The following is a 62,529-nucleotide window of genomic DNA, read 5'->3' on the forward strand; positions in this document are numbered from 1 at the left end:
GAGGAGCCCAAGCCCACTTCATCCCTGCCTCCGCCAAGAGCGCGAGAATGGTCGAGTGAAGTGAGGGGGACGGCAAGGCCTGTTGCCGGGCGAAAAACGTTCATCTTAAATAATAACAAGGATTCGCTCCTTGTCGCGGGGTCTACCCGCTAACGAAAAACCCAACAAACATCCCTTTTTCATTAAAAACATCCCATACAGGTACAGTTCATACGGAATGAAAAACATGAGCAAGGGGATTACAAGTTCTAAATTTAATGAAGGCCCGAAGGCTTACAGATTAAAAAAAGAGATAAGATGCCCGTGATCCCTTTCTTGTCCCTCTCCTCAGGAGGCATGTCAAGGAGGCGAAAGGGCAAAAGGGGCGCCTAGGCGAGCTACGAGCAGCAGAAAGCACCAAGAGAACACCTCGGTGGCCGCCCACGGGTGGGCAGGTGATGACGGTGCTGGGAAAGGAGCTGGAAGACGAGGAGGCAGGACCGGCAATACACGATGAAGGCGTCGGTGCCCGCGTACTCTAAGTTGACGGCCTTGCCGCCCGCCCTCTTCCTCTTCCGCAGCCTCCCAACGCCAGCCGCCCAAGGAGACGGCCCCGAGAAGTTCAAGGAGCTGGCCCCACCCCCGGCAAAACTCTGCCGGAGGAGCGGCCAGGTGCAGATGATGCTGGTTCCGCACCCGCCCAGGCGCGGGGCGTCCGACGCCTAGTCGGACTCATCCCCGTCATGTGCCCCGCTGTCCTCCTCGTCACTTTCGCTCGAGGAAGAGCTTCCATCGCCGGAATCTCCGTCGGAGGAGCTCTCCACGCAGCACTTCAGGCGAGTCCCGAAGTCTCCGAAGACCTTGATGGAGAGTAGGCCGTCCTCCATTAATTTGAAGTAGAGGACGAGCCCCGCCGTCAGGCTGTGGATGCGAGCGAACGTCTTCCATCCGCGACGGAGGTACATGACCCGAGGAGCCGGGAAGTCGACGTCGACCCGCGTGCCCCCATTCCCACAGCCCCTCTTGTGCAATCTGAGGGATTGGGGCGGGTCACGCTCCATCTCCCGAGCAAACGGGGTGGGAAGACGAAGACGGGGACACTAAGGCCAGCGCAGCCTGATGAAGAACTCGCGGGGCTGGTCTCCAACATGGCCTTCCATCGGGAAGGGAATCATTGGCGGGGGAGAAGCCGGCGCGCCGCCCCGTCCTCCTCTTCCCCGAGCACCACGACTTCTGCCCCGGCCTCGCCCCCTCCCCCTTCTCCTTGTGGACAGCTCCACCACCGCGGGCTCAGGAGGAGGAGGGACACGCTGTCGAGTGATACATCTCCAACGTATCTATAATTTTTTATTGCTCCATGCTATATTATATTCTGTTTTGGACATTATTGGTCTTTATTATACACTTTTATATTATTTTTGGGACTAACCTATTAACCGGAGGCCCAGCCCAGAATTGCTATTTTTGCCTATTTCAGAGTTTCGCAGAAAAAGAATATCAAACAGAGTCCAAACGGAATGAAACCTTCGGGAACGTGATTTTCGGAACGAACGTGATCCAGAGGACTTGGACCCTACGTCAAGCCATCAACCAGGAGGGCACGAGGTAGGGGGCGCGCCTACCCCCTGGGCGCGCCCTCCACCCTCGTGGGCCCCCTGTTTCTCCACCGACGTACTCCTTCCTCCTATATATACCTACGTACACCCAAACTAACAGAAACGGAGCCAAAAACCTAATTCCACCGCCGCAACCTTCTGTACCCGTGAGATCCCATCTTGGGGCCTGTTCCGGAGCTCCACCGGAGGGGGCATTGATCACGGAGGGCTTCTACATCAACACCATAGCCTCTCCGATGATGTGTGAGTAGTTTACCTCAGACCTTCGGGTCCATAGTTATTAGCTAGATGGTTTCTTCTCTCTTTTTGGATCTCAATACAATGTTCTCCCCCTCTCTCGTGGAGATCTATTCGATGTAATCTTCTTTTGCGGTGTGTTTGTTGAGACCGATGAATTGTGGGTTTATGATCAAGTTTATTTAAGAACAATATTTGAATCCTCTCTGAATTCTTTTATGTATGATTGGTTATCTTTGCAAGTCTCTTCGAATTGTCAGTTTGGTTTGGCCTACTAGATTGATCTTTCTTGCAATGGGAGAAGTGCTTAGCTTTGGGTTCAATCTTGCGGTGTCCTTTCCCAGTGACAGTAGGGGCAGCAAGGCACGTCTTGTTGTTGCCATCGAGGATAACAAGATAGGGTTTATATCATGTTGCATGAGTTTATCCCTCTACATCATGTCATCTTGCTAAAAGTGTTACTCTGTTCTTATGAACTTAATACTCTAGATGCATGCTGGATAGTGGTCGATGTGTGGAGTAATAGTAGTAGATGGAGGCAGGAGTCAGTCCACTTGTCTCGGACGTGATGCCTATATACATGATCATACCTAGATATTCTCATAACTATGCTCAATTCTATCAATTGCTCAACAGTAATTTGTTCACCCACCGTAATACTTATGCTCTCGAGAGAAGCCACTAGTGAAACCTATGGCCCCCGGGTCTATTTTCCATCATATTTAATCTCCCGACAACAAGCTATTTCTGGCGCCGTTTTTATTGCTTTCTATTTTACTTTGCATCTTTATCATAAAAATACCAAAAATATTATCTTATCATATCTATCAGATCTCACTCTCGTAAGTGACTGTGTAGGGATTGACAACCCCTTATCGCGTTGGTTGCAAGGATTTATTTGTTTGTGGAGGTGCGAGGGACTCGTGCGTGGCCTCCTACTGGATTGATTCCTTGGTTCTCAAAAACTGAGGGAAATACTTACGCTGCTTTACTGCATCACCCTTTCCTCTTCAAGGGAAAACCAACGCAGTGCTCAAGAGGTAGCAAGAAGGATTTCTGGCGCCGTTGCCGGGGAGTCTACGCAAAAGTGAACATACCAAGTACCCATCACAAACCCTTATCTCCCGCATTACATTATTTGCCATTTGCCTCTCGTTTTCCTCTCCCCCACTTCACCCTTGTTGTTTTATTCGCCCTCTCTCTTTTCCGTTCGCCTTTTTTTCGCTTGCTTCTTGTTTGCTCGTGTGTTGGATTGCTTGCTTGTCACGATGGCTCAAGATAATACCAAATTGTGTGACTTTACCAATACCAACAATAATGATTTCCTTAGAACTCCGATTTCTCCTCTTGCCGATACTGAGCCTTGTGAAATTAATACTGCTTTGTTGAATCTTCTCATGAAAGATCAATTCGCCGGCCTTCCTAGTGAAGATGCCGCTACCCATCTAAATAGCTTCGTTGATTTGTGTGATATGCAAAAGAAGAAAGATGTAGACAATGATATTGTTAAATTGAAGCTATTTCCTTTTTTGCTTAGAGATCGTGCTAAAGCTTGGTTTTCGTCTTTGCCTAAAAATAGTATTGATTCTTGGAATAAGTGCAAGGATGCTTTTATATCTAAGTATTTTCCTCGCGCTAAGATCATCTCTCTTAGAAACGATATTATGAATTTTAAGCAACTTGATCATGAACATGTTGCACAAGCTTGGGAGAGGATGAAATTAATGATACGTAATTGCCCTATGCATGGTTTGAATTTGTGGATGATTATACAAAAAATTTATGCTGGATTGAATTTTGCTTCTAGAAATCTTTTAGATTCGGCTGCGGGAGGCACTTTTATGGAAATTACTTTAGGAGAATCTACTAAACTCCTAGATAATATTATGGTTAATTATTCTCAATGGCACACTGAAAGATCTACTACTAAAAAAGTGCATGCGATAGAAGAAATTAATGTTTTGAGTGGAAGGATGGGTGAACTTATGAAATTATTTGGTACTAAGGGTGTTTCTTCTGATCCTAATGATATGCCTTTGTCTACTTTGATTGAGAATAATAATGAATCTATGGATGTGAATTTTTTTGATAGGAATAATTTTGGTAATAACGCGTATAGAGGAAACTTTAATCCTAGGCCTTATCCTAGTAATTCCTCTAATAATTATGGTAATTCCTAAAGCAATTCTTATGGAAACTTTAATAAGATGCCTTCTGAATTTGAGACTAGTGTTAAAGAATTTATGAATTCACAGAAGAATTTCAATGCTTTGCTTGAAGAAAAATTGCTTAAAGTTGATGAATTGGCTAGGAACATTGATAGAATTTCTCTTGATGTTGATTCTTTAAAACTTAGATCTATTCCTCCTAAGCATGATATCAATGAGTCTCTCAAAGCCATGAGAATTTCCATTGATGAGTGCAAAGAAAGAACCGCTAGGATGCGTCCTAAGAAAGACTGCTTTGTGAAAGCGTGTTCTTCAAATTTCTATGAAAATAAAGATGAAGATCTAAAAGTTATTGATGTGTCCCCTATTAAATCTTTGTTTTGCAATATGAATCTTGATAATGAAGGGACTGAATATGATCCACCTTTACCTAGAAGGCGTTCCAAAAATTCGGAGTTTTTAGATCTTGATGCTAAAATTGATAAAAGTGGGATTGAAAAGGTCAAAAACTCTAGATATTAATGAACCCACTATTTTGGATTTCAAGGAATTTAATTATGATAATTGTTCTTTAATAGATTGTATTTCCTTGTTGCAATCCGTGCTAAATTCTCCTCATGCTTATAGTCCAAATAAAGCCTTTACCAAACATATTGTTGATGCTTTGATGCAATCTTATGAAGAAAAACTTGAGTTGGAAGTTTCTATCCCTAGAAAACTTTATGATGAGTGGGAACATACTATTCAAATTAAGATTAAAGATCATGAATTCTATTCTTTGTGTGATTTGGGTGCTAGTGTTTCCACGATTCCAAAGACTTTGTGCGATTTGCTAGGTTTCCGTGATTTTGATGATTGCTCTCTAAACTTTCACCTTGCGGATTCCACTATTAAGAAACCTATGGGAAGAATTAATGATGCTCTTATTATTGCAAATAGGAATTATGTGCCTGTAGATTTTATTGTTCTTGATATAGATTGCAATCCTTCATGTCCTATTATCCTTGGTAGACCTTTCCTTAGAACGATTGGTGCAATTATTGATATGAAGGAAGGGAATATTAGATTTCAATTTCCGTTAAGGAAAGGCATGGAAAACTTCCCTAGAAAGAAAACAAAATTACCTTATGAATCTATTATGAGAGCCACTTATGGATTGCCTACCAAAGATGGCAATACCTAGATCTATCCTTGCTATTATGCTAGCTAGGGGCGTTAAACGATAGCGCTTGTTGGGAGGCAACCCAATTTTATTTTTAGTTTTTTTTGCTTTTTGCTTCTGTTTAGGAATAAATATTTGATCTAGCCCCTGGTTAGATGTATTTTTATGTTTTAGTTAGTGTTTGTGCCAAGTTAAACCTATAGGATCTTCTTGGATGATAGTTATTTGATCTTGCTGTAAATTCCAAAAACTTTCTGCTCACGAAAATAATTGTTAAAAATCACCAGAACGTGATAAAATATTGATTTCAATTGCTGCTGATCAATAAACAAATTGTCTAGGTCGTCCTATTTTGGATGAATTTTTGGAGTTCCAGAAGTTTGCGTTAGTTACAGATTACTACAGACTATTCTGTTTTTGACAGATTCTGTTTTTCGTGTGTTGTTTGCTTATTTTGATGAATCTATGGCTAGTAAAAGAGTTTATAAACCATAGAGAAGTTGGAATACAGTAGGTTTAACACTAATATAAATAAAGAATGAGTTAATTACAGTACCTGGAAGTGGTCTTTTGTTTTCTTTCGCTAACGGAGCTTACGAGATTTTCTGTTAAGTTTTGTGTTGTGAAGTTTTCAAGTTTTGGGTGAAAGATTTGATGGATTATGGAACAAGGAGTGGCAAGAGCCTAAGCTTGGGGATGTCCATGGCACCCCAAGATAATCTAAGGACACCTAAAAGCTAAAGCTTGGGGATGCCCCGGAAGGCATCCCCTCTTTCGTCTACTTCCATCGGTAACTTTACTTGCAGCTATATTTTTATTCACCACATGATATGTGTTTTGCTTGGAGCGTCTTGTATTATTTGAGTCTTTGCTTTTTAGTTTACCACAATCATCTTTGCTGTACACACATTTTGAGAGAGACACACATGATTCGGAAATTATTAGAATACTCTATGTGCTTCACTTATATCTTTTGAGTTATATAGTTTTTTCTCTAGTGCTTCACTTATATCTTTTAGAGCACGGTGGTGGTTTTGTTTGATAGAAATTATTATTCTCTCATGCTTCACTTAGATTATTTTGAGAGTCTTAAACAGCATGGTAATTTTCTTAAATAATCCTAATATGCTAGGTATTCAAGAATAGTAAAAACTTTCTTATGAGTGTGTTGAATACTAAGAGAAGTTTGATGCTTGATGATTGTTTTGAGATATGGAGGTAGTAATATTAGAGTCATGCTAGTTGGGTAGTTGTGAATTTGATAAATACTTGTGTTAAAGTTTGTGATTCCCGTTGCATGCACGTATGGTGAACCGTTATGTGATGAAGTCGGAGCATGATTTATTTATTGATTGTCTTCCTTATGAGTGGCGGTCGGGGACGAGCGATGGTCTTCTCCTACCAATCTATCCCCCTAGGAGCATGCGCGTAATACTTTGCTTTGATAACTTGTAGATTTTTGCAATAAGTATATGAGTTCTTTATGACTAATGTTGAGTCCATGGATTATACGCACTCTCATCCTTCCACCATTGCTAGCCCCTCTAATACCGCGCACCTTTCGCCGGTATCATATACCTTCCTCAAAACAGCCACCATACCTACCTATCATGGCATTTCCATAGCCATTCCGAGATATATTGCCATGCAACTTACCACCGTTCCGTTTATTATGACATGCTCCATCATTGTCATATTGCTTCGCATGATCATGTAGTTAACATCGTATTTGTGGCAAAGCCACCGTTTATAATTCTTTCATACATGTCACTCTTGATTCATTGCATATCCCGGTACACCGCCGGAGGCATTCACATAGAGTCATATTTTGTTCTAAGTATTGAGTTGTAATTGCTGAGTTGTAAGTAAATAAAAGTGTGATGATCATCATTTTTAGAGCATTGTCCCAAGTGAGGAAAGGATGATGGAGACTATGATTCCCCCACAAGTCGGGATGAGACTCCGGACTAAAAAAAGAGAGAAAAAAAAAGAGGCCATAAAAACAGAGAAGAAAAGGCCGAAATAAAAAAATGAGAGAAAAGAGAGAAGGGACAATGCTACTATCCTTTTACCACACTTGTGCTTCAAAGTAGCACAATTATCTTCATGATAGAGAGTCTCCTATGATATCACTTTCATATACTAGTGGGAATTTTTCATTATAGAACTTGGCTTGTATATTCCAATTATGGGCTTCCTCAAAATGCCCTAGGTGTTCGTGAGCAAGCAAGTTGGATGCACACCCACTTAGTTTCTTTTGAGCTTTCATATACTTATAGCTCTAGTGCATCCGTTGCATGGCAATCCCTACTCACTCACATTGATATCTATTGATGGGCATCTCCATAGCCCGTTGATACGCCTAGTTGATGTGAGACTATCTTCTCCTTTTTGTCTTCTCCACAACCACCATTCTATTCCACATATAGTGCTATGTCCATGGCTCTTGCTCATGTATTGCGTGAAGATTCAAAAAGTTTGAGAACGTCAAAAGTATGAAACAATTGCTTGGCTTATCATCGGGGTTGTGCATGATTTAAATATTTTGTGTGGTGAAGATAGAGCATAGCCAGACTATATGATTTTGTAGGGATAACTTTCTTTAGCCATGTTATTTTGAGAAGACATAATTGCTTAGTTAGTATGCTTGAAGTATTATTATTTTTATGTCAATATTGAACTTTTGTCTTGAATCTTTCGGATCTGAATATTCATACCACGATTAAGAAGAATTACATTAAATTATGCCAAGTAGCATTCCACATCAAAAATTCTGTTTTTATCATTTACCTACTCGAGGACGAGCAGGAATTAAGCTTGGGGATGCTTGATACGTCTCCAACGTATCTATAATTTTTTATTGCTCCATGCTATATTATATTCTGTTTTGGACATTACTGGGCTTTATTATACACTTTTATATTATTTTTGGGACTAACCTATTAACCGGAGGCCCAGCCCAGAATTGCTCTTTTTTGCCTATTTCAGAGTTTCGCGGAAAAAGAATATCAAACGGAGTCCAAACGGAATGAAACCTTCGGGGACGTGATTTTCGGAACGAACATGATCCAGAGGACTTGGACCCTACGTTAAGCCATCAACCTAGAGGGCACGAGGTAGGGGGCGCGCCTACCCCCCTAGGCGCGGCCTCCACCCTCGTGGGCCCCCTGTTGCTCAACCGATGTACTCCTTCCTCCTATATATACCTACGTACCCCCAAACTACCAGAAACGGAGCCAAAAAACCTAATTCCACCGCCGCAACCTTTTGTACCCGTGAGATCCCATCTTGGGGCCTGTTCCGGAGCTCCGCCGGAGGGGGCATCGATCACGGAGGGCTTCTACATCAACACCATATCCTCTCCGATGATGTGTGAATAGTTTACCTCAGACCTTCGGGTCCATAGTTATTAGCTAGATGGCTTCTTCTCTCTTTTTGGATCTCAATACAATGTTCTCCCCTCTCTCATGGAGATCTATTCGATGTAATCTTCTTTTGCGGTGTGTTTGTTGAGACCAATGAATTGTGGGTTTATGATCAAGTTTATCTAAGAACAATATTTGAATCCTCTCTGAATTCTTTTATGTATGCTTGGTTATCTTTGCAAGTCTCTTCGAATTATCAGTTTGGTTTGGCCTACTAGATAGATCTGTCTTGCAATGGGAGAAGTGCTTAGCTTTGGGTTCAATCTTGCGGTGTCCTTTCCCAGTGATAGTAGGGGCAGCAAGGCACGTATTGTATTGTTGCCATCGAGGATAACAAGATGGGGTTTATATCATATTGCATGAGTTTATCCCTCTACATCATGTCATCTTGCTTAAAGCGTTACTCTATTCTTATGAACTTAATACTCTAGATGCATGCTGGATAGCGGTCGACGTGTGGAGTAATAGTAGTAGATGCAGGCAGGAGTCGGTCTACTTGTCTCGGACGTGATGCCTATATACATGATCATACCTAGATATTCTCATAACTATGCTCAATTCTGTCAATTGCTGAACAGTAATTTGTTCACCCACCATAATACTTATTCTCTCGAGAGAAGCCACTAGTGAAACCTATGGCCCCCGGGTCTATTTTCCATCATATTTAATCTCCCAACAAAAGCTATTTCTGGCGCCGTTTTTATTGATTTCTATTTTACTTTGCATCTTTATCATAAATATACCAAAAATATTATCTTATCATATCTATCAGATCTCACTCTCGTAACTAACCGTGTAGGGATTGGCAACCCCTTATCACGTTGGTTGCGAGGATTTATTTGTTTGTGTAGGTGCGAGGGACTCGTGCGTGGCCTCCTACTCGATTGATACCTTGGTTCTCAAAAACTGAGGGAAATACTTACGCTGCTTTACTGCATCACCCTTTCCTCTTCAAGGGAAAACCAACACAGTGCTCAAGAGGTAGCATCGAGCGGCGACCCTCGCCACCACCGTCGAGGGACCAGGATTCCCTTTCTCCATGGCGAGTAAAAGGAAGAAGCAGAAGCCAGAGGAGATAGATGACAGAAGAGTGCGGGACGCCATCCCCCCTTCCCCCTCCTTATAAAGGGGCGGGGTCGGAACTCGGCCGCCCCGCTCGGCCAATCCAGCCACCAGAGGCGCAGGGAATCGGGACCGACCCGCTGCCCCAACCAGCAACGGCCCGGTTTCCCGCCTTCACCGCTTGCCACCCCAAGCGCATGGAGGACGCGTTGCGAACGTGCAGAACCGAGGGGACGGGTGAAGCGACCTCTCCCCACCCCGTGATCGTGGGGTGTGGACGCCTTGAAGACCGCGACTTGGCCCCATTCAGTAAATGAGCCGCGCCTCCACGCCTTCCTCTTTTTACGGGGAAGGCGCGAGCCGCCTCTTTACTGTGATGTGACGCATGCGTGTGGAAACCGCCCCACGCATGCCACCCACGTCACGCGCACCCCTCCACATCACGCATTCGACGCGGGTCGTGGGAAGCGCAGTGCACGAAAAGTTTTACCGCGGTAAGAACTGCCCCGCCTGCCCGCGCACCGTTTTGGGCCTGGCCCAACAACGCGTCGCACTTATGTGTGGCCCAGGCCCGGGGGCTCCTGTCGGTGTACAAAAGAAGGGGCGCACCTTTGTACCCCTTTACGTGTGCACAGGCAGTCGGAGCCGCGCCCAAGGCCACACCAAGCAGAGCAGGGGAGGTGAACCAAGGCAAAACCAAAGCCCAAGATAACCAGAGCAACGCCAAGACCAAGGACGCAAAGAAGCAGAGGGGCGAAGTAGTTTCCCCTGGCAAGACCCTTGCCGGGGGCGGCCTCAGCGGCCCCGGCAAGACCCTTGTCGGGGCAGCACGCCCAAAACACCAACAGAGCGAGCCACCCTTGAGCCCAAATCCCCAAACACCATCAACCACATTGGGCCAGGGCTGGGGAGGCACCTCTGTGGTGGAATGCAGATCTTTGTGAAGACAAGGAATATTCAAGATCAGATGAGTATTAGAAGACAACAATCCTTGGCAAGATCCTTGACGAGGGGAACCACAAGACCCCCGGCAAGATCCTTGCCGGGGACGACAGCGCGCCGCGGCAAGACCCTTGCTGGGCCACCCGGCAAGGCCCTCGCCAAAGACGCCAGCAGGGCCACTGCCAGGCCCACACCAACCAAGTCTCCACCACCGTTCACATGCAGCTGCCAGCCCGACCAGCTGGGCAGGCACCTGCGTGGCAACATGCAACTTCCAGGACAACTCAGCACACGCCTGCGTGGTGACATGCAGATCTTCGTGAAGACCCTACCACCGTGCCACCTCAGCTGCCTGCCTGCCTACATGGCGCCGCATCCGTCGCTGGCCAGGGCGCGTGTCGAAGCAAGGAGGAGCGGCGACGGACAGGACGGGCCTCGTTCCCGTCCCCAATAAAGCAAGGGGACACCTCAGCAACGCATTAAATGCGTCTTATCCTGTAATACGAGTGATAAGCTCATAGCACTGTGCGCCTTTCCACCTCCTGTGTGCCACTGTGGCAGCCCCTTTCGACTATAAAAGGACGCCCATGGCATACTGGAGAAGGATTCGGCTCTTTCGAACCACACACTCACCACAGCTAGTTCGAGAGCTCAAGAACTCTCTGAAATACACCCACCAAAGCAGGACTAGGGTTTTACGCATCCTCGCGCCCCGAACCTGGGTAAACGATCCTTGTGCTGACTACTAATCCTGCTCTTCTTGCAACCCTGCGCACCGGCAACCGTAGTAGGGATTCTTGTGATCCCATAGGTCTCGTTCCACACCGAAAGGGTGCAAGCCAGTTTTGCACACACAGAATACTCGGGTTAAACTTGATGAGCCTAGCATATGCAGATATGGCCTCAGAACACTGAGACCGAAAGGTCGAGCGTGAATCATATAGTAGATATGATCAACATAGTGATGTTCACCATTGAAAACTACTCCATCTCACGTGATGATCGGACATGGTTTAGTTGATATGGATCACGTGATCACTTAGATGATTAGAGGGATGTCTATCTAAGTGGGATTTCTTAAGTAATATGATTAATTGAACTTTAATTTATCATGAACTTAGTACCTGGTAGTATTTTGCATGTCTTTTTTTGTAGATAAATGGCCCGTGCTACTGTTCCGTTGAATTTTAATGCGTTCCTAGAGAAAGCTAAGTTGAAAGATGATGGTAGCAACTACACGGACTGGGTCCGTAACTTGAGGATTATCCTCATTGTTGCACAGAAGAATTATGTCCTGGAAGCACCGCTAGGTGCAAGACCCGCTGCAGGAGCAACACCAGACGTTGTGAACGCCTGGCAGAGCAAAGCTGATGACTACTCAATAGTTCAGTGTGTCATGCTTTACGTCTTAGAACCAGGACTTCAACGACATTTCGAACGTCATGGAGCATATGAGATGTTCCAGGAGTTGAAGTTAATATTTCAAGAAAATGCCCGGATTGAGAGATATGAAGTCTCCAATAAGTTCTATAGCTGCAAAATGGAGAAGAATAGTTCTGTCAGTGAGCATATACTCAGAATGTCTGGGTACCACAATCACTTGACTCAACTGGGAGTTACTCTTCCGGTTGATAGTGTCATTGACAGAGTTCTTCAATCACTGCCACCAAGCTACAAAAGCTTCGTGATGAACTATAATATGCAAGGGATGGATAAGACAATTCTCGTGGTCTTCGTGATGCTAAAGGCTGCGGAGGTAGAAATTAAAAAGGAGCATCAAGTGTTGATGGTCAACAAGACCACTAGTTTCAAGAAAAAGGGCAAAGGGAAGAAGGGGAACTTCAAGAAGAACGACAAGCAAGTTGCTGCTCAAGTGAAGAAGCCCAAGTCTGGACCTAAGCCTGAAACTGAGTGCTTCTACTGCAAAGGGACTGGTCACTGGAAGCGGAACTGCCCCAAGTATTTGGCGGATAAGAAGGATGGCAAAGTGAAAGGTATATTTGATATACATGTTATTGATGTGTACCTTACTAATTGAAAGAACATGCGGTGCCCCCATGTTTGGTTTTGGTAATTGATGACAATCTCTATGGACTAATGGTTGCCTTGAGTTATATTTGAAGGATTTGTCCATAGGCATTTCTTGAAGTTCATGTGTTGGTTTCAAGGAGTTTATGTGGTGATCAAGGTGTCATTAAGGAATTATCCAAAGATTGGTCATGTGAGAGTTGAGCTTATTGCAAGCATGTCTTGGAGAAGAAGATTGTGTGATCATTCATGTATATCTTCAAGACATCATCCAAAAGAAGAGAGTTGAAAAGATTCAAGGTTGATCAAGACTAAGTCAAGAGTGAATCAACTTGATCAACTCACAAAGCGTAGAAGATGTACCGAGAGGGATCAAGCGATCCCATGGTGTGGTAAGCATTGTCAATTACGCTTTGTGTACTAACCCATGATCTTCATGAGAGTTCTTTGTGGGGTTAGGTTGCGGTGTGCAAGTTCAAGTGAAGCATCATGAAAGAGATCAAATGCTTGAAGCTTGCCGTCCATTGTGGTGACAATGGACTTGTGAAGATGTTGCGGTGTGCAAGTTCAAGTGAAGCATCATGAAGAGATCAAATGCTTGAAGCTTGCCGTCCATTGTGGTGACAATGGACTTGTGAAGATGTGCGGAAGAGTGGCTCACCCATAGTGGAGTATGGGGGAGCAATCAACTAGTCTTCATCGAGCCAACGCAACCAAGAAAGGTGGTCCAACTTGAGGGAGTCAAGATCGTCATCATCTAGATCAAGTGGACCATGTCCAAGGCAAAGGTTTGCCCTTGATAGGTTTTCTATTTTACCGGTCTCGTGATAGTAGTTGGGAGACCGGGTTATAGGATCGATTGTCGTACTATCAAGGGGGGCTCTCGATGAGTAGCTTGATCGTATCATTCGTAGAGAGCTCAAACCATTGCATCCTTGCATCATCTTTCTTGGTTCTTGTTTGGTTCTTCTCTTTGTGAGTTTTGGAGCTTATGGTCATCTTGATGACAAGCTCGAGTTCATCGAAAACGGAGTTCACTCGCATCTTCTATGATGTTTTCGATGTTGGAAGGTTATGCCGGTTCTTCTCGGTTGGAGGTTTCACTCCTCTATTTTGTTGGCATACCTTCCTTGCCCCTACGATGTTGGAAGGTTATGTCGCTGTTTTGATGCTACTCGTCGTCTTGTATCCAACAAGCTTGAGTTTGCTCAATTCGGAGCTCATATGCAGAAGTTATGGCAGTTTTGGTTTCCCGTGGAGTATTCTTGTTTTCGTGGAAGTGGCTTTAGGATGGTCGCAGCGGTACTACCGCGGTACCCAGTGGTAGTACCGCTTAGGGGTCACAAGCGGCAGTACCGCTCCGCAGCGGTAGTACCGCTGGTGGGTCCTCAGCAGTAGTACCGCTACGGTACCAGGCCCCTACCGCGTCGACTCGAGGGGTCATTTTTCATGTCGGATAGTGCGGTACTTCGCAGCGGCAGTAGGGCGGCAGTACCGCTCACGAGCGGTAGTACCGCCCAACCACCGCGGCAGTACCGCTCGGGTCTGTCACTCTCCTGCCCTCCAGACTCCACGGTAGTACCGCCCGGGGGAGCGGTAGTACCGCTGTGATCAGCGGTAGTACCGCTGCCTCCTGCGGTAGTACCGCCCTCTGTGGGGCTGTTTTGGGGGTAACGGTTGGATTGTTCCCCCCACTATATAAGGGGGTCTTCTTCCCCATTCTACCTTATCTCTTGAGCTCGTGTTCTTCCCCCATTGTTGACCTTCTTCGAGCTTGCTAACTCTCAATCCCTCCATGGATTCTTGCTAGTTTTTGAGGGAAAAGAGAGAGGAGATCTAGATCCACATTTCCACCAATCACTTTCTCCTCTATGTGAGGGGAACCCGTTGGATCTAGATCTTGGAGTTCTTGGTGTTCTCCTTCTTGTTCTTCCTCTCATTTTCCTCCCTAGCATTAGTTGCTTCAGTGGGATTTGAGAGAGAAGGACTTGGGCACTCTGTGTGCCCTTGCCATTGCATTTGGTGCATCGGTTTGAGTTCTCCACGGTGATACGTGGAAGTTACAAGTTGAGAAGCTTATTACTCTTGGGTGCTTGGTACCCTTGAGCTTGTTCCTCTTGGGTGCTTGGGCGCCCTAGACGGTTGGTGGTGTTTGGAGCTCAATCATTGTGGTGTAAAGCTCCGACAAGCGTCGGGGTCTCCAATTAGGTTGTGGAGATCGCCCCGAGCAATTTGACGGGTTCCGGTGACCGCCCCCAAGGGTTGCCAAAGTGTACGGGTTCGGTGACCGCCCCCAAGGGTTGCCATTTGTACGGGTTCGGTGACCGCCCTCAAGGGTCCCTTAGTGGAATCACGGCATCTTGCATTGTGCGAGGGCGTGAGGAGATTACGGTGGCCCTAGTGGCTTCTTGGGGAGCATTGTGCCTTCACACCGCTCCAAACGGAGATTAGCATCCACAAGGGTGTGAACTTCGGGATACATAATCGTCTCCACGTATGGTTTTATACAGACTTTTGGAGAAGCCTATACAAGAAAGTGAGTGGGAGCTCTGTAGCATATTGCTGATTGGAAATGATATAGAATTTCTGGATAGCATAAAAGGATACTTGAATAAGAGTTTTTCTATGAAAGACCTCGGTGAAGCTGCTTACATATTGGGCATCAAGATCTATAGAGATAGATCAAGGCGCTTAATTGGACTTTCACAAAGCACATACCTTGATAAGATTTTGAAGAACTTCAAAATGGATGAGTCAAAGAAAGGGTTCTTGCCTGTATTACAAGGTGTGAAGTTGAGTGAGACTCAATGCCCGATCACTGCAGAAGATAGAGAGAAAATGAAAGTCATTCCCTATGCCTCAGCCATAGGTTCTATCATGTATGCAATGCTGTGTACCAGACCTGATGTGTGCCTTGCTATAAGTATAGTAGGGCGGTACCAAAGTAATCCAAGAGTGGATCACTGGACAGCGGTCAAGAACATCCTAAAATACCTGAAAAGGACTAAGATGTGTTTCTCGTTTATGGAGGTGACAAAGAGCTCGTTGTAAATGGTTACGTCGATGCAAGCTTTGACACTGATTCGGACGACTCTAAGTCTCAAACCGGATACATATTTATATTGAATGGTGGAGCTGTAAGTTGGTGCAGTTCCAAACAGAGCATCGTGGTGGGATCTACGTGTGAAGCGGAGTACATAGCTGCTTTGGAAGCAACAAATGAAGGAGTCTGTATGAAGGAGTTCATATCCGATCTAGGTGTCATACCTAGTGCATCGGGTCCAATGAAAATCTTTTGTGACAATACTAGTGCAATTGCCTTGGCAAAGGAATCCAGATTTCAAAAGAAGACCAAGCACATCAAGAGATGCTTCAATTCCATCCGTCATCAAGTGTCGGAAGGGGACATAGAGATTTGCAAGATACATACGGATCTGAATGTTGTAGACCCGTTGACTAAGCCTCTCTCACGAGCAAAACATTATCAACACCAAGACTCCATGGGTGTTAGAATCATTACTGTGTAATCTAGATTATTGACTCTAGTGCAAGTGGGAGACTGAAGGAAATGTGCCCTAGAGGTAATAATAAAGTTGTTATTTACATTTCCTTATATCATGATCAATGTTTATTATTCATGCTAGAATTGTATTAACCGGAAACTTAGTACATGTGTGAATACATAGACAAACAGAGTGTCCCTAGTATGCCTCTACTTAACTAGCTTGTTTATCAAAGATGGTTATGTTTCCTAACCATATACATGTGTTGTCATTTGATGAACGGGATCACATCATTAGAGAATGATGTGACGGACGAGACCCATCCGTTAGCTTAGCACTATGATCGTTTAGTTTGTTGCTATTGCTTTCATCATGACTTATACATGTTCCTATGACTATGAGATTATGCAACTCCTGAATACCGGAGGAACACTTAGCCTGCTATCAAACGTCACAACTTAACTAGGTGATTATAAAGATGCTCTACAGGTGTCTCCAATGGTGTTTGTTCAGTTGGCATATATCGAGATTAGGATTTGTCACTCCGATTGTCGGAGAGGTATCTCTGGGCCCTCTCGGTAATGCACATCACTATAAGCCTTGCAAGCAATGTGACTAATGAGTTAGTTGCGGGATGATGCATTACGGAATGAGTAAAGAGACTTGCCGGTAACGAGATTGAACTAGGTATGGTGATACCGACGATCGAATCTCGGGCAGGTAACATACCGATGACAAGGGAACAACGTATTGGTTATTGACCGGAGATGAGTCTCGGTCATGTCTACATAGTTCTTGAACCCGTAGGGTCCGCACGCTTAACGTTCGATGACGATCGGTATTACGAGTTTATGTGTTTTGATGTACCGAAGGTAGTTCGGAGTCCCGGATGAGATCACAGACATGACGAGGAGTCTCGAAATGGTCGAGACATAAAGATTGATATATTGGACCATGTTGTTCGGACACTGGAAGTGTTCCGGAGAGTTCGGATAAAGCCGGAGTGCTGGAGGGTTACCGGACCCCCCCCCCCCGGGAAGTTAATGGGCCACCATGGGCCTTAGAGGAGAGAGGGCCGGCCAGGAGGTGGCACGCGCCCCCCAGTCCGAATTGGACAAGGGGTGGGGGCGGAGCCCCCCTCCTTCCTTTTCTCCCCTTCCTCCTTCCTTCTCCTCCTTGTTGGACTAGGAAAGGGGGGAACCTACTCCTAGTAGGAGTAGGATTCCCCCCCTGGGCGCGCCCCTTGAGGCCGGTCGGCCCCCTCCTCTCCCCCTTTATATACGGGGGAGGGGGCACCCCATAGACGCACAAGTTGATTTCTTAGCCGTGTGTGGTGCCCTCCTCCACAGTTTTCCACCTCGGTCATATTGTCATAGTGCTTAGGTGAAGCCCTGCGTCGGTAACTTCATCATCACTATCATCACGCCGTCGTGTTGACCAAAGTCTCCCTCGGCCTCAGCTGGATCTAGAGTTCGAGGGACGTCACCGAGCTGAACGTGTGCAGATCGCGGAGGTGGCATGCGTTTGGTACTTGATCGGTTGGATCGCGAAGACGTTCGACTACATCAACCGCGTTACTTAACGCTTCCGCTTTCGGTCTACGAGGGTACGTGGACACACTCTCCCCGCTCGTTGCTATGCTTCTCCTAGATAGATCTTGCGTGATCGTAGGATTTTTTTGAAATACTACGTTCCCCAACACACTATGTCAATAGGTTAGTCCCAAAAAATGATATAAAGTTGCTATAAAATGATTATAAAACATCCTAGAATGATAATATAACTGCATGGAACAATCAAAAAATATAGGTACGTTGGAGACGTATCATTCACCTCCTATTGCTCAATGGGCTGGGTGATGACTATTATAATTTGGTGGAGAATATTAATGGTCATGACACTCCCATCCAGCCGCGTGAGTTGTATGTGCATCTTCTTGCCACAGAACAGCGCATCCAGATCCTGCCGCTCTACGTCGAGTTTCCCTTTCGCCAACGCTGCAACACGTGGGAAGGGCAAGCCCTATAAGCCACCAACTGGTGGCAAACCTCCGCGGACCGCGCCTAATCTGCGGAAGACCACTACCTCCACGGGAGGTCGAGTCCGTGCCTGCTGTCCTTCATGTGGTGCTCAGGTCCCCTGCCAGCGGTGTGGGCTTGATGGTCACCTTGCCTCCCGTTGTCATCATCGCTTCAAGCAGGATTTCTTGGGGATCGGGAACAATGGCAAGGACAATGGCCCTGGCGAGTCATGAGCAGGGGCATACTCCTTCCTATTCAGTTGATGCATCTTGGTACATGGATACGGGAGCTACCAATCACCTGACGAGTCAGATGGGCAAGCTCTCTACACAGGAGCCGTACCGTGGACACGATTAGGTTCGCACCGCTAATGGGGAAGGTATGCACATCTCACATATTGGTTAGGCATCACTTCTTGCACGTCGATCCACACAATTACGTCTTCCTAATGTCCTTCGTGTTCCCTCTGTTTCACGTAGTTTGCTTTCCGTTCCTAAACTTACTCGTGATAATAATGTTCTTGCTGAATTTCATCCTTTTATTTTTTTTAAGAGCCGGGACACGAGGGACATAATCCTTAGAGGTCGACTGCGCAATAATGGTCTCTATGCACTTGATGTGCCACCAGCTCCTAGTGCTTTCAGCGGTGTTCGTGTGTCTCCATCACATTGGCATGCGCGCCTTCGTCACCTTGCCACTCCCATCGTTGCCCATGTATTTCATCGTCATGAGCTTCGAGTAGTGTCAAATAAACATGTTGATGCAATTTGTGATGCTTATCAGCAAGGTAAGAGTCATCAGCTTCATTTTTCTGAGTTGAATCGTGTAGTCAATAAACCGCTTGAACTTGTGTTTTCGGATGTATGGGGCCATGCCCAAACCTCTGTTAGTGGTCATAATTATTATGTCAGTTTCATTGATGCTTATAGTCGGTTTACTTGGCTTTATCTTCTTAAACGCAAGTCTGATGTGTTTAATGTTTTCTTGCAATTCCAAGCGCATGTTGAGCATTTTCTCAGTCATAAAATCATTCATGCTCAATCCGATTGGGGGGGGTGAGTATCACAACCTCAATGAATTCTTTCGTTTTGCATTTTGTTCATGTCATGCATCTCATATCATGTCATCATGTGCATCTCATTTGCATACGTGTTCGTCTCTTGCAAACGAGCATTTTCCCCGTTGTCCGTTTTGCAATCCGGCACTCCCACCTCCTCCGGCGCACCCCTCTTGTTTCTTTTTGTGAGCGGGTGTTAAACGTTCTCGGAATGGAACGAGTCTTGTCAAGTGGCCTTGGTATACCACCGGTAGACCACCTGTCAAGTTTCGTTCCATTTGGAGGTCGTTTGGTACTCCAACGGTTAACCGGTAACCGCAAAGTCCTTCTGTGTGTTGCAACAAAACCCCCCTTCAAACGGCGCAAAAACCTCTCTAACTCACTTCCATGCTCTAGGCCGTTCGATCACGATCGTGTGGGCAAAAACCGTGCTCCATTTGGAGTCTCCTAGCTCCCTCTACCTATAAAACACCCCCCCCTCCGAAATTCCGGATCCCCGAAACCCTAGCCCGCTCCTCCGCGCCGCCGGACGTGTCCGCCCGGGGCCAGACACAACTGCGCCGCCGTGCCCCATCTCCCTCCTCTCCATCTCCGGTCGCCGGCCCCACCACCCTCCTCCTCTCGAGCTCCGGCGAGCCCGAACCGGCCCGAACCCTAGATCTCACCGAAGGTTGACTTTCCCCTCTCCCCGTTTTTTCTCAAAGTCCCGATATTTTTGCAATATGTGCTCCTGTTCATCGCATCATAACTCCGTGCATATAGCTCTGTTTCGTGCGTATAATATATAGAAATGTTTATCTCTAGATGCTCTTCATTTTGTTCCTTTATGCCATGTTCATTTGAGTCCATCTTGATGCCCAAATCTCAGGTGCAAGAGGGCTATATGCTGTTAACTGCTGTCACTTATCAGAACTTAGGGTTTTGTTATTTTTGTTGCATTTAATCTGTGCATCTTGTGGGCATGAGTTCTACATGTGTTTTGATGTATGCCATGCCATATTTATAGAGGTGTATGCCATGTATATTTTTGATCTCTGTGGTGACTAGCACAAGCATGCAAACTAGGCTTCGTGATGTTTCTGATTTCAGGGACTTAGTAATTTTGCCAAGTCTGTGACTGCTGTTATTTTGTTGCCATGTATCCATGTGGCTACAGAGATATCCATGCTCCTTTTGGTGATGTTCAGTAAGGATGTTTTGTAGATATAGTGGTGCTCTATCCATCCATGCCCCTGTTTGCAATTATGGAGGGCCATAGCATGTCTTAATCTTGCTCTACTTTTGCTATAAAATATTTCTGGCAGATTGTTTACGTGTTATTCAATTTTGCCAAGGTTGTTGTAGTTGTTTCATACATGCTTTGAACTTGCTCTTACGATGGATAGCTTCATAAACATGCCATCTTGCTGTAGGTATGCTTGTTTTGTCATGCATTTCTTTGTGGTGAGTACATCAAGCTCACCAAGATGCCTTCATATTACTGTTTCTGCCATGCTCTGTTTTCTGTCAAGTCTGAAACCTGTTAACGAAACTTGCTATGTTTACATGGTTTCCATCATATCTTCTGCTCCTTTTTGGCTTATGGTCAGTAAGGGACTTTTGACATATGCATTTAGAAGATTCATTCCATGCCTTGTTTTTCTATGTTAAGTTCCTGTAGGATGTTGATTGCTTGCTCTGAACATTGCTACCTGATGCTGTTTATGCCATCTCCAGTAATTTCACCAAGTCTGTGAGCCTGATATCTTTTGCACTTTTGCCATGCTTGTTTGAACCTGTTATGGTGTGATCTAGCCGTAGCTCAGTGTCCCTCTTTTGTCAAGCATCTCCTGTAGATTACTACCATATGCTTTGTTGCTATGTTGCAGTGCTGTAGCATAGTTTCCTGATGTATTCTAAGTGCTAGCATGCTGTTAATCACAGATTCGTGTCATTCTTGTTTTGCTTGCCATTTGCAAACCGTGCATCCGTTCCCGGTGATCTTTATATCGATTTCAACCGAAATCACCTCATCTTTTTAGTGGCATGCTTGGTTTGCCAAGTTACTACCTTGTTCATCATTTTTCTTCCGGAGCACGCATATGCATCGCATATCATATCTTGCATATCATTCATGTTTGGCATCATGTTGCTTGTGCATTTCCCGTGATTGATTGCGATTCCGTTGCTTGTGTTCTTATTTTGGGTAGAGCCGAGAGACGAGTTCATGAACGAGGAACCTGTTGAGTACGCTTACGAGGATCAAGCTTTCGACAACTCTGAGAACCTTGCAGGCAAGATGACCATACCCTCGAAATCACTTCTATCTTGGCTTTGCTAGTTATTTGTTCTATTGCCATGCTGCGCTACCTACCACTTGCTATATCATGCCTCCCGTATTGCCATGTCAAGCCTCTAACCATCATTTCCTAGCAAACCGTTGTTTGGCTAAGTTACCGCTTTTGCTCAGCCCCTCTTATAGCGTTGTTAGTTGCAGGTGAAGTTGAAGTTGGTTCCATGTTGGAACATGGATATTTTGGAATATCAAAATATCTCTTATTTAATGAATGCATCTATATATTTGGTAAAGGGTGGAAGGCTCGGCCTTATGCCTGTTGTTTTGTTCCACTCTTGCCGCCCTAGTTTCCATCATACCGGTATTATGTTCCTTGAGTTTGCGTTCCTTACGCGGTTGGGTGATTTACGGGACCCCCTTGATAGTTCGCCTTGAATAAAACTCCTCCAGCAAGGCCCAACCTTGGTTTTACCATTTGCTACCTAAGCCTTTTCCTTTGGGTTTTCGCGAGCCCGAGGGTCATCTTTATTTTAACCCCCGCCCCCCCCGGGCCAGTGCTCCTTCGAGTGTTGGTCCGAACCGAGTAGACTGCAGGGCCACATTGGGGAAACTTGAGGCCTGGTTTTACTCGTAGGATGTCTCATCCGATGTGCCCTGAGAACGAGATTTGTGCAGCTCCTATCAGGATTTGTCGGCACATTCGGGTGGCTTTGTTGGTCTTGTTTTACCATTGTCGAAATGTCTTGTAGACCGGGATTCCGAGACTGATTGGGTCTTCCTGGGAGAAGGTTTATCCTTCGTTGACCGTGAGAGCTTATAATGGGCTAAGTTGGGACACCCCTGCAGGGTATTATCTTTCAAAAGCCGTGCCCGCGGTTATGAGGCAGATGGGAATTTGTTAATGTCCGGTTGTAGAGAACTTGTCACTTGACTTAATAAAATACATCAACCGTATGTGTAGCCGTGATGGTCCCTTCTCGGCGGAGTCCGGGAAGTGAACACGGTTTGTGTTATGCATGAACGTAAGTAGTTTCAGGATCACTTCTTGATCGTTTCTAGCTTCGCGACCGTTGCATTGCTTCTCTTCTCGCTCTCATTTGCGTATGTTAGCCACCATATATGCTTAGTGCCTGCTGCAGTTCCACCTCATTACACCATCCTTTCCTATGAGCTTAAATAGTCTTGATCTCGCGGGTGTGAGATTGCTGAGTCCTCGTGACTCACAGATTCTACCAAAACAGTTGCAGGTGCCGACGATGCCAGTGCAGATGACGCAACCGAGCTCAAGTGGGAGTTCGACGAGGAACGTGGTCGTTACTATGTTTCTTTTCCTGATGATCAGTAGTGGAGCCCAGTTGGGATGATCGGGGATCTAGCATTTGGGGTTATCTTATTTTCATTTGGATTTGACCGTAGTCGGTCTATGTGTGGATTTTGGATGATGTATGAATTAATTTATGTATTGTGTGAAGTGGCGATTGTAAGCCAACTCTCGTTATCTCATTCTTGTTCATCACATGGGATTGTGTGAAGATAACCCTTCTTGCGACAATACCACAATGCGGTTATGCCTCTAAGTCGTGCCTCGACACGTGGGAGATATAGCCGCATCGTGGGTGTTACAAGTTGGTAATCAGAGCCATCCCCGACTTAGGAGCCCCCTGCTTGATCGAATCGCTGGCGTTGTTGAGTCTAGAACAAAAATGTTTTGAGTCTTAGGATTATATATATCGGAGAGTAGGATTCTTTTTACTCCTCAGTCCCTTCGTCGCTCTGGTGAGGCCTCCTGACGTAGAAGTTTTGACTCTTCTCTCCTCAAATTTCACTAAAAAAAATTTAGGATCACGCGGGTATCTTAGAATCGTTCCGATGGTTTTGTGACGAGAACATTGTTCTTGGTGCCTCCTGACATTTAGGGGTTGTGGCAGTGTCCCGGGGAGTTGAGCTCCGAGGTGTTGTCGTCACAATTTTATCGTTGCAGTTCTGGAATACCTGAGTTTCGCCGACATCGAAATCTTTTATGCAGTTGTTGGTGAGATCACCTCGACGCCACCCAGTACTGGGGCGGGAGTTCGGGAGTATTGCCATAACTCGTATAACGGATGCTTTTCGAAGGTTGAGGTACACGATTTCCGAAGGTTTCTTGGTTATGTGTTGACGGATGGATACAGCTGGATCTAGGGATTGCTAGTTTGGGTGATATATTTTGTGTCCCCTGTATCCCCAACACCAGATTGCATAACCAGAAAGTTTCGGGAGTTTATAAGTGGGAATTCAAGTAGCTCCTAGGATATCTTTCCGACAGACGCATGATATGAGATTGGGGTTCGACGTCTAGTGGTCCGCCTTTCCACGGTTGGTTTTACAGTGGTCTCGTAGTGTCTTAAAGAGTCCTTGGCTATGCCGACTCGGGGACGCTTCGTATGTCATGTGCACTGCCTTGTACATGATGGTGTTGTACGATCGAGCCCGTGTGGGCCCCACCACGAAAACTTCGGACGAAATCTCTATCATATGTTTGTTCCGGCTTATTCTGCAAGCCAATACTTTGTTTTGTTTTAAATTGTGGTATTCGAGTTGCTTCGAAGTCAAATGTTGATTCCATACCTTTTCCTAAGTGGCTTCTCAACTTAATGGAAGTGTGATGATTTACTATGGAATTCATTCGTTCATCCTCGTTCGAATGTTTATTGTGAAGACTATATGTTGCAATTTCTATCCGTTGATTCTACTTGTCTATTTGTCTATCAAGATGCTAACGGATGTCACCCTCTTCAGGATGGCTCCGCCAACGCGTCAGAATCCGGAATGCAATGAAGGGAGTCAGGCGAACCCTCCGCCACCACCTCCGCCTCCGGAGGCATGGCAAGCTATCATGGCAGCCACCAACGCCAATGCTCAGATGATTCTGCAACTCTTGCAAGAATGCACCCAAGGGCAAGGCAATCAAGGAAATCAAGGTCAAGGCAACAATCAGCCTCATTTCGCTACCCTCAACCAGTTTCTCGCAAATCAGCCCAAGTCTTTCAGCTACTGTGCCGAGGCCACAGATGCCGATGATTGGCTCGTGGACATCAACAAGCATTTTGAATGTAGCAATGTCAGGCCTGAGGACTATGTCAAGTTCGCTTCTTTTCAGCTCAAGGACCAAGCTGCTGATTGGTATCAACAATACAAAGATTCCAGAGGAGGTCGTGTGATCACTTGGACTGACTTCTGTCGGGACTTCAAAGCGCACCACATTCCACAAAGTGTTGTTGAGAGCAAGCGTGAGGAGTTCCACAATCTCAAGCACGGCAACATGTCTGTGTATCAATTCAACATCTAGTTTCAGAAACTTGCTCGCTTCGCTAAACAAGACGTTCCTGATGAAAAGAGCATGATCTATCACTTCAGAGGTGGCCTTAGAGAGGATCTGCAGTTAGCTCTCGTTCTTGTTGAGCCTACTCAGTTTGATCAATTCTATAATATGGCACTGAAGCAAGAGGCTGCTCAGCTCAAGTGTGAGGCTTCTAAGAAGAGAGTCAGGGACGCAGTTCAGTCTTCTTCTTCCTCACTAGTGGCTGCTAAGCAACAGAAGTTCTGGTTGCCTCCTCCTCCTCCGTTTCGTCAGCCTTACCAGCAGAAGAACAAAGGTGGCCATGGATCTTCCCACTCTTCCAACCCTGGCTATCAGAACAAGTCTCAGGATCAAGCTCCAAAGTCGAATGCTCCTTATCATCGTCCACTCTCAGAGGTGACTTGCAACAAGTGTCAGCAGAAAGGTCACTATGCTAACAAGTGCTTCAACCAAAGGCGCCTTCCGCCTCCTCCTCCTGTGAGATCTTCCAGCAATGCAGTGGTCAAGCATAATCCCAAGTCTGCAAAGGTGAACATGATGAATGCAGCTCAAGCGGAGGAATCTACTGATGTGATAATGGGTAATCTCTCAGTTAATGATATTCCTGCAAAAGTTTTATTTGATACTGGTGCATCGCATTCTTTCATGTCATACCCATTTGCATCGAAGCACAATGTTGACACAGAGATTTTATCCAAAGTTATGCAAGTTGTTTCTCCGGGAAAGCTTATGACTTCTAGTTTGGTTGCTCCCGATGTTTCCATCAAGATGGGAAACTATAAATTTCTGTCTTCTCCAATTGTTCTTGGTGACTCGGATATTGATCTAATTCTCGGGATGGACTGGCTTTCTAAGCACAAGGCTCAACTTGATTGTGCTGCCAGGGAAATTCAATTGACACACTCTTCTGAGGATGTTATCATTTATGCCGCCCGTGATGAAACCATTCGGTTGTTTTCACTCAATGAGAAGGGCGAGTTGAATGTCATCTCTCAAATTCCAGTCGTTTGTGAGTATCAAGATGTCTTTCTAGAAGAGCTTTCGAGTATGCCTCCTCACCGGCCAGTTGAGTTCATCATCGATCTTGAGCCTGGCACTGAACCCGTTTGCAAGCATCCATACAAGCTTGGACCCAAGGAGCTGAAGGAATTGAAGAAACAGCTCGATGAACAAGAGCGTCTGGGTTTGATCAGACCGAGTTCATCTCCATGGGGTTGTGGTGTTCTTTTTGTCCAGAAGAAGGATGGCACGGACCGACTTTGTGTCGACTACCGTCCATAGAACAAGAAGACAATCAAGAACAAGTATCCACTTCCCAACATCAATGAGCTATTCGAGCAACTTAAAGGTGCTAAAGTATTCTCCAAGCTTGACCTTCGTATGGGTTATCATCAGATTCGCATTCGTGAAGAAGATATTCCCAAGACAGCATTCAGAACAAGCTTTGGTTCTTATGAATATACTGTCGTGTCTTTCGGCCTTGTCAATGCTCCTCCAACATTCTCTCGGATGATGAATTTCATCTTCAACCCCTATACCAATGAATTCGTCCTGGTGTATCTCGATGATATCTTGGTCTTCTCCAAGAATAAGAAGGATCATGCCAAACATTTGCGATTGGTGCTCGACAAGCTCAGAGAGTATCAATTTTATGCGAAGTTTTCCAAATGTGAGTTTTGGCTTGATGAAGTTCTTTACCTTGGTCATATCATCTCTGCCAAGGGCATCGCTGTTAATCCCGAGAAGGTGTCCGCAATTGTGAATTGGGAACCTCCTCAGAATGTCAAGCAGCTCCGCAGTTTTCTTGGTCTTGCAAGCTATTGCCGAAGATTCGTTGAGAATTTCTCTAAGATTGCAAAGCCTCTTTCCAACCTCCTCCAGAAGCATGTGAAGTATGTCTGGTCTCCTGAGTGTGACGTTGCTTTCAACACTCTCAAAGAGAAACTCGTCACAGCTCCTGTCTTAACTCCTCCTGACGAATCCAAGCCATTCGAAGTTTTCTGTGATGCTTCTCTTCAAGGTCTCGGTGCTGTGTTAATGCAAGAGAAGAAAGTTGTGGCCTATACCTCTCGTCAGTTGAAGCCCAATGAAAAGAACTACCCCACTCACGATCTTGAGTTGGCGGCAGTTGTCCATGCATTAATAACATGGAGACATCTCTTGTTGGGAAGAAAAGTGGACATATTCACCGATCACAAGAGTCTCAAGTACATCTTCACTCAGCCCAACCTCAACCTCAGGCAGACTCGATGGGTCGAAATGATTCAAGAGTACAATCCGAGTATTGAATATACTCCAGGCAAAGCCAATGTCATTGCAGATGCTTTGAGCAGGAAGGCTTATTGCAACAGCTTAATTCTCAAGCCATTCCAACCGGATCTTTGTGAAGCTTTCCGCAAGCTGAATCTCCAAGTTGTTCCTCAAGGCTTTCTTGCCAACCTCATAGTCTCTCCTACTTTGGAAGATCAAATTCGTGAGGCACAACTTCTTGATGCCATGGTGAAGAAGGTGAAACGTGGTATCGACAAGGGTCTTTCCAAATACAAGTGCTATCGCATTGATGACAGAGACACTTTATTCTTCGAGGACCGGATTGTGGTTCCTAAAGGTGATCTAAGGAAAGTCATAATGAACGAGGCGCACAATTCTCTTCTTTCCATTCATCCTGGAAGTACGAAGATGTACCATGACCTCAAGCAGTCGTATTGGTGGACTCGAATGAAGCGAGAAATCGCTCAATTCGTGAATGAATGTGATGTCTGTCGAAGGGTGAAAGCAGAACACCAACGACCAGCTGGTCTCCTCCAACCTCTTGCTATCCCAGAATGGAAGTTTGATCATATCGAAATGGACTTCGTGACTGGATTTCCAAAGTCCAAGCGTGGAAATGATGCTATCTTCGTTGTCATCGACAAGCTTTCTAAAGTGGCTCATTTCCTTCCAATCAAAGAATCTATCACAGCAGCTCAGTTGGCAGAGCTATACACCTCCAGGATTGTCTCCTTGCACGGCATTCCACAATTGATTTCTTCAGATCGTGGAAGCATCTTCACTTCTAAGTTCTGGGACTCCTTCCAGAAGGCCATGGGCACCAGCATTCGCTTCAGCACAGCTTTCCATCCTCAAACTAGTGGCCAAGTCGAGCGAGTCAATCAAATTCTTGAAGATATGCTCAGGGCTTGTGTCATTTCTTTTGGCATGAAATGGGAAGATTGTCTTCCATATGCCAAATTCTACTACAACAACAGCTTCCAAGCGAGTTCGGGCAAGGCCCCATTCGAGTTTCTCTATGGCAGAAAGTGTCGTACTCCTCTCAATTGGTCAGAGACTGGTGAACGCCAACTTCTTGGCAATGACTTAATCACAGAGGCTGAAGAAATGTGTAAAGTCATCCGTGAAAATCTCAAAGCCGCGCAATCGCGACAGAAGAGTTACTATGATACCAAGCACCGTGATGTGGCTTTCGAGATCGGAGACCATGTCTACCTCCGCGTCTCTCCAATGAAAGGCACTCTTCGCTTCGGTATCAAAGGGAAGCTTGCCCCTAGATATGTGGGTCCTTTCAAGATCATTGGCAAAAGAGGCGACCTCGCCTATCAACTTGAGCTTCCTTCCAACTTCGCGTACGTGCACGATGTGTTCCACGTGTCACAGCTCCGCAAGTGCTTCAAGACTCCTGACCGCACCATCAACTTCGAAGAAATTGATCTCCAAGAAGATCTGTCTTATCATGAGCACCCCGTTGCTATTCTTGAAGAAACTGAGCGCAAGACTCGCAACAAGTCTATCAAATTCCTGAAAGTGAAGTGGTCGCACCATTCCGACCGAGAAGCCACCTGGGAACGCGAGGACCACCTCCGTTCCGAATATCCGGAGTTCTTTCAGTCCTAGATCTCGGGACGAGATCCTCCCGTAGTGGTGGAGTGTTGTAACACCCCCGATGTAACTTTCCATATTTGTAACTCCGACTCTTGCCATTTTCGGCTATGTGTTATGATATTCCCTTCGTGGTCGGGTTTTGCCGTGGAATTGTCACGGCAGATGTCCTCGGGTTAGGACTTAGTCGTGGAGCCATCGCAATTGGGAAGCTTGAAGGGGTTAAGTGGGACAAGGAACACGAGGGTTTATACTGGTTCGGCCCCTTACGGTGAAGGTAAAAGCCTATGTCCAGTTGAGGTGGTATTAATCAGGGTTTCGATAACCAGGGAGCTAAACAGCTATGCCCGGCTCTCGATCAGATTGTTGTCGCCCCTAAACCGCTGCCGGGTCGTCCCTTTCTATAGGGAGGTTGGCACCCAGCGGCCTTTAGAGTCCCAGCCGGCTCATAAGAGTGTCCGGCTCGGACTCTAAACAATACTTGCCTTACACTACAAGTCTACTATAACAATGATGATAACTATGGGCAATAAGCCATCGCCGGGTCTCAGCCCATCTCTGGCCCATTATCTTGAAACTTAGCTCCGGGCTTCTGGCAATGACCCTTAGTGTAACCCGGCCCTCCTGGCGGGTGACTCCCAGGTCTATATCCTCAACAGGTTTTGTTTTTCGTTTTGCATTTTGTTCATGTCATGCATCTCATATCATGTCATCATGTGCATCTCATTTGCATACGTGTTTGTCTCTTGCATCCGAGCATTTTCCCCGTTGTCTGTTTTGCAATCCGGCACTCCCACCTCCTCCGGCGCACCCCTCTTGTTTCTTTTCGTGAGCGGGTGTTAAACGTTCTCGGAATGTACCAAGTCTTGTCAAGTGGCCTTGGTAGACCACCTGTCAAGTTTCGTTCCATTTGGAGGTCGTTTGGTACTCCAACGGTTAACCGGTAACCGCAAAGTCCTTCTGTGTGTTGCAGCAAAACCCCCCTTCAAACGGCCCAAAAACCTCTCTAACTCACTTCCATGCTCTAGGCCGTTCGATCACGATCGTGTGGGCGAAAACCGTGCTCCATTTGGAGTCTCCTAGCTCCCTCTACCTATAAAACACCTCCCCCCCTCCGAAATTCCGGATCCCCGAAACCCTAGCCCGCTCCTCCGCGCCGCCGGACGTGTCCGCCCGGGGCCAGACACAACTGCGCCGCCGTGCCCCATCTCCCTCCTCTCCATCTCCGGTCGCCGGCCCCACCACCCTCCTCCTCTCGAGCTCCGGCGAGCCCGAACCGGCCCGAACCCTAGATCTCACCGAAGGTTGACTTTCCCCTCTCCCCGTTTTTCTCAAAGTCCCGATATTTTTGCAATATGTGCTCCTGTTCATCGCGTCATAACTCTCTGCATATAGCTCTGTTTCGTGCGTATAATATATAGAAATGTTTGTCTCTAGATGCTCTTCATTTTGTTCCTTTATGCCATGTTCATTTGAGTCCATCTTGATGCCCAAATCTCGGGTGCAAGAGGGCTATATGCTGTTAACTGCTGTCACTTATTAGAACTTAGGGTTTTGTTATTTTTGTTGCATTTAATCTGTGCATCTTGTGGGCATGAGCTCTACATGTGTTTTGATTTATGCCATGCCATATTTACAGAGGTGTATGCCATGTATATTTGTGATCTCTGTGGTGACTAGCACAAGCATGCAAACTAGGCTTCGTGATGTTTCTGATTTCAGGGACAGTAATTTTGCTAAGTCTGTGACTGCTGTTATTTTGTTGCCATGTATCCATGTGGCTACAGAGAGATCCATGCTCCTTTTGGTGATGTTCAGTAAGGATGTTTTGTAGATATAGTTGTGCTCCATCCATCTATGCCCCTGTTTGCACTTATGTAGTGCCATAGCATGTCTTAATCTTGCTCTACTTTTGCTATAAAATATTTCTGGAAGATTGTTTACGTGTTATTCAATTTTGCAAAGGTTGTTGTAGTTGTTTCATACATGCTTTGAACTTGTTCTTACTATGGATAGCTTCATACATATGCCATCTTGCTGTAGGTATGCTTGTTTTGTCACGCATTGCTTTGTGGTGAGTGCATCAAGCTCACCAAGATGCCTTCATATTACTGTTTCTGTCATGCTCTGTTTTCTGTTAAGAATGGAACCTGTTAACGAAACTTGCTATGTTTACATGGTTGCTATCATATCTTCTGCTCCTTTTTCGCTTATGGTCAGTAAGGGACGTTTGCCATATGCATTTAGTAGATTCATGCCATGCCTTGTTTTGCTATATTAAGTTCCTGTAGGATGTTTATTGCTTGCTCTGAACATTGCTACCTGATGCTGTTTATGCCATGTCCAGTAATTTCACCAAGTCTGTGAACCTGATATCTTTTGCACTTTTGCCATGCTTGTTTGAACCTGTTATGGTGTGATCTAGCCGTAGCTCAGTGTTCCTATTTTGTCAAGCATCTCCTGTAGATTACTGTCATATATTTTTTTGCTATGTTGGACTGTTGTAGCATAGTTTCCTGATGTATTCTAAGTGCTAGCATGCTGTTAATCACAGATTCGTGTCATTCTTGTTTTGCTTGCCATTTGCAAACTGTGCATCCGTTCCCGGTGATCTTTATATCGATTTCAACCGAAATCATCTCATCTTTCCAGTGGCATGCTTGGTTTGCCAAGTTACTGCCTTGTTCATCATTTTTCTTCCGGAGCACGCATATGCATCGCATATCATATCTTGCATATCATTCATGTTTGGCATCATGTTGCTTGTGCATTTCCCGTGATTGATTGCGGTTCCATTTCTTGTGTTCTTGTTTTGGGTAGAGCCGAGATACGAGTTCGTGAACGAGGAACCTGTTGAGTACGCTTACGAGGATCAAGCTTTCGACAACTCTGAGAACCTTGCAGGCAAGATGACCATACCCTCGAAATCACTTCTATCTTTGCTTTGCTAGTTATTCGTTCTATTGCCATGCTGCGCTACCTACCACTTGCTATATCATGCCTCCCGTATTGCCATGTCAAGCCTCTAACCATCATTTCCTAGCAAACCGTTGTTTGGCTAAGTTACCGCTTTTGCTCAGCCCCTCTTATAGCGTTGTTAGTTGCAGGTGAAGTTGAAGTTGGTTCCATGTTGGAACATGGATATTTTGGAATATCAAAATATCTCTTATTTAATGAATGCATCTATATATTTGGTAAAGGGTGGAAGGCTCGGCCTTATGCCTGTTGTTTTGTTCCACTCTTGCCGCCCTAGTTTCCGTCATAGCGGTATTATGTTCCTTGAGTTTGCGTTCCTTACGTGGTTGGGTGATTTATGGGACCCCCTTGACAGTTCGCCTTGAATAAAACTCCTCCAGCAAGGCCCAACCTTGGTTTTACCATTTGCCACCTAAGCCATTTTCCTTTGGGTTTTCGCGAGCCCGAGGGTCATCTTTATTTTAACCCCCCCCCCCCCGGGCCAGTGCTCCTTCGAGTGTTGGTCCGAACCGAGTAGACCGCGGGGCCACCTCGGGGAAACTTGAGGCCTGGTTTTACTCGTAGGATGTCTCATCCGATTTGCCCTGAGAACGAGATATGTGCAGCTCCTATCGGGATTTGTCGGCACATTCGGGTGGCTTTGCTGGTCTTGTTTTACCATTGTCGAAATGTCTTGTAGACCGGGATTCCGAGACTGATCGGGTCTTCCTGGGAGAAGGTTTATCCTTCGTTGACCGTGAGAGCTTATAATGGGCTAAGTTGGGACACCCCTGTAGGGTATTATCTTTCGAAAGCCGTGCCCGCGGTTATGAGGCAGATGGGAATTTGTTAATGTCCGGTTGTAGAGAACTTGTCACTTAACTTAATAAAATACATCAACCATGTGTGTAGCCGTGATGGTCCCTTCTCGGCGGAGTCCGGGAAGTGAACACGGTTTGTGTTATGCATGAACGTAAGTAGTTTCAGGATCACTTCTTGATCGTTTCTAGCTTCGCGACCGTTGCATTGCTTCTCTTCTCGCTCTCATTTGCGTATGTTAGCCACCATATATGCTTAGTGCCTGCTGCAGTTCCACCTCATTACACCATCCTTTCCTATGAGCTTAAATAGTCTTGATCTCGCGGGTGTGAGATTGCTGAGTCCTCGTGACTCACAGATTCTACCAAAACAGTTGCAGGTGCCGACGATGCCAGTGCAGATGACGCAACCGAGCTCAAGTGGGAGTTCGACGAGGAACGTGGTCGTTACTATGTTTCTTTTCCTGATGATCAGTAGTGGAGCCCAGTTGGGACGATCGGGGATCTAGCATTTGGGGTTATCTTATTTTCATTTGGATTTGACCGTAGTCGGTCTATGTGTGGATTTTGGATGATGTATGAATTAATTTATGTATTGTGTGAAGTGGCGATTGTAAGCCAACTCTCGTTATCTCATTCTTGTTCATCACATGGGATTGTGTGAAGATAACCCTTCTTGCGACAATACCACAATGCAGTTATGCCTCTAAGTCATGCCTCGACACATGGGAGATATAGCCGCATCGTGGGTGTTACACTTTGTCCATATAACCAACGCAAGTTGGAGTTTCGGTCTAAACAGTGCGTGTTTCTTGGTTACAGTTCTCTTCATAAAGGGTACAAGTGTCTTCATGTTCCCTCTAACCACGTCTACATCTCACGTGATGTGGTGTTTGATAAGAATGTTTTTCCTTTTTCCACACTTCCGGTCACCTCCACCACTCCCATTGCAGCTGAGAAATCTGCTTTACTTTTGCCTGGTCAATTTGTTGATGCTGCATGTACCCCCTTGTTGCTACCTAACCATGGTACAGGTACTGGGCGCGCAGCACGCCTCGAGCTTCTGGATGAGCAGCCGCCCACGTCCCCTCGGATGTCCGCCGAGCCTGCTCGCGATGTCCTCCATCACCTAGCCTACCGACAGGGCTGGCCGAGCCTGGCACTACAGGGCTTCCCGACGCGTCGGCCGAGCTGGTGTCCTCGCCCGAGCCGGCGTCCCCGCTTGCGTCGGCTGAACGGGCGTCCACTCCTTCCTCGCCCGGTCTGTCGCCTGGTGTGACTGGTTCTGCGTCTGGGGAGCAGTCTGCGTCGTCATCGTCATCTTCATCGACTCCGTCTCTGCCGCCACCTCCGCCGACTACCGTTGTTCTACGTCCTCGTACGCGCAGTCAGAGTGGTATTGTTCGGCCGAACAAGCGCACTAACAGCACGGTTGCGTAATTGCAGCGTGTATGGCACAGACAGATGTTGACCCCACTACTGAGCCTCAGCATTTTCAGGCGGCTCTTCGGATTCCTCATTGGCGCAGTGCCATGGAGCAGGAGTTTCAGGCAGTACGGAGGACTGATACTTGGCGCTTGGTTCCTCCTGTGTCTGGTGTCAACATCAGTGACTCCAAGTGGGTGTTTAAGGTAAAGAAGTATGCTGATGGTTCTATTGAGCGATACAAGGCACGGTTGGTGGCCAAAGGGTTTAAACAAGAGTATGGTCTTGATTATAAGGATACCTTCAGTCCAGTTATCAAACCTACCACCATTCGTCTGCTTCTGTCCTTGGTTGTTGCCAAAGGGTGGTCTCTGCATCAGCTTGATGTTCAGAATGCTTTTCTCCATGGTGTCTTGGAGGAAGAGGTTTACATGCGGCAACCTCCAGGTTTTGTTGATCCTTCTCGTCCACATCATTTGTGTCGTCTTGTCAAGGCACTTTATGGACTTAAGTTGGCTCCTCGTGCATGGCATGCCCGACTTGGCTCGGTTCTTCGCCGTCTTGGATTTTCTCCGTCCACTGCTGACACGTCTATGTTCATGTTCCATCCTCCTGAGGTTACTATGTACCTGCTGGTTTATGTTGATGACATTATTCTTATCAGTTCCTCAGTGACTGTTGTTGCTCGTCTGTTGTCTGCTCTGGGTGGTCATTTTGCTGCCAAGGATCTGGGTGCTCTCCATTACTTCCTTGGTCTGGAGGTTTCATGGTCCCCTGCTGGTCTGACTCTCACTCGGCATAAGTATTGCTTGGACTTGCTACGACGTGCTGGTATGTTGTAGTGCAAGCATGCTACCACCCCTATGTCTGCAAGTGATCGGTTATTAGCCTTGGATGGTGAGTTGCTTCCTTCAGATGATGCTACAGAGTACCGCAGTATTGTTGGTGGCTTGCAGTAGTTGACTATCACACGGCTGGACATCTCCTATGCGGTAAACCATGTGTGCCAGTATCTTCATGCTCCTCGGACTTCACACTGGTCAGCTATGAAGCATATCATGTGTTATCTCTCTCATACTGTCTCATATGGCTTGCATCTTCGGTCTACCTCCTCGAGTGCTCTCTCGGCGTTCTCTGATGCAGATTGGGCTGGGAGCCTGGATGACCGACGATCAACGGGGGGCTATGATGTCTTCTTTGGTCGCAACTTGATCACCTGGAGTGCGCGCAAGCAGGCAACAGTATCTCGAAGTAGCACTGAAGCAGAGTACATGGCGGTTGTCAATGCCACGGCTGAGCTCATTTGGGTATAGTATCTGTTGAGAGAATTGGGAGTCTCTCAAAAGTAGCCACCGGTTCTTTGGTGTGATAACATTGGTGCGACGTACCTTTCATCTAATCCAGTTTTCCATGCTCATACCAAGTACATCGAAGTTGACTATCACTTTGTGAGGGGACGTGTTGCACAGAAACTTCTTCATATCAAGTTCATCTCCTCCAAAGATCAACTTGCTGACATCTTCACGAAGCCTCTACCACAGCCTTAGTTTGTAGGTTGTAGGCGCAATTTTAACTTGCTCTGTCCCTCAGGACATAGTTGAGATTAAGGAAGTGTGTTAGACTGTATTTATACTTGCCTTCTTTATATGTCTTATATATATATATGGTGTCGAGCAGTTTCGCGAACCCTAAGTTTAACGCGGGGCGCACCGGAAGCGGCCGGCACAGAGACGAAGAATCCACGGCGCCAGCCCAGTGACCGACGCAACCATGCTCCCTTCCGGCCGGTCATGTACGTGTGGTTAACTACAAACAGGAATCGTATTTATCTGTGATCGTCTGATCGCTCGGGCTCCAAATCCACAAAGATACCGTACGACTCTTGCGTGCTCGGTCGTGTCAAATCGCCACCAACCATGCTAGATACCACATTTCTCATCCTACCAACCGGACTACGCAGCATCACGGATTCACGGCCAGATTTCCTATCCCCGTTGGACTCAAACTCTAATCATCATGACACACACACACGGTGAGCGAGACACCACGGCCACAGGATGCTCCACTTGGCAACAAAAACAACAAATCGACCCGTATACTCCATCCTCTTACTGGGCCATAAACCGATAAACGGCACCACACACGTCGCTCGAGCGCACGGATGCCTTTTGTTCCCGATCAGTACCGCCGTGCGCCGGCCCCAGCAGAGCAGGGCTCGTCTCGACATGCACGAATGAGAACCCGTACCCTTCGCGCGAGGACCACGGCACACACATAACCCATGAAATCTTTTCGCGTCGTAACCAACCAAACAGCCCGTGTTTGTAGCTCGTGCGGGCACTCATCTTGCTGAGCAACTAACCAATCGAGTGAAACATCATTCGATGAGAGAAAGCAGGACGGGAGCTGGGCAGTAGCTCCATCTTTCCTTCTTTTTTTTTTCCTTTTTTCAATTTGCCGACGCCTTAAAAGTGAGTACGGTAAAGGATTGCTTTCGCGAAGGTGGAGCGTTGCATGCGACGCAAAGATACCGGTGAAAGCTCCCACGCAACGGCAGAGCTAGGTGCGGGGTTGCGAGCTCACGGGGCGCGACGCCCGCATCGCCCCGTCGTGATTATTTTGTTTCTCCAGCAAGGAACGGGCCGCAGTAACTGCGAGCTGGGCATCGCGTACTAGTCTGCCACTGGCGAGGCGAGGCGAGTTACTCGGGCTCGGTTCGGTTGGATGGAAGGATGGATGGGGATCTGCTGCCACGGTGGCAGCGACTGGCAGTGGGGTGGGGGTCGCCGGATGGGAGAAAATTGAACATATAAAGGCTGCTACACTACCCGCCATTCTAGCGCAACCGCGTGCGCTGCACTCGTTGGACCGAGCGATCTTTTCACTGTAGCTCGTTTTTGGCTGCTGGCACCCGGTCCGCCGTTGGTTTTCTTTCACGTCCGTGCCTGCTTCAGGAGTGGATGATGGGTGGGCCCTGTTGGGCGTGGGGGTGGGTGGGCCCTGTTGGGCGTGGGGGGCAGATATTGAGGTGGAGTTGGCTAACGTTTTGGTGCAAATGGATTTCGTCCACGGATGAACACTTAGGTTTCGCACCAGCGCAAGCGACCTCCTCCTCCTCCCTTTCCCATTCGTCCTCCCTCCTAGCCGCCGCCGCCTCCCCTCCTTCCTCCTCCTCCTCTCTCGCCAGTGCCGCCTGGCCGTTGCTGCCTCCTCCTTGGTGCTCAAGGGGACGAGCACGAGAGGTCGCCACACTGCACTACCTCGTCCAGGGTGGGTGCTGAGGACCTACAGATCTCTCTCTCCCTGCTACCTCTTTCCCCGACCCCTCTGCCTCCCCCACCATGAGAGATAGAGAGAGGGATGGACAAATAGGAGACGGGGCAAGAGGAGAAGAGGAAGGTGACGGGGCAGGAGGAGAAGTGGAAGGAGAGGCCGTCTGTGCGCACGTGGCCATTGGCTGGCCGGGCTCAGCTCTTGCAGGCAACCACACCCCTTCTTTTCTTCCCGATTTGCATTCTTCCCTCTCTCTTCCACTTCTTGCATTTGGTTTAATCCCTACAATTTCTGGTTTTTATCTGTGCAGAACTGCGGATTCTTTTGTGTATATGCCTACAAGGTGTTTGGTGAAAATCCAAGCAACCCCTTGATTTCGTTTCTTGCAGATATTTCTATGGGTTTCTCCATTAGTATGTTTTTCCTCAACTACCATATCAATCTGGCAGCCGTTGGCACATGTGACCTTGGTTGAGGTAAGTGAAGGATCATTCCTCTCTAGACTTGATTTACTTTCTTTTGTCGTTCCTCATTTGCCTTTTTGTCTGGGAGGAAAGCAATGATTCATTTCTACTGTCATGCAATAGCTACTAAACTCTGCCATACGATTTTGTTTTTTTGTAATGTGAGATGAGATTCTAGGTTGATGACCAATAGGTTACGCTTCTGCATCAACAGACTCCATTGTTCAATAGTCTTTAGTTGCCCTGACATTACTAGTGTGATGGTCATTAACATGCTTTGTTGGCTCCTTGGTGGTAACTGAATTTTGTGCTGCTTTTGGCAAACTGAGATTTTGAAAGGAACGATACATTTTTGCTATTGGTTTTCATGTGATTCGACAATTACTAGGTGGCCGTCCTAATCTGAAAAGTGAGTGTGCTTTGTAGTAATGTAAATGTAATTTTTTAGATTCATTATCTGCTGACAGTAGGTAGGTGCAGAACCGAGTGTATTGTCCATTGGCTTGACACAGAAAGACTAAGAGCAACCTAATTGGTTTCCTAGCTATGTGGTGTGCTTGTTCTGGTAGTAGTTAGTGTTGCTTCTATTCACAGTAGTACGTAGCAGTTTGGTGTACTTTTAAGATATCTATAAGTGTGTGACAATTAGACTTGTCCATTTCTTGCCGGAAGTCTTTTTTTTTTGCTGTGATCTAATTGTTACTAATCTCTGCCATATTGTGATCTACCGAATAAGTTGCCGATGCTTTCTTGCTCTGTTGGTGGTGAACGGTGACTGTATTTAGTTGGTTTTGACAACTGAGATTTTGAAAAGCAGTGATACATTCCTGCTACTATGTTTACTTATTTTCTGCTGTCATTTAATAGTTACTAGATTTATTTGGGGGTCAAACTGATGGTTAGTAGATGGTTCTCCAAATCTCTGCAAAATAATCGCTGTTGTAGTAACGTAAATGTAAATTTTGCAGATTCATGATCTCCCAACAGTAGGTTGGTGCAAAACCAAGTAGGTTGGTGCAAAGCCGAGTAGTGTATTGTTCATTAACGTGGTATGGAAGAATAAGAGCAACCCAATCTTCTAATAGTAGGTTTGGTCAGTGGAGGTGCTTGGTTCGTTCTTTCGCCGGACACGTGCAGTAGAAAACTACTAAAAAAGAGTTGTGATGAAGCTTTACACACCTGGCATGTTCTTGTCGAGGGACCTACCATAAAAAAAGACACATATAGAAGTGAGCCAAAGAGCCCTGATATTTTATATACTCGAGTAAATATCGTGTTTTCAGGAAAACTTATATACTCGAATAAATATCGAGTTTTTGGATTTTTTTTTGGACAATCCATCCTCTGTTTGATATACAAATCAACTAATGTGCATTTTTTGGGAGATGATGTGAAAATTCCATTGAGCCATAGGCATAACCATTTTCAGAATTCAGTTTATGAGTATAGTTCTTAAAACTCAATGCTCTGTGGATTTATATCACCTATCATGTAGGAGCGCTAAATTGCATCTCTTGGGCATCTGTTGGATAGTTCTTTTTCCTGGATTTGAAAGGACAAATATACTTGATTGGCGTCTTTAGGTATTGTATAAGTTGACATGAGTTTGATTTCTTGCTATTTTGATCAATTTGTTTGCAGGAATTTGTTCCACATCTCCTTGTACCAAGAGCAGATCTGCGCCCCACCTCTCCAGTGTTGGCTCATTGGCCACCGCGGATCCTAGCTGTCCTTGGGACGCCATCAACAGGTTTGATTAGTTTCTGTATGTAGATAGGGTGCTTGATAATTTTTCTAATTGAAAATTGTGCTCTTTTTCGATTCAATACCACAACATAGCATCTCTATAAATTAAGATTTGGCTGCTACTGGTATGTGTATTATGAACTTTTGCTAATTTTTGTTGTGTACTGTCCAGGTGTTGTATAATGCTGTTACTTGCTGGTGATGTTGTTTCTGTGCTGCCTATGGAGTGACAATAACGACATTCAATTATGATGCGTTTGACCGTAACACAAAGATTAAGGAAATTAATTACCATTTGTCGATTGACGACTTGAAAAGAAGCATGGAGGCAACAAATGGGGTATTATTTTGATCTCATCTCACACATTCAATTACTCTTTGTCCTACTATATGGCTTTTTATTAGTTATTTACACATACTCGATGCATTGCAAAATGTCTGTTTCTGGAAATCGCCATATCCCGTATCCCCGCAACCGTATTGTCGTATTTGTCGCTCTATCAGTGCTTCATTGGTCTAGGTAAAAATGTGTAGATTTCCTTTATTTTGCGCATATTCTCTTCAATCAGTGTTGTTACTTTTTGTGCTTGGTGTTTTATTCCAGCCAGATGCAAGCGGCAAAAGGCGACTGGGATTAACCATCGATGCTGGTTTTCATATCCAAATACCGGTCTTTGTTGGTATGTACATGAGATGGGGGAAATCATGCCTTAAGAGAGCCAGATGCGGAAGGTACTGTTTAAGAAATCCGGATGCTTGCTTGTAATATGTTTACATTGTTTACTCATGTACATATTCCTTTTGTAGATGTTCCTTTAGGATTTCTAAAATTGTTTGTTTACTCATGTACATTGTTTGCATCTGTGAATATATTTTTATATTTAGGGATTTTCCATTGCCTCTAGAAAGTTGTTTGTTTCATCCAACGCTTATGTGTGGTTTTGCAACTACTAATTTCTGTTATCTCTATGTTTGTTGGTGTATGGCTGCTGCTTTTGCCTTCATGGGAAATGATTAGGCAGGCTGACTACATAGTAATTGTTAGTACTCTTTGATGATAGAGAAGTAAAGAACTTGTTGTTACTGCAAACTCAGGCTATGCTATTGAAAATGACATCAGGGGACAGGTATATTGAACATGTGTTGATCCACTAATGATTAGTTTGTTCTTCAGTAACTTCTTCTTCAGTATCATAGTTAGTAAACATATGAGGTTTGGCAAGTTAGTATTTACCATTGATGCTTGAAATAAATAGCATGACTGGTGTTGCACCATGTGTGTGTAGGTTTTTCCTTTTAGTTTACTTATATATGCCTCTCCTATATTCTAAAACAAATTCGTGTTGGGGAACGTAGTAATTTCAAAAAAATTCCTACGCACACGCAAGATCAGGGCGATGCATAGCAACGAGAGGGGAGAGTGTTGTCCACGTACCCTCGTAGACCGAAAGCGGAAGCGTTATCACAACGCGGTTGATGTAGTCGTACGTCTTCACGATCCGACCGATCAAGTACCGAACGCACGGCACCTCCGAGTTCAGCACACGTTCAGCTCGATGACGTCCCTCGAACTCCGATCCAGCCGAGTGTTGAGGGAGAGTTTCGTCAGCACGACGGCGTGGTGACGATGATGATGTTCTACCGACGCAGGGCTTCGCCTAAGCTCTGCAACGATATTATCGGGGTGTAATATGGTGGAGGGGGCACCGCACACGGCTAAAATATCGTATATCAATTGTTGTGTCTCTGGGGTGCCCCCCTGCCCCCGTATATAAAGGAGCAAGGGGGGAGGCGGCCAGCCAAGAGGAGAGGCGCGCCATAGGGGGGGAGTCCTACTCCCACCGGGAGTAGGACTCCTTTCCTTGTGGGAGTAGGAGAAGGGAAGGGGGAAGGAGAAAGAAGGAAGGGTGCGCCCCCCTTCCCTAGTCCAATTCGGACCAGACCATGGAGAGGGGCGCGGCCACCTTTTGAGGCCTTTCTCTCCTTTCCCGTATGGCCCATTAAGGCCCAATACGAATTCCCGTAACTCTCCGGTACTCCGAAAAATAGCTGAATCACTCGAAACCTTTCCGAAGTCCGAATATAGTCGTCCAATATATCAATTTTTACTTCTCGACCATTTCGAGACTCCTCGTCATATCCCCGATCTCATCCGGGACTCCGAACTCCTTCGGTACATCAAAACTCAATAAAACTGTCATCGTAACGTTAAGCGTGCGGACCCTACGGGTTCGAGAACTATGTAGACATGACCGAGACACGTCTCCGGTCAATAACCATTAGTGGGACTTGGATGCCCATATTGGCTCCCACATATTCTACGAAGATCTTTATCGGTCAGACCGCATAACAACATACGTTGTTCCCTTTGTCACCGGTATGTTACTTGCCCGAGATTTGATCGTCGGTATCTCGATACCTAGTTCAATCTCGTTACCGGCAAGTCTCTTTACTCGTTCCGTAACACATCATCCCGCAACTAACTCATTAGTCACAATGCTTGCAAGGCTTATAGTGATGTGCATTACCGAGTGGGCCCAGAGATACCTCTCCGACAATCGGAGTGACAAATCCTAATCTCGAAATACGCCAACCCAACAAGTACCTTTGGAGACACCTGTAGAGCACCTTTATAATCACCCATTTACGTTGTGACGTTTGGTAGCACACAAAGTGTTCCTCCGGTAAACGGGAGTTGCATAATCTCATAGTCATAGGAACATGTATAAGTCATGAAGAAAGCAATAGCAACATACTAAACGATCGAGTGCTAAGCTAACGGAATGGGTCAAGTCAATCACGTCATTCTCCTAATGAGGTGATCTCGTTAATCAAATGACAACTTATGTCTATGGCTAGGAAACATAACCATCTTTGATTAACGAGCTAGTCAAGTAGAGGCATACTAGTGACACTCTGTTTGTCTATATATTCACACATGTATTATGTTTCCGGTTAATACAATTCTAGCATGAATAATAAACATTTATCATGATACAAGGAAATAAATAATACTTTATTATTGCCTCTAGGGCATATTTCCTTCAGTCTCGCACTTGCACTAGAGTCAATAATCTAGTTCACATCGCCATGTGATTTAACATCAATAATTCACATCACCATGTGATTAACACCCATAGTTCACATCTCTATGTGACCAACACTCAAAGGGTTTACTAGAGTCAATAATCTAGTTCACATCGCTATGTGATTAACACCCAAAGAGTACTAAGGTGTGATCATGTTTTGATTGTGAGATAATTTTAGTCAACGGGTCTGTCACATTCAGATCCGTAAGTATTTTGCAAATTTCTATGTCTACAATGCTCTGCACGGAGCTACTCTAGCTAATTGCTCCCACTTTCAATATGTATCTAGACCGAGACTTAGAGTCATCTTAGATTTAGTGTCAAAACTTGCATCGACATAACCCTTTACGACGAACCTTTTGTCACTTCCATAGTCGAGAAACATATCCTTATTCCACTAAGGATAATTTTGACCGCTGTCCAGTGATCTACTCCTAGATCACTATTGTACTCCCTTGCCAAAATCAGTGTAGGGTATACAATAGATCTGGTACACAGCATGGCATACTTTATAGAACCTATGGCCAAGGCATAGGGAATGACTTTCATTCTCTTTCTATCTTTTGCCGTGGTCGGGCTTTGAGTCTTTACTCAATTTCACACCTTGTAACACAGGCAAGAACTCTTTCTTTGACTGTTCTATTTTGAACTACTTCAAAATCTTGTTAAGGTATGTACTCATTGAAAAACTTATCAAGCGTCTTGATCTATCTCTATAGATCTTGATGCTCAATATGTAAGCAGCTTCACCGAGGTCTTTCTTTGAAAAACTCCTTTCAAACACTCCTTTATGCTTTGCAGAATAATTCTACATTATTTCCGATCAACAATATGTCATTCACATATACTTATCAGAAATGCTATAGTGCTCCCACTTACTTTCTTGTAAATACAGGCTTCACCGCAAGTCTGTATAAAACTATATCCTTTGATCAACTTATCAAAGCGTATATTCCAACTCCGAGATGCTGGAGCTTGCATATTTTGTTAGCACTTTTAGGATTGACAAAACCTCCTAGTTGCATCATATACAACTCTTCTTTAATAAATCCATTAAGGAATGCAGTTTTGTTTATCCATTTGCCAGATTTCATAAAATGCGGCAATTGCTAACATGATTCGGACAGACTTAAGCATCGCTGCGAGTGAGAAAATCTCATCATAGTCAACACCTTGAACTTTGTCAGAAACCTTTTTCCGACAAGTCTAGCTTTGTAGATAGTAACACTACTATCAGCGTCCGTCTTCCTCTTGAAGATCCATTTAATCTCAATGGCTTGCCGATCATTGGGCAAGTCAATCAAAGTCCATACTTTGTTCTCAAACATGGATCTCATCTCAGATTTCAAGGCCTCAAGCCATTTTGCGGAATCTGGACTCACCATCGCTTCTTCATAGTTCGTAGGTTTGTCATGGTCTAGTAACATAACCTCCAGAACAGGATTACCGTACCACTCTGGTGCGGATCTTACTCTAGTTGACCTACGAGGTTCAGTAATAACTTGATCTGAAGTTTCATGATCATCATCATTAACTTCCTCACTAATTGGTATAGGCGTCACAGAAACTGGTTTCTGTGATGAACTACTTTCCAATAAGGGAGCAGGTACAATTACCTCATCAAGTTCTACATTCCTCCCACTCACTTCTTTCGAGAGAAACTCCTTCTCTAGAAAGGATCCATTCTTAGCAACGAATGTCTTGCCTTCGGATCTGTGATAGAAGGTGTACCCAACTGTCTCCTTTGGGTATCCTATGAAGACACATTTTTCCGATTTGGGTTTGAGCTTATCAGGATGAAACTTTTTCACATAAGCATCGCAACCCCAAACTTTAAGAAACGACAACTTTGGTTTCTTGCCAAACCACAGTTCATAAGATGTCGTCTCAATGGATTTAGATGGTACCCTATTTAACGTGAATGCAGCTGTCTCTAATGCATAACCCCAAAACGATAGTGGTAGATCGGTAAGAGACATCATATATCGCACCATATCTAATAAAGCACGTTTATGACGTTCGGACACACCATTACGCTGTGGTGTTCCAGGTGGCGTGAGTTGCGAAACTATTCCGCATTGTTTCAAATGAAGACCAAACTCATAACTCAAATATTCTCCTCCACGATTTGATCGTAGAAACTTTATTTTCTTGTTACGATGATTTTCAACTTCACTCTGAAATTCTTTGAACTTTTCAAATGTTTCAGACTTATGTTTCATTAAGTAGATATACCCATATCTGCTTAAATCATCTGCGAAGGTGAGAAAATAACGATATCCGCCACGAGCCTCAACATTCATCGGACCACATACATCTGTATGTATGATTTCCAACAAATCTGTTGCTCTCTCCATAGTTCCGGAGAACGGTGTTTTAGTCATCTTGCCCATGAGGCACGGTTCGCAAGTACCAAGTGATTCATAATCAAGTGGTTCCAAAAGTCCATCAGTATGGAGTTTCTTCATGCGCTTTACACCGATATGACCTAAACGGCAGTGCCACAAATAAGTTGCACTATCATTATCAACTCTGCATCTTTTGGTTTCAATATTATGAATATGTGTATCACTACTATCGAGATTCAACAAAAATAGACCACTCTTCAAGGGTGCATGACCATAAAAGATATTACTCATATAAATAGAACAACCATTATTCTCTGATTTAAATGAATAACCGTCTCGCATCAAACAAGATCCAGATATAATGTTCATGCTCAACGCTGGCACCAAATAACAATTATTTAGGTCTAAAACTATCCGAAGGATGTAGAGGTAGCGTGCCGACCGCGATCACATCGACTTTGGAACCATTTCCCACGCGCATCGTCACCTCGTCCTTAGCCAATCTTCGCTTAATCCGTAGCCACTGTTTCGAGTTGCAAATATTAGCAACAGAACCAGTATCAAATACCCAGGTGCTACTGCGAGCATTAGTAAGGTACACATCAATAACATGTATATCACATATACCTTTGTTCACCTTGCCATCCTTCTTATCCGCCAAATACTTTGGGCAGTTCCGCTTCCAGTGACCAGTTTGCTTGCAGTAGAAGCACTCAGTTTCAGGCTTAGGTCCAGACTTGGGTTTCTTCTCCTGAGCAGCAACTTGTTTGCTGTTCTTCTTGAAGTTCCCTTTCTTCTTCCCTTTACCCTTTTTCTTGAAACTGGTGGTCTTATTGACCATCAACACTTGATGCTCCTTTTTGATTTCTACCTCCGCAGCCTTTAGCATTGCGAAGAGCTCGGGAATTGTCTTACTCATCCCTTGCATATTATAGTTCATCACGAAGCTCTTGTAGCTTGGTGGCAGTGATTGAAGAATTCTGTCAATAACGCTATCATCCGGAAGATTAACTCCCAGTTGAATCAAGTGATTGTTATACCCAGACATTTTGAGTATATGCTCACTGACAGAACTATTCTCTTCCATCTTGCAGCTGAAGAACTTATTGGAGACTTCATATCTCTCAATTCGGGCATTTGCTTGAAATATTAACTTCAACTCCTGGAACATCTCATATGCTCCATGACGTTCAAAACGTCGTTGAAGACCCGGTTCTAAGCCGTAAAGCATGGCACACTGAACTATCGAGTAGTCATCAGCTTTGCTCTGCCAGACGTTCATAACATCTGGTGTTGCTCCTGCAGCAGGCCTGGCACCCAGCGGTGCTTCCAGGACGTAATTCTTCTGTGCAGCAATGAGGATAATCCTCAAGTTACGGACCCAGTCCGTTTAATTGCTACCATCATCTTTCAACTTTGCTTTCTCAAGAAACGCATTAAAATTCAACGGAACAACAGCACGGGCCATCTATCTACAATTAACATAGACAAGCAAAATACTATCAGGTACTAAGTTCATGATAAATTCAAGTTCAATTAATCATATTACTTAAGAACTCCCACTTAGATAGACATCCCTCTAATCCTCTAAGTGATCACGTGATCCATATCAACTAAACCATGTCCGATCATCACGTGAGATGGAGTAGTTTTAATGGTGAACATCACTATGTTGATCATATCTACTATAGGATTCACGCTCGACCTTTCGGTCTCCGTGTTCCGAGGCCATATCTGTTATATGCTAGGCTCGTCAAGTTTAACCTGAGTATTCCGCGTGTGCAACTGTTTTGCACCCGTTGTATTTGAACGTAGAGCCTATCACACCCGATCATCACGTGGTGTCTCAGCACGAAGAACTTTCGCAACGGTGCATACTCAGGGAGAACACTTATACTTTGATAATTTAGTGAAGGATCATCTTATAATGCTACCGTCAAACAAAGCAAGATAAGATGCATAAAGGATTAATATCACATGCAATCAATATAAGTGATATGATATGGCCATCATCATCTTGTGCTTGTGATCTCCATCTCCGAAGCACCGTGCTTGTGATCTCCATCTCCGAAGCACCGTCATGATCACCATCGTCACCGGCGCGACACCTTGATCTCCATCGTAGCATCGTTGTCGTCTCGTCAATCTTATGCTTCTACGACTATCGCTACCGCTTAGTGATAAAGTAAAGCATTACATGGCGATTGCATTGCATACAATAAAACGACAACCATATGGCTCCTGCCAGTTGCTGATAACTCGGTTACAAAACATGATCATCTCATACAACAAATTATATCACATCATGTCTTGACCATATCACATCACAACATGCCCTGCAAAAACAAGTTAGACGTCCTCTACTTTGTTGTTGCAAGTTTTACATGGCTGCTACGGGCTTAGCAAGAACCGTTCTTACCTACGCATCAAAACCACAACGATAGTTTGTCAAGTTGGTGCTGTTTTAACCTTCGCAAGGACCGGGCGTAGCCACACTCGGTTCAACTAAAGTAAGAAAGACAGACACCCGCCGGTCACCTTTAAGCAACGAGTGCTCGCAACAGTGAAACCAGTCTCGCGTAAGCGTACGCGTAATGTCGGTCCGGGCCGCTTCATCTCACAATACCGCTGAACCAAAGTATGACATGCTGGTAAGCAGTATGACTTATATCGCCCACAACTCACTTGTGTTCTACTCGTGCATAGCATCAACGCATAAAACCAGGCTCGGATGCCACTGTTGGGGAACGTAGTAATTTCAAAAAAATTCCTACGCACACGCAAGATCATGGCGATGCATAGCAACGAGAGGGGAGAGTGTTGTCCACGTACCCTCGTAGACCGAAAGCGGAAGCGTTATCACAACGCGGTTGATGTAGTCGTACGTCTTCACGATCCGACCGATCAAGTACCGAACGCACGGCACCTCCGAGTTCAGCACACGTTCAGCTCGATGACGTCCCTCGAACTCCGATCCAGCCGAGTGTTGAGGGAGAGTTTCGTCAGCACGACGGCGTGGTGACGATGATGATGTTCTACCGACGTAGGGCTTCGCCTAAGCTCCGCAACGATATTATCGAGGTGTAATATGGTGGAGGGGGGCACCGCACACGGCTAAAATATCGTATATCAATTGTTGTGTCTCTGGGGTGCCCCCTGCCCCCGTATATAAAGGAGCAAGGAGGGAGGCGGCCGGCCAAGAGGAGAGGTGCGCCATAGGGGGGAGTCCTACTCCCACCGGGAGTAGGACTCCTCCTTTCCTTGTGGGAGTAGGAGAAGGGAAGGGGGAAGGAGAAAGAAGGAAGGGTGCGCCCCCCTTCCCTAGTCCAATTCGGACCAAACCATGGGGAGGGGTGCGGCCACCTTTTGAGGCCTTTCACTCCTTTCCCGTATGGCCCATTAAGTCCCAATACGAATTCCCGTAACTCTCCGGTACTCCGAAAAATACCCGAATCACTCGGAACCTTTCCGAAGTCCGAATATAGTCGTCTAATATATCGATTTTTACGTCTCGACCATTTCGAGACTCCTTGTCATATCCCCGATCTCATCCGGGACTCCGAACTCCTTCGGTACATCAAAAATCAATAAAACTATCATCGTAACGTTAAGCGTGCGGACCCTACGGGTTCGAGAACTATGTAGACATGACCGAGACACGTCTCCGGTCAATAACCAATAGCGGGACCTAGATGCCCATATTGGCTCCCAAATATTCTACGAAGATCTTTATCGGTCAGACCGCATAACAACATACGTTGTTCCCTTTGTCACCGGTATGTTACTTGCCCGAGATTTGATCATCGGTATCTCGATACCTAGTTCAATCTCGTTACCGGCAAGTCTCTTTACTCGTTCCGTAACACATCATCCCGCAACTAACTCATTAGTCACAATGCTTGCAAGGCTTATAGTGATGTGCATTACCGAGTGGGCCCAGAGATACCTCTCCGACAATTGGAGTGACAAATCCTAATCTCGAAATACGCCAACCCAACAAGTACCTTTGGAGACACCTGTAGAGCACCTTTATAATCACCCATTTACGTTGTGACGTTTGGTAGCACACAAAGTGTTCCTCCGGTAAACGGGAGTTGCATAATCTCATAGTCATAGGAACATGTATAAGTCATGAAGAAAGCAATAGCAACATACTAAACGATCGAGTGCTAAGCTAACGGAATGGGTCAAGTCAATCACGTCATTCTCCTAATGAGGTGATCTCGTTAATCAAATGACAACTTATGTATATGGCTAGGAAACACCATCTTTGATTAACGAGCTAGTCAAGTAGAGGCATACTAGTGACACTCTGTTTGTCTATATATTCACACATGTATTATGTTTCCGGTTAATACAATTCTAGCATGAATAATAAACATTTATCATGATACAAGGAAATAAATAATACTTTATTATTGCCTCTAGGGCATATTTCCTTCAATTCGAACTCTTAGTATTTACCTTAACCTCTTCCACATGGAAGATAGGAAAACTACATACGAAAGGATGAGTTCGATAGCGTATCAGGTTCAGGCATTTGCACTATTTTCTTGATTACCTCACTATGATGATTGTTGTAGACTTTTAGTATATTCCTCACAGGTGAACCCGTATTTTCTTCAAATCTATAGCACACATCTTTTTGCTATAGTCATTTCGCCATGGATGCAACAGTCTAGGAAAACAAGATACCTGTCTGTTTTCATTCATTTGCCTTTTTATGTGAGAAGTGCCTCCATGTGATTAGCGAGGTGTATTTATGCTTACCCCTTTTTAGTGTTTGGTGAAGCCGATGGACTGTGAACATTATGTACCACATATTGTGGCCTTTTGCCTTTTTATTACTTATAATATGTCATGACAATTTATTTTCCTGAGCCATTTAGTCAACTAGCCAGTCAAGGATAGCCAATGGTCTTTTGGCTATTTGTTTGTTCATTTCATTCAACATGCATGTTTCTGGAGTAGTCTTGGCGCAAGACACATAATCAAAGTTGATTTTCTTATAAGCTGATCATCACATAGCTAATTGGTAGTTACACTAGCTGAGCTTGTCCTATGCTCATTGTACTGGATAGATAAAGTGTATGTGATCTTCTTGATGGTGAGAAGTCTTTTTAGAGATTTCAATACAAATTACATACGGATGTATATAGACATATTTTAGAATGTAGATTCACTTATTTTGTTCTGTATGTAGTCCGCATTGAAATCTCTAAAAGGACTTATATTTATGAACGGTGGGAGTTGGATACGATTAAGTATTTAAATTAACCATATGAGCACTATTTCTTTGAGTGCCACAAGGATGTCATCTTTATTCACATGTTATGTGTTATGTGTTATGTCACATCAACTTCTTCCCTTTTGTTTTCTGCAGAACACGACAACTGTTCGTCACCTAAAAGGACAGGATGACACCAAACACCAAAGGAGTTATGATAGCAGCACTTATAGGCATTGAGGAATTGGCAAAGAGATTACGCTTCATAGGTATGAAGTTAGAACAACGGCTGGAAACTATGAAAGGCCGTTTCTAATTCCCTTTGTTGGATCTGTCTTACCTACAATGCATGTGTGACCCCTGGAGAAGCCACTTTTTGTTTCGTCTGCAGTATACTCCATGTTTAGTTCCAATGATGCCCTAACCCTTTTGTTCCTGCTCTGAAGAATAAGACATGTATAGGCTTCAGATTTTTGTAATCATCTATGTGCTAAACATCCCTTTGTGGTCATGTGTTTTATATGTAATCAAGTATCTATCCATGATGATATATATGCCCAGCTAATGTTTGAAAAGATCCATCATCTGTATCACCACTGCTGGATAAACCACTATAAATCCACTAGCAGTACCGGTCATATAAAATAGCTACCGTTACTGATCATTTGTATTACCACTGTTGGATAACCATTATAAATATATCAGCTAATGTTTCTTTCATTTATTTGATTTAACTTTTTATTTTTTGATTTGACATCTTTTTTAGACAAAATAATTTAATTTAGTTGTGCCAATTCAAATTTACACCATGTTGTTGGGCTTAGAAAAAAGGTAAATAATAAATTAAGTTTTGTTGTGTCGACATGGGCACCAGACACGGTTGCTGACGCCTTGACCTTATCAATCCCCTTCTTCCCTCCGTGTACCAAACCTTCTCTCGCTCACCATGTCTCTTCCAGAACATCGTCGTTGTTCCTCAACTTCGATTGCAATATCAACACGTCAGTTCCTCAGGTGGATCCTCACTGAATCAGACCGCTTAACAGGCAAACCTTTACCAACATGGTATTATTTCAATTTTGAGTTAGTGTTGTTCCTTAGAGACATGGTTAAAGATTGAGAAATTTTAGATTTGCTTGCATCTTGGTTTGCCCGTGACTGAAATCAATATTTCTTTGTTGCTAACAACAAAAGATCAGTCGTCTCATGCAGATGCATACTCTGTTGATATGTTACTGCTCATTTCAGAAGTGTTTGATTCATCCTAGCAAATTCAAGTTAACCTGGGTACAACAATAGATAGACATTTATTTATGGACAACAATAGTAGTGAGCAGGCAATGTAAAATGCATTTCTGTTAGTTCGACGAAACTGACGGTACTTTGTTCTTGCTTCTATATCCTGATTTGGCAATTTTATGATCGGTCTCTAAATATTTCAACTTGCATGGTTTGAATTAGTTTCACATGCTAAAGTATATAGTTTGAACATAGGTATTCCTTAATTTTTCATATAAAAGGTTTAGAATTATTACCCTTAGTGCTTGCTAAAACTCGAAGTTACTAACAAATGCAAAGGTTTCTGTTACAAAAGGTTTAGAATCATTACCCTTGATGCTTGAATTCGGACCTTGCACCTTACTTGGGTAACATAGAGCCAAATGGCACATTTTCCAAATACATGTTCAAAACACTTCGGGTTTGATATGGTCTCTATCCTCGATCAAACATAAAGTTACTATAAAAGGCAAATATTTTTCAACATGAACATGGTTTCAAATGGGTCTCTGCGCCATTTGGTGCACCGGGTCATCTAGTGAGATGAAAAGGTACTAGCACAACTAACTGGCAAAATTGTAAAGACTTCATGATTGCATCTGCAACGTGACTAAACAAATCCCGGCCTACTATGCTCGGCTAATGTTCGGAAATGTTCGTTTTAAGCCCCTACTTATTTATGCATGCTGTTATGCTCCTCATTGATCATTTGCATGTGATTGATGAAGATGAAGAGAAAGAGAGAAAAAAAGAGCTAAGAAAGAGAAAATGTGTTTCGGAGTGGGCCGCATCGTATGTGGCGTGTCGGGATTACGATCCTGACAATGAGTACTAGTGGTACGGATAAGGGGCAGAGCCTAGCTACGGCGCAGGTGTAACACTCGGTGTTTAACGAGTTCAGACCCCTCTCGACGGAGGTAACAACCCTACGTCTCGTGCCCTGGGGATTAGTTTTGCTTTGATGAGTATAGTTACAAAGATTGTTCGACCCTAGCTCAGGAGGTGGAATGCGGGTTATATAGAGTGCGCAGCAGTCCCATGTCCTCCACGCCGCCAGGGCACTTAATGACATTGATTGCGTCAGTTACAGGTGTGTAAAGAGCCTCTACTACAGTAGTTACAGGTAACAGCAGTCTTGACTCTGTCTTAAGGGCGATTTAGGATTCCTCGACCGTTGCAACTCCCACGCTGTCCCTTCAGCTCCAAAGTCCGAGTGATGGTTGTCCAGCCGAGTGACGGGTGGTCGTCCGAGTGCCGTCGAGGCGTCCGAGTGGACTCCTTGATATATGCATCCAAATGCTGGTATGGTCCAGAGACCTACCCATGATGGCGGTGAGCCCCATGTGGGTCCTATATGATGGGTCCTTGACCCTACCTGTAATAGGTGACCTCATCATTAGCCCCCGAATTGGTTGAGGTGTCGTAGGACGAGCGGACCGATCCTTTGGTGAAGTCCGAGTGCTGCTGGGGCACTTGGAATACGTTTCCGAGTCGTGGCTCGCAGCTCCTTAGACGAAAACACAATGGATTCTGGTCTACAAGTTCTCCCAGATGACGGGGTGTTGTTGATCGTCGAGAAAAATCCGGTGGCATTCATTTGTCTCTCGGAGGAGATAGACTTGGGAGCCGAGTGAGGGCATGCCATTACAACTCGAGTGGCAATGCTGGTGCGTGGTCTGATTCTCCGGAGAGATGCCACTCCTTATCCCCGGGGAACGCCAACGAAGGCCTTCTATGAGTCAGGTTTACGAGTCATGCACCTTGGAGCCTACTGAAAGGGCCAAGTCAACCCGCGGAGGGGCGTCAAGCTCGCCTCATAGCAATCCTGAACAAGACTTCAGTCGCGTGTTTAACTCGGTCGAGTGCATGTCCTTCAGGAAAGGAATCGTGGGCAATCAATCTGATTGATCTGCTCCGGAAATCTCGGGATTTGAATTTGTGCGTGCGCGCGTGGAAGCGATAACAACATGCATTAGTGGGGAAAGTGGGGGCGCGGTGCCTCGATTTTCGCCTGCTGAATCAGCCACATGCCACGCCTCTTCTGCGAGACACCCCGCTGCGGGCGCCGTTGATCTAGAAATCAACGGCGCAGGATCTGGTCCAAGCTTTTGTCTAAGATATAAAAGATCGAGGCACCGGGGTCAAGGCCCCAGATCCCCTTCTCTTTCCTTCGGCTCCTCCGCTTCCCTTCTCCACTCGAGCACGCAGAGCATCCGTAGCTATGGCGAAAGACTCCACAGCCAAGGCGGAGCAGGCAAAGAAGGCCGGGAAAGCTTCCTCCTCGGGCTCCGGCGCGACGGCTGGAGGCACGTCGGGAGATTGGATCCCCTCGCGCATCTCGGGCAAGCGGCTGGAGGATCTCGCCGCGGAGGGGCTCATCCCGCAAGACGGGTGTCGCCGCCCGAAGGCGGGGGAGGTTGAGCCGGCGCCCCAGGAGGATGAGCGCGTCCTGCTGGTCACCCACATCGAGAGGGGCTTCTCGATGCCTCCTGATCCGTTCTTCCAGGCATTCCTCGACTACTTTGGTGCGCAGCTCCGCCACCTTCTCCCAAATCCTTCCATCTACCTCTCGGCCTTCATCTCTCTCTGCGAAAACTTCCTGAGTTGCCGCCCCCACTGGGGCCTCTTCAAACACATCTTCACTTGCCGGTCGATGACCGTCAAGAAGGATTCGCCGACTGGCGAGAAGACCCACGTCACCCAACTGTGCGGGGGTCTGGTCATCCAGCTACGGGGCGGCAGCGCCTTCCCAAGAAATGGTTTAGGCCTTCTATAAGAAATAAAATGACATGCATATCAAATCCTATAGAGAAAGAGGTATATCATCTGATTCATAAGGTAATTTCTTTTTTGTTCTTACAAATTCCCTATAAATCAAACAAGGCCTTATCTAGGTGACGGTGACAGTGTGTTTGTAAACATTTCTGCTGAAATATCCTAGCATGCGAAAGGAGCAGTTTATCAAAAAAAAAAAAAAATCTTTCACTCTCAATAAGAGAAGCAAAAGTTTTTTTAAACCACAAGAAAGCGCACGCACTATTAAGCTCTACTCCACCGCGCCCACTCCTCAGCCCACGCTCGTACTCACTCTCCTTCCCCCCATTATTCCCCCGCCGGCCACCGCGGCCGGCTCGCCGGGCGTCCGCCGAGAGGCGCGACGGGCGATGGGGCACGGAGCCAGCTGCGGCCGCCCCAGCGAGGAGGTGGACTTCTTCGGCGCGGCACAGTCCGGCGACCTCGCCCGCCTCGCCGCCGCCGTCAGCTCCCGCCCCTCCCTCCTCCGCCGCACCACGCTCTTCGACCGCCTCTCCGCGCTCCACATCGCCGCCGCCCACGGCCACCTCCAAGTACGAAAGCAGAAACCAATCTGGCACCTTGCGTGGTTCCCTTTGCTGCTGTGTGCTCCTCCCCGTCCAACTTCTGGCCACCCTATGTATCTCCGGTGTGCTGATTCGTCTGTTTGCTTAGGTGGTGTCCATGGCATTGGATCTTTGCGTGGAGCCGGACGTCGTGAACCGCCACAAGCAGGTTTGCCACGCTTCCCCTGTTCTCTTCCCTGTCGCCCCCTTTGTGGAAAGCTTGTCCTCACATCGCGGGACTTTGCCGCAGACGGCGCTGATGCTCGCGGCGATGCACGGGAGGACCGAGTGCGTGCGACGGTTGCTCGACGCGGGCGCCAATGTGAGACTCGGACAGAGCTTTGGCGATTGGGGCTGTTCTTGGAGCTTCTCCTGAACCTAATGGCGTTTTCCGTCTGTGGGTGTACAGATCCTGATGTTCGATTCGTCGCACGGGCGGACGTGCCTGCACTACGCGGCGTACTACGGCCACTCAGACTGCCTCCGGGCCATCCTCACGGCGGCCCGGACCGCGCCGGTGTCGCAATCCTGGTTGGCCCTTCTTCTCAGAGCCGCCATTGTTCGCCGCAACGCGCTGCGGCAGCCGCGCGCTAGCCTTTGCTAATGAGTCATCAGCTATGGTTTTGGAGGTGCAGGGGATACGCGCGGTTCGTGAATGTGCGGGATGACACCGGAGCGACGCCGCTGCACCTGGCGGCGAGGCAGGGCTGGCGCCGCTGCGTCCACGTCCTGCTGGAGAACGGCGCCATCGTGTCCGCCTCCAGCGGCGCCTTCGGGTAAAACTTCTCCCCAAGTCAAAGACCGCCCTTCTCACTCTCAGTACCGAAAATCGCACCTTTTGAGGAAGGCAAAAGCTGCGACATTGATGCGAGCGCTCGCGTTCCTGCAGATTCCCCGGGAGCACGCCGCTGCATTTGGCCGCGCGCGGCGGGAGCCTCGACTGCGTCCGCCAGCTGCTCTCCTGGGGCGCCGACCGCCTCCAGCGCGACTCCGTTGGGTGCGTCACAGCATTTTCTTGCAAAAACACCACTGAATTCCAACACCACAACACCAATTCTTCAGCAAATGATCTCAAGCCATTGTGTTGGTTCGTCTAATCTATGTGGATTGGTTTGTACAGGAGAATTCCATATGAGGTGGCGGTGAAGCGAGGGCATGTGGCGTGCGCGGCGCTGCTGAATCCGTCATCCGCAGAGCCCCTAGTATGGCCTTCGCCTCTCAAGTTCATCAGCGAGCTGGAGCCTGACGCCAAGGCTCTCCTGGAGGCAGCCCTGATGGAGGCCAATCGGGAGAGGGAGAAGAGGATCCTCAAAGGGGCCAAGAATTCATTGCCATCGCCGTCGCATTCAGATGACGGTGCCACCGTCTCCGAGGTACTGACCGGTCTTGCCTTGCAAATTACTGCTACTAGTATTACATTGCTGACCTCACACGCACGAAATAGTTCAACCTAACAGTGGGAGCTTCGCCGTACCGAGCTGCCATTGTTTCTTTCCTTGGCACGCACAATAGTAATTTACTTACTTACCAGCAAGTAGGCAGTACTTATTTTGATCGCTCTCAATCAAGATTGGTTTTCAAGGGTAGCATTATCCCAGAGCTCATCATTGCATTGCTTGTAGGAGTAGCTAACGTGCCGTCAGGTCTCAGCATGGAGCCACTTGCCCCAGAAATGTACCACACCAGGAGTATAATATTTGTGTTGATCCGAGGGACGAATGGCTAACTAATTGGGTGCAGGCGTACGTACCAGTACTAGTTTAACCCTTCTTGTTGGTAATGACAAGTTAGGTGTCAAACCGTGGCAGTGGCAGCGTATGCACGCACCTGCTTGCACGAATTGCCGCACGTCTGAGCGATCCATATGCACGAAACATTATTCAAACGCGATCGCAGTACGCGTCCACATGCACGATCCCGCCTCTGCATCGACATCTCCCTCGTCTGACGGTGCGGATCTTGTTCGGACCGATACTAACTCTGAGGTCGTGCAGGGCGCCGAGGTGTGCAGCATCTGCTTCGACCAGGCGTGCGCGATCGAGGTCCGGGAGTGCGGGCACCAGATGTGCGCGGCGTGCACGCTGGCGCTCTGCTGCCACGCCAAGCCCAACCCGGCGACGCAGAGCCAGCCGCTGCCCACCTGCCCCTTCTGCCGCGGCGGCATCACCCGGCTGGCGGTGGCCACCAGGGCCAAGGCCGGCGACGACGATGACGAGGACGAGGAGGAAGGAGAAGGCAGGCTGGAGTCGCCGCGGCACCGGCGGTCTCGCCGGTCCCTGAACCTCAGCGGCGGCGGGGACGGGGGCAGCAGCAGCAGCAGCCTCATGGGCAGCATCGCGTCGTCCATCGGCAAGATGGGCCGGCGCAAAACCGACAGCAGCGAGCTGCAGGTGCAGGTCGACGACAAGCCATAGCCATGGAATGAAGGCCGAGCCTCTCAGCACTCATTCATTCACTCACCGTGTTATTACGAAGCGTCATGATACGTCGCCAATGATGGAGCTGGCTGCTACTATTTTTGTAGATTATTTTTCTTATAATTTTGGGGAGATTGGCAATTGTTCCATCTGTGTAGATTCGATCCCAAGCTGTAGGCTAGATCCAGTCAGTCCAAATAAGTAAGAGTGCGGTCGTTGCCCGGTAGCCCCCAGCCCCCGTGGAGTTGTTGAAAGGTTGTACATGTCCGGATTCAGAGGGGTTGGCCCGATATGATGATAATGAGAACCCAGTACAAATCCATCGATGTGCTCTCCCTCCATGTAAATGGCCTTTGGCTGGGGCTACGTCGCTCAGGTGTTCCCTTCCTTGAAGGTTGGTTTCTGCAAGTATTGTCGAGTGATATTTGGGGTCCGATTGTGCTTTCTGAATCTGATGGGCACCGCGCTTAGGATCCCTCGAGCGGCAGTACAGACTGGGGACAGTGTTTTTGGCAAGTTTCCCTTTGGCTCAGCTCGACTGTGCTGAGGTGGCGAAAGCACCACACCTTCATGGCCTGTCTTGTCCCCAGTCAGCATGTGTTATTTCGCACTTATGCTCAACCGGGATGGGTGGAGTGTACCGGGAGCAGCAAAAGGCCTAGCGAAAATGAAATGAGCAGCGAAATGGACTGAGCAGCAGGAGTGTGTGTACGACAGGCACAAGCAGCTTGGCAGGAGCTAAACCGCTGGGTGTAGTGTAGAGTGCAGAAGGATGGCTCAGTTCGACTGGGCAAAGCATGTTTCAGGAGAGCAGCGGGAGACAGTGACACTGGGTCACTGGATCTTGCTTACTACGTGACCTGACACTTGGACGAGGGCTGAAGTTTCAGAAAGCAAAAGAGAATCGACTTGACATCACGTCCTCAGGCTCAGGGTCAGGGGTGCCAAAACGTCCTCTTGCCAGAAATGCGGGGATGTATGTCTTGGCAGGTAAACAAGGATAGATACTGTTACACTGAGACACTGCCCATGGTCCAGAGATCAGAGGCAATTCCTGCTACTTTTCTTCCTTTGCAAGTATCTTGCTGAATGGGTGTCAAGAATCAGGATCAAAAGCAATTCAAATGAACCTACCTTTAAGTACTCCATTCAACCTCTGAAAGTCAAGCCAAGTCATTTTCAGACCTGTATGGTTGCATTGCATGCGAGCCTTGGTGTGCGTGCTGCTAGTCTGCTACCGACCGGGCAACTGCTGCCACAAATACTGACGGGCGCCCCAGGAAAACTTGTCCAGCAAGATTGACCCGCTACAGCGCCTGATCGCTTGCAGCTGTAGATGATAGCTCGCACTCACAGATCTGCGGCCACATCAGTGCACGAATTGAAGGAACTTAAAAAATGAAGAGTTTTTGTCTTTTCATTTGCTCCGCGAACTACTCTCTCCGTCCCCGCAATGTGAGTAAACTATGTTAGTTTGTAAAACCATCTTATATTAAGCTATCGGAACTGGTGGTGGTACAACTTCACGTCTCCCGTTCTTGGAGCGATCAAAAGAAAAGAACGGATGAATTATCAACTCCGCGTTCTGACGATGTCTTCCACCATGATAGGCAAAGGACAAAGCTGCCTGGAACTAGGAGTAGAATGGACAGAAAGCTAATGCACCATGCTCCAAGATAGTATCTTCGGTTCCCGCAAAAAAAAAGAGTATCTTCGGTTGCTGAGCTGCCGTATGTTGGAAACGAGAGTTTAGCAAAGCTTCACGATGTATTGATCGGTGCAAAGCGCACGTATATATAGAGTACAAGGTGGGCCACAACCTCAACTATACAATGACTAGGAGGTGGGTCAGGCTATACAATATACATGCGCAAAACCATATATTCAACACCCCCCGCAGTCGAAGCGTCGCCGGAGACGCAAAGACTGGACCTGAACTCCTCGAAGACAGAAGTAGGCAGTCCTTTTGTCATGACGTCGGCGAACTGCTGCGCCGTCGAGACGTGGAGGACCCGGATGCGCCCAAGAGCCACCTGCTCACAAACGAAGTGTATATCGAGCTCAATATGCTTCGTTCGACGATGGTGGACCGGGTTGGCGGAGAGGTAGACGGTGGAGACGTTGTCGCAGTAGACGAGCGTGGCCTTGTGAACATCACAAAGCAACTCCTGGAGCGGCTGACGAAGCCAAGAGCATTCAGCAACGGCGTTAGCCACTGCTCGATACTCAGCCTCGGCACTCGAGCGGGAGACGGTGGACTGTCGCTTGGAGGACCAAGAGATCAGGGACGGCCCAAGGTAGACACAGTACCCCGAGGTGGAGCGCCGTGTGTCTGGGCAGCCGGCCCAGTCCGCATCAGAGTAGGCGACGAGGTCGGTGGAGGCGGAGGCCGTCAGCGTAAGTCCCAAGGACTGGGTGCCGCGTATGTATCGGAGGATACGCTTCACCAGAGTCCAGCGAGAGTCGCACAGAGCATGCATGTGAAGACAGGCCTGCTGAACAGCATACTGCAAGTCGGGGCGCGTCAGGGTCAGGTACTGCAAGGCGCCCACAATGGAGCGGTAGAATGCTGCATCAGATGCAGGCGAACCCTCCAAAGCGGAAACCTTGGCCTTGGTGTCGACGGGCGTGGGAGCGGGCTTGCAGTTAAGCATGCCAGCTCGGTCGAGAAGCTCATGGGCATAGCGCTGCTGATGCAGGAAGAACCCATCTGGCCGCCGAACCACCTCAATGCCAAGGAAGTAATGCAGAGGACCCAAGTCCTTCAGGGCAAACTCATCGCAAAGATGAGCAGTGAGCCGCTGAAGAAGCGCGACCGTGGATGCCGTCAGAATGATGTCATCGACATACAGCAGCAAGTAGGCCGTGTCAACTCCATGATGATACACGAAGAGGGACGCATCGGAGCGAGTCGATGTAAATCCGAGCGTCTGCAGGAAGGTGGCAATGCGCTGGTACCAGGCCCGAGGTGCCTGCTTCAACCCGTAAAGAGAACGGGAGAGCAAGCACACATGATCTGGATGCATGGCGTCGACGAAGCCGGTGGGCTGCTCACAGAACACCTGCTCAGCCAGGTGGCCGTGCAAGAAGGCGTTGGACACGTCCAACTGATGCACAGGCCAAGTTCGGGACACGGCTAGCTGGAGCACGGTGCGGATCGTGCCCGGTTTAACAACCGGGGCAAATGTGTCGGTGAAGTCCACGCCCGCGCGTTGCCGAAAACCCCGAACCACCCAGCGAGCTTTATAACGCTCGAGAGTGCCATCCGGACGAGTCTTGTGCCGAAAGACCCACTTGCCCGTGATGATATTGGCACGGGGCGGTCGAGGGACGAGCTGCCAGGTACGGTTCCGCTGGAGCGCGTCGAACTCTTCCTGCATCGCAGCGAGCCAATGAGGATCCCGAAGGGCGGCTCGAGCTGACGATGGGAGAGGAGACGGCTCAGAGACGGAAGCAGCGAGAAGGTACTCATCGCTGGGGTACCGCGTGCTCGGTCGGAGGGTGCCAGCCTGAGAGCGAGTCATCGGGCGGGGCAACGGGTCCGGAGTGGAGACGGGCGACGACGAACAAGAGCCCGCCTCCTCCGAGACCGCCGCGGGCGAGGCGGCGGGCGAGGCCGTCGGTGTGGTCGAGGCCGGGGACGCCAGGGGCGTCGCGGGCTCCGAGGGAGGTGCGGTCCCTAGGACAGCCAACCGAGGAGAAACTCGACCCGTGGCGCGGGGGGCACCCTCAAAGCCGGGAGGCGGCCCAAGAGAGTCACGGGAGCTGCTGTCACCGGGAGTGGGCAAAGCCGCAACATCCGAAGGTACCCGCTGAAACGGAAAAACCATCTCATCAAAGTAAACGTGTCATGAAGTGATCACCCGATGTGAGATAGGATCATAGCAGCGGTAGCCTTTGGTGTTGGGGGGAGAGCCGAGAAAGATGCAGGCCACAGACCGAGGTGCGAGCTTATGAGGAGCAGTGGAAGCGATTCTGGGGTAGCACAGGCAACCGAAAATGCGGAGCTCAGCATAGGAAGGTGGCGTGCCAAACAAGAGGTGATGAGGTGCAAAATTACCGCGAGTGCGACAAGGACGAATGTTAATGAGTAGTGATGCGGTGGCGAGCGCGTCAGGCCAAAAACGTGGTGGCACATTGGCGTGAAAGAGAAGGGTGCGAACGCAATCATTAAGAGTGCGAAGCACACGCTCAGCGCGGCCGTTTTGTTGCGAAGTGTACGGGCAAGTGAGACGAAAGATCGTGCCGTGTGTGGCGAGAAGGTTGCGGATTGCAAGGTTATCAAACTCCTCCCCGTTGTCTGTTTGCAACGCATGAATGGGACGTCCAAACTGCGTGGAGACATAGGAGTAAAAAGCGGTGAGAGTGGCAACAGAGTCCGACTTTCGCCGCAACGGGAAGGTCCACACATAGTGCGAAAAATCATCAAGTATGACAAGGTAATAAAGATAGCCCGTGTTACTTGCAACATGAGAGGTCCAAACATCACTATGAATTAACTCAAACGGGTATGATGCGACATGCGAGGAAGTGCTAAAAGGAAGACGAACATGTTTGCCGAGACGACAAGCATGACAAGTGTGATCGTCGATCTTATTACACGTGAATGAAAAACTCCGAAGAATAGGACGAAGGGTGGCGATGTTGGGATGACCGAGACGAGCGTGCCAAAGGTCCACTCCGGCGGAAAGCGCCATGGGTGCAGCGACGGAGGAGGTAGATGAGTGGACCGGGTAGAGCTCGTCGGGGCTGTCACATCGGTGGAGCACCATCCGGGTACGGGCATCCTTAACAGAAAAGCCAAACATGTCAAATTCAACGGTAACAGGATTTTCACGTGTAAGAGAACGAACGGAAACAAGATTTTTAATGATGTCAGGAGAGACAAGCACATTAGAAAGATATAATGGCATGGAGTTAGAAGGAAAAGCAGCATGGCCGACATGAGTAATAGGCATGGAAGAACCGTCACCCACGGTAATGCGAGCAGCGGTGTGAACGGGGTGAGCGGCAAGAAGGTTACCAGGGTTGGCGGCCATGTGAGCCGTGGCTCCGGTGTCCATATACCAGTCGCCACCGCCAGTGTACTGCTGCGGCGTGGGGTGGTGTGGAGGGCCGTTAGGAGCGCGGGGTCCCAAGGCGCCGGTGGGAGAGCCAGGGCGGACGGCGCCGGCTGAGGCGGGGGCGCCACAAACCCACCGGCCGGAGGCATCCCATAGACTGCAGAGGGGCCGTAGAGTGGCATGGGCTGGTACGCCTGAGGGGCCGCGTGAAGCACCTGGTGAGCGGCCGGGCGGGCGCCGAAGAGGCCCGGAGCGGGGGCACGCGGTATAGGCATGGAATACGCGTGCACAACCCCGGTCTAGGGGTTCTGGCCGGCTTGCCAGGGCGCCGGGGGGAGCTGCGGCTGCTGCTGGCACGGCGCCCCGCCGGGCGCAG

General features: G+C 46.9%; 1 protein-coding gene and 1 long non-coding RNA gene across 7 annotated transcripts; both read left to right on the plus strand.

The window, feature by feature from the left end:
- Window positions 1-37,467: 37,467 nt before the first annotated feature.
- LOC123097905 (uncharacterized) lies at window positions 37,468-50,633 on the plus strand. Of its 6 annotated transcripts, XR_006447577.1 has the most exons (6): window positions 37,468-37,638; window positions 39,268-39,376; window positions 39,545-39,712; window positions 39,877-39,892; window positions 39,977-40,104; window positions 50,193-50,633. It is a non-coding gene; the product is annotated as an uncharacterized lncRNA (long non-coding RNA). The 6 variants fall into 6 exon arrangements; XR_006447579.1 differs by having other exon boundaries at window positions 39,545-39,892; window positions 50,193-50,632; XR_006447581.1 differs by lacking the exon at window positions 39,877-39,892 and having other exon boundaries at window positions 50,193-50,630.
- A 3,719-nt stretch (window positions 50,634-54,352) lies between these two features.
- Window positions 54,353-57,412, plus strand: LOC123097906 (E3 ubiquitin-protein ligase XB3). Its single transcript, XM_044519754.1, has 8 exons — window positions 54,353-54,661; window positions 54,783-54,842; window positions 54,924-54,995; window positions 55,083-55,204; window positions 55,309-55,449; window positions 55,563-55,670; window positions 55,794-56,046; window positions 56,668-57,412. The coding sequence occupies exons 1-8, from the start codon at window positions 54,479-54,481 to the stop codon at window positions 57,085-57,087; spliced, it is 1,359 nt and encodes a 452-aa protein (XP_044375689.1). The 5' UTR covers window positions 54,353-54,478; the 3' UTR covers window positions 57,088-57,412.
- The last annotated feature ends 5,117 nt before the right edge of the window (window positions 57,413-62,529 follow it).

Source organism: Triticum aestivum, chromosome 4D, assembly GCF_018294505.1.
Source record: "Triticum aestivum cultivar Chinese Spring chromosome 4D, IWGSC CS RefSeq v2.1, whole genome shotgun sequence".
In the NCBI taxonomy this organism is placed as follows: Eukaryota; Viridiplantae; Streptophyta; class Magnoliopsida; order Poales; family Poaceae; genus Triticum; species Triticum aestivum.

Coding starts and splice junctions, on each gene's coding strand:
- LOC123097906 (XM_044519754.1), top strand. CDS start 54,479: ATGGGGCACGGAGCCAGCTGCGGCCGCCCCAGCGAGGAGGTGGACTTC. Junction 54,843..54,923: donor TCGTGAACCGCCACAAGCAG/GTTTGCCACGCT, acceptor ACTTTGCCGCAG/ACGGCGCTGATGCTCGCGGC. Junction 55,205..55,308: donor GCGCCGGTGTCGCAATCCTG/GTTGGCCCTTCT, acceptor TTGGAGGTGCAG/GGGATACGCGCGGTTCGTGA.